Source organism: Saccostrea cucullata, unplaced genomic scaffold (genome assembly GCF_032062105.1).
Source record: "Saccostrea cucullata isolate Sc308-1 unplaced genomic scaffold, CSIRO_AGI_Scuc_v1 ctg7682, whole genome shotgun sequence".
NCBI lineage: Eukaryota > Metazoa > Mollusca > Bivalvia > Ostreida > Ostreidae > Saccostrea > Saccostrea cuccullata.
This window is the reverse complement of record NW_026936820.1, coordinates 882-72,970: the sequence shown is the minus strand read 5'-3', so window position 1 is coordinate 72,970 and position 72,089 is coordinate 882. Positions and strand designations below refer to the sequence as shown.

General features: G+C 32.8%; 5 protein-coding genes and 1 pseudogene across 6 annotated transcripts; 2 read left to right on the top strand and 4 right to left on the bottom strand.

Moving 5' to 3' along the window:
• Positions 1-11,736: 11,736 nt before the first annotated feature.
• LOC134246663 (galactoside alpha-(1,2)-fucosyltransferase 2-like) lies at positions 11,737-12,806 on the bottom strand (annotated as a pseudogene).
• Positions 12,807-20,313: 7,507 nt separating this feature from the next.
• Positions 20,314-21,236, bottom strand: LOC134246660 (galactoside alpha-(1,2)-fucosyltransferase 2-like). The gene has a single exon (XM_062729031.1). The coding sequence runs from the start codon at positions 21,234-21,236 to the stop codon at positions 20,343-20,345; it is 894 nt and encodes a 297-aa protein (XP_062585015.1). The 3' UTR covers positions 20,314-20,342.
• Positions 21,237-26,018: 4,782 nt separating this feature from the next.
• Positions 26,019-33,403, bottom strand: LOC134246659 (galactoside alpha-(1,2)-fucosyltransferase 2-like). The gene is made up of 3 exons (XM_062729030.1): positions 33,334-33,403; positions 29,425-29,496; positions 26,019-27,221 (listed from the first exon to the last, which is right to left on the bottom strand). The coding sequence occupies exons 2-3, from the start codon at positions 29,438-29,440 to the stop codon at positions 26,053-26,055; spliced, it is 1,185 nt and encodes a 394-aa protein (XP_062585014.1). The 5' UTR covers positions 29,441-29,496; positions 33,334-33,403; the 3' UTR covers positions 26,019-26,052.
• Positions 33,404-40,093: 6,690 nt separating this feature from the next.
• Positions 40,094-49,298, bottom strand: LOC134246661 (uncharacterized). The gene is made up of 4 exons (XM_062729033.1): positions 49,244-49,298; positions 45,224-46,719; positions 42,083-42,259; positions 40,094-41,902 (listed from the first exon to the last, which is right to left on the bottom strand). Exons 2-4 carry the CDS (start codon positions 46,194-46,196, stop codon positions 41,265-41,267), a joined length of 1,788 nt encoding a protein of 595 aa, XP_062585017.1. The 5' UTR covers positions 46,197-46,719; positions 49,244-49,298; the 3' UTR covers positions 40,094-41,264.
• LOC134246662 (cytokine receptor-like factor 3) lies at positions 49,243-56,876 on the top strand. Of its 2 annotated transcripts, none has more exons than XM_062729035.1 (8): positions 49,243-49,353; positions 52,600-52,744; positions 53,259-53,466; positions 53,737-53,824; positions 53,953-54,133; positions 54,807-55,050; positions 55,303-55,545; positions 55,680-56,876. In XM_062729035.1, exons 2-8 carry the CDS (start codon positions 52,637-52,639, stop codon positions 55,952-55,954), a joined length of 1,347 nt encoding a protein of 448 aa, XP_062585019.1. In that variant the 5' UTR covers positions 49,243-49,353; positions 52,600-52,636; the 3' UTR covers positions 55,955-56,876. The 2 variants fall into 2 exon arrangements, with proteins under 2 accessions (XP_062585019.1, XP_062585018.1); XM_062729034.1 differs by having other exon boundaries at positions 49,282-49,376; positions 55,680-56,871.
• An 11,451-nt stretch (positions 56,877-68,327) lies between these two features.
• On the top strand, positions 68,328-69,304 carry LOC134246658 (sperm motility kinase 2B-like). Its single transcript, XM_062729029.1, has one exon. The coding sequence runs from the start codon at positions 68,336-68,338 to the stop codon at positions 69,155-69,157; it is 822 nt and encodes a 273-aa protein (XP_062585013.1). The 5' UTR covers positions 68,328-68,335; the 3' UTR covers positions 69,158-69,304.
• Positions 69,305-72,089: the final 2,785 nt, after the last annotated feature.

The window sequence follows — 72,089 nt, the reverse complement described above, 5'->3', positions numbered from 1 at the left end:
CGATAAAAAAGTTTAAGTCATCACGTTTATTATAGAGCTTGGTTGCTAGACTACCATTAACGTCTTTTTGAAGTAAAATACTGTACTTGTACATAATTTGGCGTATTCGAAATTTACTGCAATCAATGGATATGGAGTGGTTGGCGTTATCATGAACTAGTGCTACACATTTTTGTTCCGTATATTTTATTTATAAATGAAATCTTAGCGGTAGTCACGAATTAGCGCATCCTCGCCTGCACCAAAGCCGCTAAAGTACGGTCCCTGAAACGTTCTACTTTCCCAGTTTTCCGTTCGTTCAGCGTGCTTTCAGCGTTCGCTCTCCGTTCACAGTTTTGCTTTCACCGTTCACCGTGCGCTCGCGCTCACCGTTCACAAAACGTTCACCGTTCGCTCTTCGTTCAGTTTACTTTTCGTTCACCTTGCGTTCAGCGTTCACTTATCGTTCAGTCTTTATTGTAATTTGGAAAACCGAAGTGAAACGACTTATCTTTTTGTTGGAAAGCATTTAGATGTTTTTTAATTAAATTACTAAGATGTGGTGTTTAAAGAATCATTATTTCATGGCAAAAATTATCTAAGATATTTATTTTTTTTATCATTATAACTCAGCTTTTACTTTATTCATGAAATTTCTCTGGAAAATAAATGTTGTTATAAGCATATTAAGTACCTACATGTATGAAGAACGATGCTAAAATATTAAATTTGAAAAAGGGCAATGTACAAATACTTCAAGCACTGTAGCATTTTGTTGTTACGTAAAAGACGACAAATCGTTAATGGATGGATAATAAAGTCTTTTGATTTACCAATTGTAGCAAAAATACAAAAAAAAAAATCTAACACGTTTAAAAAAAAAATACACGAAAGTATGTGTTAGAACTAGTTCTAAGAATTATGAACAGTTCTTCAGATATACAGTTAATCAATACCTTAAGCAAATTAAATTGATAGTGTTTTTTAAAAAGACCAATTGTTTAAAATGTAATACATTAGATTTTTCTGCTTCACATATATAAAGTCTATTATTAGAGAAGGAAAATTCCTTCCTTCACTGTAACTTAATATGTTTGCCTTTCGGTATGATTAAGAGTCCCCCCAGCAGCACCTTTTCTTCCGAAATCGAATTAAATCGAAAACAAAATCAGTCTTAAAACAAAAATCAAAACAGTCATTGAATAATAGTGTTTCAAAATATATATGTACCGACATTGGTATTTTAAATTGGAAGGGAGTACATGTAATTCTCATATTCAATTTCAAATTTAATCCTTCCAAGTATATACACGTATTCCCATTATTTTTTATTATTCTTTTCCCTTCAGAAATGTGGAAATCAGATCTAGAAATGATAGGAAAAAATGTTAAAACTTCTTGAAAATACTAAATGACTCTCTGACTTTGGCATGTTCGGTGAAACGAGATTTCCTTACCTGAACTGTGTCGAATGATTTTGATTAACAGGACAAGCACCTGGACTTCGTGTAAACCGTGTAAACTTGAAGAAGGAAAATAAAAGCTGGTGATTACTGTCAAATGGATTTGTTAATCTCAAAAAATCAGAATTACTTTCACTGCCTGGAATATTTAGAAAAAAAAATAAGAATTTTTGTTTGATACAGCAGATATCTGAAAATGGAGGGGGGGCTTAAATATCTCTCTCTTTCTCTCTCTCTCTGTCTTTCTGTCTGTATGTCTCTCTCTTTCTTTTATTACATTTGTCTATTCAATAAAAACTATGACAGCATATTGATAATTTAGTTCTGAAAATCTAATCTATTACAAATAATTGGGATGCCTCTTTCCAGCATTTTGTCCCAGTATAATCTCAGCCGGGAAATGTCTATGTAGATACATGAAGACGCTTGCATCATAATTATCATAAAAAAACAACACATGAATATTATGGGTTATTGAACTTATATTGGTGAAGATTGGCGCAAGTTGGCTGTTCAAATGCACGAGCTTGCATTAAAATTGAACAGTCAAGGAGTACCAATATTCACTACTATAAGTTTCATAACTCCTTTATTATATAGCTAAAACATTTCCACATAATTTATAATAATTATTCCAACTAAAAACAACCATAAATTAATGATTTTTTAGTCTCGGTATTCAAATTAACGTCTGTTTTGTTAGCGCTCAATATCGCATCATTATAAGTTCAATAACTCCTTTATCATAGAGCTGTAACATTTCCTCATAATTTATGATAATTATTCTAAGTAAAAAAACTCAAATTAATGAATTTTTAGTATCGGTATTCAAATTAACGCCTGTCCTGTAAGCGTTCAATATCGTATCATTACGATGACCCTACCGAGCGTTATGATTTGCTTATTTAGGTTTTCTTGGGTCTAATGCGTACTAAATTTTTAACAAATAATTTCATATTTGTGTAAAAATAAACAAATTTTACCTAGATCCTACTTCCTTTTTGAATTTAGCTCTGAGAATTTGACCAGACGACTTTTTTGTTTACAACGCGGCGTACCTCTGCATGGTCAAACTCTCGTATTCGGAATGTTTCGGGCATACTCGTATACGTAATACAAACTCAGCGTTCAATGAAACGTCAAGATATTGAACGGTAAAATTCTGTAGATTTTTGATAGTATTTTATTAGAGACTATTTATTAGCTATATAATAAATAATATTATTGCATTAAAATTTTTAAATACGAGTTGATTTATGCAATACGTCTACAAACCTATGTGATTTTAAAAAAAATCGTTATTTTACACGGAATCGACTAGGCACGGAAAATATGTATGGCTGTTACAACCGTGGTAATTAATTCATTTTATAAGTACTGGTTTTCTCTTCTAAAATCCACATTATTTTATTAGTTAAAAGAATAGGCATATTTATTTTATAAGTAGATTAATTCATCTTTTATGCTACACGCGTTCGGTAACAATTACACAATGTTTTAAAATAATTCAAATATTGATTTAAAACAGCATACATATGTGCAGAAAAAAATGGTTGTTATTATTTATTTATCTATTTATTGTTTATTTATATTTTAGCACCTATCACTAGAATACAATAGAATAGTTTTATTGAAGGTACAGATCGGAGGCATTCCGAAAAAATCGTTCATCCTGCGTTTACCGTTTATTTACCGTCCACTTTGCGCTCGCATTTGAGCTCCATTCGCGTTCTGCGTTCGTTCACCGTTCACACATCGTTCACTCACCGTTCGCTGTGCGTTCGTTCAGCATTCGTTCACCGTTCAGGCGGGAAAGTAGAAAGTTTCAGGGACTGTATGAAGCCTGAAATTTTAAGTACAAATACAGTGTGTAAAACAGGGGAATTGTAGGACGTAGTAAATACAATGGTTAATAACATTCACCAAGGTTCAAATACCTTTTAAATTTTGCATTTAACTAGCAGTATCTAATAACAATTGGGAGAATTAAATTTTACCAGTTAAACCTAAAGGTATTTGATTTAAAACGGCAACTTACCCTTTAGGTTTCGTCCCAATTGTAGTTTCTTTTCTTATTTCATCATTTTAATGTTTTTGGATAGGACATTCAACAAGTTGTGTAGCTCAGCTGAATATCATATGACACAGAGGATAGGATCGTCTTTTTTTCACAATCGGTCAAAATTATGTTTAAAGAGTATGGCCGAAAATTCTTGGAAAACAGATGTCGAGATTGAGAAAACACATATTTTAAAAGTTAGTTTCTTCTTAAAATTGACTTCCAATGTTCGTATATGACGTGGTAACAAAAGAGCAATATTCGTAAACGTTAAAAAAATATTTGTGTATTTTAATGAAAACTCCTAAAATTCAATCCATTTCTGATGACGGGCCAGCTTTAGGATGATTTTTTTATTGCTTGCCTTTTAGGAGTTGATATACTAGGTAAAGATTTCATTATCACGAATCTATGGTAAGGTTTTCTATCATACGAGGGTTGTCCATAAAGTTCGTGGACAACTAAGAATTGCATTAATGTTGTGTCATTGATATTCATTATTAGGATATTTCTAATCCTTTTCTAAATGTGAATTGAAAAATGTAAAATTGTATTCAATTTCAAATGTTTAATTACAATTATAATTAGACTCGGAATGGAGACCCGGAGCAAAATTTAAATTAAAAAATTGTTTATCACTTTATAAATTTCATTTGTATTTTATAAAATTCTGTGGAAATCTAAATTACGTTTTATATTATGAGATTGACAGAAGTTATCACGCCAAAACTGAAAAATTTGAACGTTCAAAGTTGTAAAATGGCTGAGCAATCAAAGTTAGAACACATTAAGATGGATCGGAATTGTTAAAAAAAGGGACGTTTTCGGAATAGGTGGAACAGTGAGCAGTGATAAAATTCTGCATAGACATCGGATAAACACCTACAGAGACCAATACATTTTGTAAATAATCGGGAAAACATAGTAAAACAAGCCGTACATTAGTACTTAAGTGGCATATAATATTTTCGGACGGAAGGAACAGTTTACAGGATGACATGAGTGAAGGAAAAACCATCATTCCGAGATTGCAGTGCTGTAAAAATGAATTTCGTAACGTGACTTAACCGTATTTGAATTTCCGTAAATAAAATCGTTTTTTTACGCGGACAGAGGTTGGATGATTGATATGAGACAGGATATGAGACAGACATTGTTAAATATCATTTTACGTATGAAACCTGAACATTTTGTGCACATGTTTATGACTGGTTAAATGAGGTTGGATGATTGCAGGATCTGAGACAGGAAGTATTAAATATTATTTTACGTATGGAAACTAAACAGTTTGTGCACATATTTTATGACTGGTTAAAACGACATAAGAAATGTATTGAGTTAAATGGTGACTATGTTGAGAAAAGTTACATGTAGTTCGTATAATGCTTTTGATGTCGTGTAACGTCAAGAATTTTCATTTTAGTGCTCCGGGTATGAGTGGTTGTCTTTTTTTAATCTGATAAAAATATAACTATTTGTGCTTTGTTTTTGTTGAAAACTTGCATGTTAATAAAATAAAACATGAATTTAATGAAAATAATAGTTTCATATATTTTATCAATGTTTGTCAGTGATTATCAATGTTGTCCACGAACTTATAAAATAAGCATATTAAATCAATTACATTTTACATCAGTGTGAATTTGTATATATTTTGAGTTGTTGCCTAAAAAAGGAACTGCAATGTATGGACTATTTCCATTTGTTTCTGAAGAAAAGATACTATAGATCTGACATGGAATGTTCCTTCTACTCGATCCATGCATACAGTTCACATAGGGTGTGACCGGTTGATTACTCCTCACAGGCATTTGCTCAATATTGATATTATTTGTGTATTCACAACATAACTTAACTTGAGATCCAAAAATCTTTTTAAAAAACTCTTAAGCTACTAGTTAGTAGTATAAAATTCGTAGACCAACGGAATCCACACAAATCTATAATTTATAGAATCAATTATGACTTTGAAATGATTTTATTTTCATGAGATAGTTACTAATAATTGAATCTTTTAATATATGAATGTCAAGCAACATCAGTTTTCATCCCAAATGCCAGCTAAGAAAAATCATAATAACTCAATCTAATCTGTTCATTTTATAATCCTATCCAATGTGGGTAGTAAAAAATCCATAAAGTATTAGCTGTAGTTATGTCGACGTATTGAATTTTCCACAAAGGGCCATTTATAATATGTTACGAATCCGTTCGTAAACCAGCCAGCCCACCAGATGAAGGAACCAACCGACGATATAACGTGATCACACGACGCCATTAAAGCCAAATCTTCTTCCGGTAAATTTCAGTACATAAATTCGACCGAGTAGTTTTTGGGAATATTTGCTTTACTCCAAGTCATATCATTGGAACAAACAACATAAATTGGACTGGATTAATTTCTAAACTATTGGAATGCTTTTTCAAAGTATTCCTTAGTTGCAACCGAAAAAGCATTTCCAAGGGTGAGCATATCACCACGTCTTACGTGGACAGCTATAAAGGTAACACTCTCTCTGGAAGTATCATATTTCCTTAAAACATTTCCCATTAACTTATTTGCTTTTGTTTGAATGTGATTTCTAAATTTAAGAATTTCTCGTAGACCATTTGACACATTATGGAAATATTTCCATTACTGTAAATATTGCCCAACTCTATATGTTGCATTTGGTTTAAAATCTACAATATCTTTATCATAAGAATTCGTTTGACGTTCTTTTCGAAATATTGCGTTGTCACACTCATGCTTGTTTGTGCTGATCAGAATGTTTTTACTGTTTTTAATTTGAAATATTTGGTATATTCTATCAGTTACACCGACTACTAACTTCATACCTTTAGAGGCAGCAATTCCGTATCCAGAGGCAAACTGAAATAAATTACTTCGAAGTCTTCCCATATACTTAACACACACATAAAACTCGTTTGACTGTTTGTGACGGATGCTGGTGAGGTTGTAAATTTGGCCGTTGAAGAAAACATCGACATTCCTGTAGAGACGCTTTTTATTAATGGTATGTTTCCACTCGTCCACAGTGGCGAAGCGTACCAAATTGTAAATCCTTTAGACTTTTCTTCTCCGCCAGGTATTTGGCGTCTCTGTTGAACTGTTTTGGAGTTCTACCCTTCCCCTGATATTATTTGAAGACACCTGATGTTTTTGTAAAGTATCGTTTAAAAAAAATTTTGCGGATAGATTGATTAGGTCCAAGATGCGTGCCTCATAATGATGAGGTTAACGACATTTATAAACATTGCAACGTATGTCAAACCTGCAGTGATAAATTTATCATTAGATTAATATACCCTCTGGTTTTTTGATTTGTACGAAAAATTGCTGAATTTAATTAGTCTGAAAACGAGAAATTTCATTGCTTTATGGAATATTTAAAAAAAGAATCCATTCATGATAAAAACATTTTCAAACCAAGATGAAAAAACGTATGATATGATTTACTTACAGCGTTTTATATTCAAAGATAAACCATTTGTTGAACTGGATAAAATGGTTTCTTTATTTCCCATTTTCACTATATCAAATCTTAAAGAAAACGAAACCGAGAAATATACATATACTGGAATGTCGTTTAAAGATGCTTAGAAACAAATTTGAAGTTAATATTTTCTCACATTTTCTGTATAATATCACTACTTATATATTGCAACAGCATTTCACAAGAAAATATGATAAATATCTTTTTTTGATCCAGAAGTTATTGAAACTTCGAATTTCTGGACGGGTTTGATTGACACATCTTAGCACTTTCACAAATTATAACTTTATTCTTAATACGAAAGAAAATGGCAATTTTGTTTAGTATTAATGATAACTGATAAAAAAAACTATAATCTAAAAAAATCACATCTCTTATTGAGAGACCACCTTGTACCTGCCGATTGAGAGCTGCAATTTAGTCTTATACTAGACACTCAGGGCCATTGACCAGTAAGGGATAGTTTAGTACCAGCACCTGGTTCGACACGAGACCATAGGGCCATTGCACAGTAAGGAACTTTTAATACCAGCAGCTAGTTCGACACGATACCATAGGACCAGTACACAGTAAAAATCTTTTAATACAAGCACCTAGTTTGACACGAGACCATAGGGCCACAGCACAGTAAGGATCTTTTCGTACAACATCTACTGCGACACGAGAGACCTCAGTTAATACGGTCTCGACTGAAGGACCGGCCTCCAACCCGCTGTGGGATATGAAAGTGAGGAAGTATATATAGAGGATAAAATAGCAAATCCATAAAGAAAAAAATCAAGTTTTAACCTGCCTCAACAGACTTCACGAGGGGTTATTACTTAGTGTTTCGATTTAGCACTGCGAAATACCGCATTGATGCAACGCACTCTAAGAAAAATTCAAAATGCGTTAATTTTGGGTCAAAATCAATGCATTTTCAAAATATTTTCAAAGTGCATTGACTTTGCGACCAAATCAACGCACTTTGAAATTTTTTTTCAAAGTATGTTAAAAGTGTACATCATGATTTTTTTTTACCATGTTCACACTTAACGCACTTTGAAAAAAATAAGTATAAAAAATTGGACCTATATTTTAGAAATAGACAACATTATTATCCCCTCACAACGTTTGAGGGGATATAGTAACTCGATTATGTGTGTTAGTTTTTCCTGTGCGAAACGGAACTGACGTTATTTGCATCGGGATCGATGTCATATGGTCCTTGATTTATAGATTATGTTTTGGTGAAGGAATTATCCGCTTTACGGTGCCCTTGTAAAAATTCAAGTCGAATGAGTAATGTAGCTAATGTTTTATTGTATTACCATCAAATTAATAAGTCTATCGTACGTTCATATTGAATATGATAGATTAATAAATACTAGTATATCATCTCTACAAATCTTCTGAAGTGTGACCATTTCTTTGAAGTCTTACGCAAAATATTACTCTAAACTAATCTTAATGAATATTTCAATAAGGAATGGGTAACAGGCAAAGTCTATCCACACCCTCTCCTTGTATACTAGCCCAAAGTATTGGGATTTGTCTCAAACTAAATAATATCTAAGCAAATTCAGCAAATTTTTAGTGAATATTTTGTGTCTAGCATCTGGAAATAACTATACACATAATAAACAATAATAATAATAAACACATAATAAATATAGTTCACTGGTCTATTAAATTACCTATAGCATATTAATATGTTTGTTTAAATAGTCAATTTATATAACAGGGGAATTGTAGGACGGAGTAAATACACTCATTTGGTTGGTAACATTAACCAAGGTTCAAATATCTTTTGAATTCAACATTTAACTACCAGCATCTACCAGCTGCGTTTTTTTTGTTTAAATGGCAACCTACCCTCAAGGTGTCGTCCCAGCTGTAGTTTCTTTTCGTATTTCATCAACTGTTAGACATTCAACAATTTGTGTAGTTCAGCTGAATATAATATGACACACTGAGGATAGGATCGGCTTTTATTTTTTTTTTGATCACAATCGATCAAAATGATGTTAAAAGAGTATGGCCGATTATTTTTGTAAAACAGATGTTGTCGAGATTGAGAAAAAAGTATTTTTAAAGTTGATTTATTCTTAAAATTGACTGGCACTGTACTAATATGGCGTGTTATCAATAGAGTAATATTCGTAAACGTTAAAAATATTTGGGTGTTTTATTGCAAACTCCTAATATTCAATGTATCTCTGATGACGGACTAGCTTTATGATAATTTTTTATTGCTTGCTTTTTAAAATTGATGTGCTAGGTAAAAATTTCATTAACTCGAATCTATGGTAAGGTTTTCTATCATACACTTAGTAAATCAATTACATTTTACGTTAATGAGATTTTGTATATATTTGAGTTGTTGCCCAAAAAAGAACTACAATCTGTGGACCGTATCCATTTGTTTCTGAAGAACAGATACTATTGATCTGACCACGGAGTGTTCCATCTACCCGATCCATACATATGGTTCACTTAGGATGTAACAGGTTGATTACCCTCCTAGGCACCCAATCCCGTCTCTGGAGTATCCAGGGTTCGTGCTTTAGTCACTGAATTATATTGTTTATAAACGAAGATGTGTACTTTGCGCTTGTATATGAAGTCCTAAGATTGAGAGTTATCTTGTTTTGACCTATCTAGCATTTCTGACATATGCAATGGAACTCGTAAATTTACTTACCTTGTCTTTGGTCATTTGCAAAATTATTTTGTTAAAAACATTCTGGTTGTACACACAAGTACTAAAACGACACTTGAGTTCTGATTGACAATATCTATCCTATTTTTGGAGACCAGGTCTTCCAAGAATCTATTGGAATTCCCATGGGTACGTATTGCGCCCCTATTATTTAGCAGAACTATTTTTGCATTCACGCAAAGCAGAATTTGTCCAAAATCGTACACATGAAAGGAAAAAAATCACTTGCCATGGCCTTCAACTCGATATTCAGATATATAGACGACATATTGTCAATTAACAATGGTAATTTCAATTCCGACGTCGATACGATATATCCTGGAGAGCTTGAGATAAAAGATACCACTGAGTCTGACACACATCTGTTTCTTACTTGGATATTTTACTTGAAAAAGACGTTAATTGTTATCTTACAACCAAGCTATATGATAAGCGTGATGAATTAAACTTTTCTATCGTCAACCTCCTTACTTATGCAGCAATATACCTTCATCACCTGCAAACGGAGTTTACATATCTCAATTGTTTCGATACGCAAGAGCATGCTCTACGTATGAACAATTTCTAAAATGAAGTAAATTATTGACAAACAAGTTGATGAAACAAGAATATCAGCAGTCTCAATTAAAGTCAACATTTCGTAAGTTTTATGGTCGATACAATGACTTTTTCAGCAAATACAATTTATCATTGAGTCAAATGCTGACTGACGATTTTCATACTAGTTGTTAGTCCATTATTTATACATTGAATTGACGACGGATTTTCCCGATCGTGACAAGGAGCACACGTCGGGTGTGATCAGTCGGCAGGGGATGCTCACACCTCCATGGCACTTATCCCACCTCTGTTTTTGAAGTCCGTGTTTGCTATGCTCCTATTTTGTATTTTTTTGGATTTTGACATTGAATACTGTTCGTTATCTCCATATCCTTCATTTATAGCATGCTCTTGCGTATTGAATCAACTGAGAGATATAAACCCTGTATGTAGATGATAAAGGTATAGTACTGCATAAGTAAGGGAAGTTTACGATTGAAAAGTCACCGCGTTTAATAAACTATGAAACCATTGTTTCAGACTTTGTTTTGTCTTTGTTTTCAAGCTCACCGGGATATACAAATTCAATTTTATGAATACAAAAATAGGTCCACTGATAATGGCGCTCATGGAAGACCCCCCCCCCCTTCCCATGAAATTATCAATTAGAAACTCGATCACCCTTTTACTATCAACTTCAGAGTTCAGACTACTATGTTATTGAAGAGGAGCGAAAATTCAAGTCTTATTTGAATTAGATTGGTCGAATGCAGACTGACGTTTTTCATACTAATTGTTAAACCATTATTTTCATACTGAATTACTTTCAGATATGTTTTTAGAATTTCCGATCATGACAAGGCGGATGTAACCTTTTGACAGGGAATTCTTAGTCCTTCATGAGATCTAATCCCATCTCCGATGTTTTTAAAAAAAATATATCTGCGTTCGCTCTCCTCTCGCTCTGTATTGTTTCAATGAACTTTTGATTTGGCTCTTGTACGCAATCTTTACAATTTATTTGCTTTATCTTTAATTTTCACAATATTGATACTGTTTGTGTATTAACGAAGTGCGATTTAACTTGAGATCCGTAAATCTTTGGTTACTTCTCAAATTCAGTGGGTGAAAAAGTGCGTCAAACGCTAAATCGTTTCCTAGATTACGCTGTTTCATTTAACACCAGTAAAATTTGTTTGCTTACCTGTACATAGAATCCTGCTGCTTAAAAATAGTAAAATTACAAATATGTGTATATGTATACTTTGAAGAATTACAATGAAACACTCTAAAATCTAATGTTGTGTAAAATTAAAAACGTAGGCATCTTGATGCAATTTACATATATTTTGCCACAAAATCTAAAAGTTATATAATCAATTTTGTTTCTAGAATGATTTTACTATTATGATATATTTTGCAATAATTGTATCTTGAAGTATATAAATGTCAAGCAACATCAGTTTTTCAGCCAAATGCTTCAAGAATCCTGCTTAGAAAAAATTATATTCACTCAATCCAATCTGTTCATGTTAAAACCCTATCCAATGTGGATAGTAAAAATCCATAAAGTCTGAGCTGTAGTTATGTCGACGTACTGAATTTTCCACAACGGGCCATTTATAGTATGTGACTGTTCCGTTAGTAAACCAACCCGCCCACCAGCTGAAGCCACCAACCGACGATATCACGTGATCACACGACGCCATTAAAGCCAAATCTTCTTCCGGTAAATTTCCGTACATAAATTCGACCGTGTAGTTTTTCGGAATATTTGAATTACTCCAATCCATACCATTGGAGCAAACAACAAAAATTGGACTGGAGTACCTTCTAAAGTATTGGAATGCTTTTTCAAAGTACTCCTTAGTTGCAACCGAAAATAAAGCATTTCCAAGGGTGACCATATCACCACGTCTTACATGGACAGCGATCAGGGTAACATTCTCTCTGGAAGTAGTATATTTCCTTAAAACGTTTTCCATTAACTTATTTGCTTTTGTCTGAATGTGATTCCTAAATTTAAGAATTTCTCGTAGTTGATTTGACACATTATGAAAATATTTCCATGACTGTAAATAAAGTCCCACCCTATATGTTGCATCTGGCTTAAAATCTACAATATTTTTATCAAAATAATTCGTTTGATGTTCTTTTCAAAATATTGCCTTGTCACACTCGTGTTTGTTTGTACTGATCAGAATGTTTTTACTGCTTTTTATTTGAAATATTTGGTATATTCTATCAGTTACTCCGACTACTAACTTCATACCTTTAGAGGCAGCAATGCCATATCCAGAGGCAAACTGAAATAAATTACTTCCAAGTCTTCCAATATACTTAACACACATATAAAACTCGTTTGACTGTTTGTCTGTGACGGATGCTGGTGAGGTTGTAAATTTGGCAGTGGAAGACAACATCGATATTCCTGTAGAGACACTTTTTATCAATGGTATATTTCCGCTCGTCCACAGTGACGAAGCGTTCCAAGTTGTATATTCTTTAGAGACATTTGTTCTCCGCCTGGTATTTGGGGTCTCTGTTGACTTGTTTTGGAGTTTCATCCTTCCCCTGATAGTATTTGAAGACACCTGATGTTTTCGTAAAGTATCATTAAAAAAAACTTATGTTAATTGATTGACTAGGTCCAACATGCTTGCTCATAATAATGAGGGTAACGACAGTTATAAACATTGCACCGTATGTTAAACCTGCAATGATAAATTAACCATCGATTAAGATACCCTATATTTTATGCGTTGTACGAAAAATTGCTGAATTTAAATTAGTCTAAAAACGAGAAATTTCAGTGCTTTATGGAATATTTAAAAAAAGAATTCATTCATGATAAAATTATTTTGAAACGAAGATGAAAATAAGTATGAATTGATTTACTTACTGCGTTTTATATTCAAAGATACACCATTTGTTGAACTGGATAAAATGGTTTCTTTATTTCCCATTTTCACTATATCAAATCTTAAAGAAAACGAAACCGAGAAATATACATATACTGGAATGTCGTTTAAAGATGCTTAGAAACAGATTTGAAGTTAATATATTCTCACATTTTCTGTATATCAGGACTTCTATATTGCAAGAGGATTTCACATGAAAATATGATAAATAACTTTTTTTAATCTCCAAGTTATTGAAACCTCGAATTTCTGACGGGTTTGATTGACATCCTTGCACTTTCATAAATTATAATTAATGATAACTGTTAATAAAAGTATAATATAAAAAAAATCACATTTCTTATTGAGAGACCACCTTGTACCTGCCGATAACTGCAATTTAGACTTATACTAGGCACCTAGGGAACTTTTAATACCAGCACCTGGTTCGACACGAGACCATAGGTCCACTGCACAGTAAGGGATCGTTAAGTACCAGCACCTAGTTCGACAAGAGACCATAGGGCCACTGCACAATATAACACAATTAGCCAATGCATTTGGATTAAGAAGACTTTTGTAAGTTTATAGTTTTATTATAAAGTTAGTTAGTTAGAGTGTCACTTCATTAATATTAATATTGTCCGCCCCTCAGACCATAGGCAATGCCACATTAACATTGCACTTGCACATTCTTCAAATTAGGATCTTCTGATTGGAAGTGTCGTTCAACATCTTCTGCGTATTTAAGATATTATTGTCCGTTGCACACACTGATAGTATCAATTATAATTCATAACACAATATTAAAACATAGGTTTAATATATCGGTGTTACAACAATAAGGATCTTTTCGACAACATCTACTGAAAGAGACCTCGGTTTATACGGTCTCGACTGAAAGATCGGCCTCCAACCCGCTGTGGGATATGAAGTTGAGGAAGTACATGTATATTTAGAGGATTAAATGAAAAATCCATAAAGAAAATTCTAGATTTAACCTGCCTCGATCAACAGATTCCACTGGGGTTATTGCAAAGTGTTTTACTATAGTTATTCAGCGCAAAGTGCGAAATGGTGTTTTATTATTATTTTATTATTATTATTAATCTGTTTTAAGGGGGATAAAATTGGTTTGTTTGGGCTGGATTTTGTTGTTCATCTGAATTCAAATACATGTATGCTAAGTAATTAATTCAAATGCAAAATTAACATTTAACACTTAACAGTAGAAAACAACATGTTGACTCAAATATTTTGATTCTAAATGAGGAATATTTATTTATAGCAATTTTTTTCGCCATAAATAATAATAAATATTGCTTATTTATCGAAGTAAATTTTTACGTTCATTTTAAAATTTTTGAAAAAAATATCAAAGTACGTTGACTTTTGGACCAAATCAACGTACTTTTTTAAATGTGCGTTAAGATTGTACATCATAATATCTATAGTATTTTTTTGTTAGGGTCAACAGACTCCACTGGGGTTATTGCAAAGTGTTTCGATTCAGCACTGCGAAATAGGTCCCTTTCTTGTAAAGAATCTGCGGATCTCTTCGTTTAAAGAGGTTTATTCGCCAATGTCCGCATTGAAGTAACGCATTTTGAAATTTTTTCTCACAATTAAAAAAATATCACACTTTTGAAAATCAACGTACTTTTTTGAATTATTAATTCTATTACCATGTACAAAGATTGTACATCATAATTTTATTACCATGTACACAATTAACACACTTTGAAAAACTTATTACAAAGCAAAAAATGGACTTAAATTTTAGTAATAGACAACATTATCCCCTTTGCAACGTTTGAGGGAATATGGTAACTCGGTTATGTGTGTTTTCCTGTGCGAAACGGAAGTGCATCGAGATCGATGTCATATGGTCCTCGATTTTTAGAATATGCTTTTGGGGAAGGAATGCTTCGCTTTACGGTGCCCTTGTAAAAGTTTTCATGTCGAATGAGTATTGTGGCTAATGTTTTTTTTTGTAAAACTATCAAATCAATAAGTCTAGCGTTTGTTCATATTGAATATGATAGATAAATAAATAGTATTATATATATCATACATTCAATATAAACATAAATACTATAGTATATCATCTCACAAATCTTCTGAAGTGTGATCATTTTTTAGATTTCTTACTCAAAATATTACTTTAAACTTATTACATCGAATTATTCAATAAAGATTCGGTAACAGCCAAAATCTATCCACAGGCTCTCCTTTTATTATAGCCCAAAGTATTGGCATTTTTTCAAACTAAATCATATCAAAGCAAATTCAGTCTACAATTTTTAGTGAATACTGTATGTCTACATAATTTGGCGTACTCAAAATTTAGTGCATTCAATGGATATGGAGTTGTTGGCGTAATAATGAATCAACGCTACAAATGTTCGTGCTTTTAATTCTATTAATTTTACGGGACATATGTTTATTCCCATGTTTGTAAATTTTACTCACTTTTGGTATGATTTATGTTTGAGGTGTGTTGCCATTTATTTTTCCTTTATGGCTCTCCCTTTCGGTCAAGTTATAGCCCAATGATTTTTCTGTTAAATCTAAGTGGTAATTACTGTAAATTTGGATTTCCCTTTACAAAATTGGTTTTATTTCTCATCTTGATATCTTGTGTCTGCTAAAAATTATATGTCAATTAATAATACTTTTGAGAATTTCAAACAAATTATTAAACGTCAGGTGGCAACACACGACAAACTGTTTTACAGACTGTTTCATTGAAGGAGGATAAATAAGGTGTTCTAGCTATTATGGAAAGAAATTAACCAGTAGAAGGGTAACATAAAATACTTTTGCATTAAAATAAATAAATTTAAGCGTAATCATTCGTGAAATACTGTATAGCTGTGCTTTGTAATGTTAATTTTGTTCCATGTCTTACCGTGAAATGACCAATCAAAATCTGACCAATTAAAATCTAACAAATGAAATTCTGACCATGCGGTGCGTTACTCTGCCTTTTCTCCCAATCCTTGGAGGACGGACGTTGTTTCAAAGTTTGTTATTTACCTCCTGCCGCCCCGCCTCCACCATTCTTTGTTGTTTAAATTTATGTTTTAGCGTTTTCAGACCCATTTTCATGATTTTTCTGTTAAATCTAAGTGGTAATTACTGTAAATTTGGATTATCTCCCTTTACAAAATTGGTTTTATTTCTATCTTGATATCTTGTGTCTGCTAAAAATTATATGTCATTATTGATAATACTTTTGAGAATTTCAAACAAATTATTAAACGTCACAAAGGTGGCAACACACGACAAACTGTTTTACAGACTGTTTACTCATTGAAGGAGGATAAGATAAGGTGTTCTAGCTTTGAAAGGATTATGGAAAGAAATTAACCAGTAGAAGGGTAACCGGGGTATCAAAATACTTATTGCATTAAAATAAATGATTTCTTAGCGGTATTCACGAATTAGCGCATCCTCGTCTGCGCCAAAGCCGCTAAAATATGAAGCCTGCTTTTTTAAGTACACATACAGTATTTTGTGTCTAGCATCTGCAAATAATTATACACATAATTAATATAGTTTACTGGTCTATTAAATTACCTGTAGCATTAATATATCTGTTTAAATATTCAATTTGTACAACAACGGAGTAAATCGATGGTTAGTAACATAGACCAAAGTTCAAATACCTTTTGAATTCAACATTTAACTACCAGCATCTAATAACAATGGGAAGAAATAAATTTTATCAAAATCCAAAAGTGTTTGGTTTAAAACAACAACCTACCCTTTAGGTTTCGTCTCGGCTGTAGTTTTTCTTTTCTTAATTCATCATTTTAATGTTTTTGGATAGGACATTCACCAGGTTGAGTAGGTCAGCTGAATATCATATGATACTAAGAGGATAGGATTGGCTTTTTTAATTTTTTTTGATAACATTCGATGAAAATGATGTTAAAAGAGTATGGCTGATAACTTTTGTAAAACAGATGCTTTCGAGATTGAAAAAAAAAATTTTTAATTAGTTTATTCTTAAAATTGACTGGCAGTGTATTTATATGACGTTGTACCAATAGAATAATATACGTAAATGATAAAAAATAGTTGTGTATTTTATTGGAAAACTCAATACATTTCTGATGACGGATTAACTTTATGATATTTTTTATTGCCTGCTTTTTAAAGTTGATATACTAGGTAAAGATTTCATAATCACGAATCTATGGTAAGGTTTTCTATCATACACATATTAAATCAATTACATTTTACATCAGTGAGAATTTGTTTATATTTGACTTGTTATCTTAAAAACAGAACTCCATTGTGTGGACTATTTCCATTTGTTTCTGAACAAAAGATACTATAGATCTGACACGGAATGTCCCTTCTACCTGATCCATACCTACAGTTCACGTAGAGTGTGACCGGTTGATTACTCCTCCTTGCTATAGGCACGTAATCCCGACTCTGGAGTATCCAGGGTCCGTGCTTTAGTCACTGAAAATTATTGTTTATTAATTTTTTCCCCAGATTAATCACTCGTTAGCTTTACCCTTTTCATTGTTTTTGAAAATATGAATAATAAAAAAGAATTCTTTTTATTTTACAACATGATATGATTCTTCACTATGATTAAAGAACTCCATATAAAGCTGTAAAAATAAAACAGTTTAGAGCTGAATATTGGGTATTCAGAATTTTTTTAATCATGTTTACTGAAAGACACGTGTACTTTAAGCTTGTGTATGAAGTCCTAAGAGTAGGAGTTATCTTGTTTTGACCTGTCTAGCATTTCTGCAATATGCAATAAAACTCCTAAGTTTACTTACCTTGTCTTTGGTCATTTGCAAAATTATTTTGTTAAAAACAATCTGATTGTATACACACGTACTCTATGATCACATCAAAACGATGCTTGAGTTGTGATTGACAATATCTACCTTGTATTTGGAGAGCAGGTCTTCCAACAATCTATTTGAACTCCCATGGGTAATAATTGTGCCCCGTCATTAACAGACCTATTTTTGTATTCACGTTAAGCAGAATTTGTCCAAAATCTTATGCATGAAAGTAAAAAAATCCCTTGCTTTGGCCTTAAACTCGAAATTTAGTTATATAGACGACGTATTGTCAATTAACAATGGTAATTTCCATTCTAATTTTCATACAATATATCCTGGCTTCAGATACCACAGAGTGTGACACATCTGTTTCATATTTGGATATTTTTCTTGAAAAAGACGTTTATGGTAATCTAACAACCAAGATCTATGATAAACTTGATGACTTTAACCTTTCAATAGTCAACTTCCCTTACTTATGAAGCAATATATCTTCATCAGTTCATATATCTCAGTTGATTCCAAAGCAAGATATTTTCTTTTCACGTAAAAGATTTTAAACATATTCTGTTTCATATGAATACAAAAATAGGTCTTTTAAAAACGGGGCGCATTTGGTATCCATGGGAATTTCAGTGGATTTTTGGAAAACGTGGTCTCCAAAACCCACACAGGAATTGTCAATCAGAAACTAAAGCATCTGTAAGCTATCTACTTAAGAGTATTTGTATGTATAAAAATTTTTCTTTTTTTGACAAAGTAGTTTGATAAATGATCCATGACAATGTAAGTAAATTTAAGAGTTCCATCTTTTTTTTGTTAAAGCATCTGCAAATGTGTATTGTAGAATTAACTTTAGAAAAAAAAAAAAATGAAAATTTACTTCTCGTACCAAATTCCGGACAATTTTATGAATCCAAAAGACTGCTAATACAAAGATAATCTCGAGAACGACAAGAAATATCCCATCCAAACTTTCCGGGATCATAGATCATAGTAGATCCTAGCTTTGTATGTACTTTCTATTCGTCGTCAGCACCTCTGATTGATCAAGGAAGTTTATTTTATAAAAATCATCTCATTTCTTCCTAATTATTTATTTTCTTTGATGTTAATAGGGTTAGATAAGAGTCTGATTACAATACAAAATATGTAATTTTTAAAACCGTTTTATAAAATATTCGTCATTTTTATCTCTGAGGCATTGGTGACGTCATGGTTAGCATGTTGGATTTTCACGCGGACGACAAAGATTCAAACCCCCTTTTATCGACATTTTCAATGTTTTTCAATCTAAATTTATCTTTTTCAATTTGGTATGATGTTTGCTATTTGGACTGATGGAAGTTAGCAACATTTTAATGGAATTATTGATAAATCTCTTAGAATTGCACTTTTTTTGTTCGTTTACATCTTTTCTGTGAAACAATTTTATCTTTAAACTGTTATTTCACATACATTTGATGTACTTCTTGCATGGGAAGAGGGACTGCACAAGGTAATTAAACAATGTTTCTGAGTAATAGTTTTCAAAAAGATTGCCTAGTTTGAAAATCTAGTCCAGGGCCTAATCACTCCCCACTCTTGACAGTATATAGAAAAATCATCACGCACTAAATTTTAATAAATCTGGTCAATACAGGAAGTTTACATGTTGTTTTTCATCTCATAAAAAATCAGCTCCATTCTCGTATCAAAATGCCCGAATCGAAAGGGAAGATTCCTGGATTATTTTGCGTCAGACATGATTTGACGTGAACCCAAGTGAAATACTGTTACGATACCTAGACTGGCTTGCCTGTCTAATCCTCGATTTCGTACTGCCAGTCTAGGAACAGCGAATTTGTGTTATAGACAAGCGTCTGGATGATCGAGACTTCAAATAATGACGAAAAAGTAGTAGCTTATAATGAAAAGTAGTATAATGAAAAGTAGTATAATGAAAAGTAATATAATGAAAAGTAGTATAATGACAAAATACCATCATATAATGACAAAGTACCATCATATAATGATAAAATACCATCATATAATGACAAAATACCATCATATGATGACAAAATACCATCATATAATGACAAAATACCATCAAATAATGACATAATACCATCATATAATGACATAATACCATCATATAATGATAAAATACCATCATATAATGACAAAATACCATCATATAATGATAAAATACCATCATATAATGACAAAGTACCAGCATATAATGAAAGTTCTCCACATAAGGCAGTTACGGCGTTCCATAAATTATGATTCTAAAATAACTTTATTATAATGATATTTTTGTAATAATTTAATCTTCCATTATAAATCAAATGTCAAGCAACATAAGCAATCATTATTACTCAAATCTAATCTGTTCATGTTATAAACCTATCCAATGTGGGTAGAAATAATCCATGAAATCCGAGCTGTACGCAATTCGACGTTTTGATTTTTCGACAATGGGCCATTTATAGTATGTAACTGTTCCGTTTGTGAACCATCCTGCCCACCAGCTGTAGGAACCAACCGACGAAATCACGTGATCACAGGACGCCATTAAAGCCAAATCTTCTTCCGGTGAATTTCTGTCAATAAATTCGACCGTGAAGTTTTTAGGCATATTTGCTTTACTCCAAGTGAGACCATTGGAGCAAACAACAAAAATGGGACTGGAGTAACTTCTAAAGTATTGGAATGCTTTTTCAAAATACTCCTTGGTTGCAACCAAATAACCATGTCCAGAGTCGACCATGTCTCCACGTCTTACGTGGACAGCTATAAAGGTGACATTCTCTCTAGCAGTATTGTATTTCCTTAAAACATTTGCCATTAACCTTTTTGCTTTTGTTTGAATGTGATTCCTAAATTTAAGAATTTCTCGTAGTTCATTTGACACATTATGGAAGTATTTCCATGACTGTAAATATCGTCCTACACGATATGTTGCATCTGGTTTAAAATCTACGACATTTTTATCATAAGCACACGCTTGATGTTCTCTGCGAAATATTGCGTTGTTACACTCCTGTTTGTTTCTGCTGATATGAATGATTTTACTGTTTTGTATTTGAAATATTTTGTTAATTTTATCAGTTACTCCTACAACTAATTTCATACCTTTCGAGGCAGCTATTCCATATCCAGAGGCAAACTGAAATAAGTTATTTCCAAGTCTTCCTATGTACTTAACACACAAGAAAAACTCAGTTGACTTATTGGTTTTGATGGATGCTGGTAGGGTTGTAGTTTTGATAACAGAGGACAACATGGACATTTTTGTATTTATACCATTTATAGATGGAATGTGTCCACTAGTCCGCTGTGACGATGATTTCCATTTTGCATATTCTTTAGAGATATTTGTTCTCCATTTAGTATTTGGTGTCTCCATTAAATTGATATTTAGAACTGCAGTTTCGCTGATATTATTTGAAGACACCTGATGTTTTTGTAAAGTACCATTTATAAAACTAATGGGAAAATATAGACCTGGTCCAACATGCTTGCTCATGATAATGAGGGTAACAATAGTTATAAACATTACAACGTATGCCAAATCTACAATGAAAAAACAAAATAGATTAATATACTCGATAATTTTATGTGCTGTATTAAACATTTCCTGAATTTTATTAGTCGAAAAAAGAATTTTGGCCTCATGAAACATTTGTGAAAATATTTAATCATTATAAAAATAGATTTGAACCGAATTAAAAGTGAGTACGAATTGATTTACTTACAACGTTTTACATTCAAAGATATAGTAGAACTGGATGTACTGACTGCTTTACTTCTCATTTTGACTCATTTAAAGAAAAAGAAACCTATAAAAATACATGTATTATAAAGATCATGTAACGTGTAGGCTGCAAAATGTAGTGTGGCAACATATACAACGTAAAGTCATACTGTGATGCTTTCCTATATGTAATGTATAATTTTTATGTTTATTTAGAAAATAACTGTTATCATTCTTAACAGCTATAATTTTATAGGATTTGCGCTTTTTAATCATTTCTTTCTTTGCCTTTTTTGGACAGGGAATGATAAAACTGTCATCAATATTTAAACATTTGTATGTACATAATTAGGGCAAATGATCGATGTATGTAGATACATGTAGGTCACTTACATTTCAGGTACAAGAAGTTCAATCAGGGGTTTAGACTTGTTCGCGCAATTTCATATAATAAGTATCAAGTATGATATTCAACAGTATACGATCCTCTATAATTATATCTCTTACCATGGAATGATATTAATTCGTGGCGGATCAATGTTTGTGGATTAGCGAAATTTGGTTTTATGGTGGGGATGTAACTTTTGGGGTAAATTGTATATTCAATGGGAGAATATATTGACCAAAAAAAAATGCTTTATGGGGAGAACATTTGCTTGATAGATGTGAACCACGAAACTCACAGACATTGGTCCATTTCAAACAATGATGATGTCATAGTATTTGAACAATATATCATCTCGTAGGTAAATTCAGTCTAGAGTAACCGTCTTGAAACAAAATAAATCAGAGTATAGAATATTGAGAACAAATTTTGATGAATAACAATGTTCATCTAAGGAGAAAAGTAGTGTTTTTGTTTTTCTTTCAAAGATGTTAACCTTATTATTTCCAGATCATGACAAGGAGCACACAGTGGGTGTGACCGGTCAGCAGGGGGTGCTCACTCCTCCATGGCACCTGATCCCTCCTCTGATGTCTTAGAGGTCCATGTTTACTCTGCTCTTAATTTGTATTGTTTTATGAACTTTGATATTGAATACTGTTCGATATCTCCATATCCTTCAATCTTTCAATAATAGATTTATCTCTTTTGATCTATCTTTTTAATATGGCTTTGTTATCGAATTTGAGTAAAATGTTTGTAATTGTGTCTAAAATTAATTAAATGTTAACCAAAGATGAATGATATAGGAGAACATGATAAATATTTACTTACTTAGAATTGAGACATTGTGTACTTGTAAACACACCCGATACACATCCTTCTGATTGATGAAATCAGCTAGTTACAGAATATTTGATGAACACTAATATAACCCGAAAGCTATTAAAATTATCATAAAGTACTTCATATAGTTATTTCTACAGTGTATCATTTTTGTAGCTGTACATCACAAGTAAACGATTTTGTCAACTTGGTAAAAATTGGTCAGAAATGATGGTTTTGTAATACTTAGAGACTATATTTTATTTTTCTGTAATATTTTTCATTAGAGGGAATAGATAAAATCGGACATTATTTTACTGATGAAGAAGGTTTTATTGGTGAAGTTTGAGATTTTTCTGTAAACGCACTTTATGAAACAGTGGACATGGTTTGTTTTTACTTTCAACTTATTTACTGGTTTATTACTTGCTTATGACAAATATTTTTCATATCTTATCAATATACCGCATAAGCAAGTTATGTAATTTTCTCTGCAACAGTTGCGATTTAAATTCCCGTCTAAGAAACAAAGAAAGGCATTTCATTGTTTATATTTACATATGCATCTGTATGAAAAAACATTCAAAGTAAAATGAAATATGTTAAATATTACATTTTTTTTTAATTTTTGGAAGTTTAACTAGATAGCATTCCAAAAAATAATATATATTTAATTTTTGTAACACTGCATTTTAAATATACTGACACGCGAAAAAAAAAAAAAAAAAAAAAAAAAACAAACAAACAAACAAAACAAAACAAAACAAAACGCCCTACTTTAGGGAAAAATATTTATGTAAAGTTAAGAATTTTGTATATATCTTCAATTTGGTAAACATCAGTAATTTAAAACATTTGGCAATATTATGGAGTTTTAAGGGCTTTTACTGTTCATCATAAGTAATGCAGCAATATTTCAATTACGAAACTTTCCTTTCGTTTCCCGAAACAATGCTAAGGCATCTTGAAAATGGCTTAAGTACGCATTTCCATTGCTCTAGCTGGAAAATTTCAATGTAAAGGTGATGGAGAGTTGCTGATGGAAAAATTCACTACATTACGCCTCAACATGGTCCTACGTATCATATGCATTAAGGACAGTCCTGTGCCGGAGGTCAAAGGGTGGTTACACTGCTCTAAGTTAGAGAAAATTCGACCTAATCAACTGAAAAACAGGCATTTAAAAACGGCAGAGAATAATTCCTTCTCTCAGATCTCGATATTGATGAACCTAATTGTGTCGTAGAAATTAAGCTGCAATTGTTGCTTAGGGCAGTCTTGCTCGTTTTACGTGAATGGCTGAGAGAGGGGTTTTTTAACAATCGTATGTTACTCAGTAAAGTACAAAGATAAACATTTAACATTTTTATAAGATCTTTAAATGATATTTTGAAAAGTGAGTTTAGCCTTACTGAATTCATTTTTGAAAATCATTAGATAAAAAAATCAAACATTTGTAGAATTTCTGCTTGTTGCGTTTCTTTTGCGTTTCAGTATACATTTTTACTTGCATAATTCACTGAATTTTCAATACTTTTTGCACGTATTTACTGAGTGAAATGGAGAGGTAACTTAAGAATAGAATAATAAAATATGAAGAAAGCATATCCATTGTTTATATCAGTTAGTATATCATGTGAATTAATAATTGTTAAATATAAACCCTTAATTTATTTCTAAATTAAAAAAAACATTATGTGTGAATAACAACTAAAAATAAAAGAAAGAAAGAAAAAAAAACTAATGATACGCTGCTTATATTTTCTGGAGTGAGTTGTCTATACATGTTAATACTTTTTGAAAATAAAATCATTTTTTGGTATTTCTTATTTTTGTAGATATTCATAAAATGATAATATTTATACAGTAATTTTTTTTAGCCTGGGCATCTTACCTTCGAATAAAAAATTTCCTAATGTTGTCTCTTGAAAATACAAAAAACCTTTTAAACGATATAATATAACGAAACTGAAGTCGGTATTTCAATGATGAAAGTTTACTTTATCATGTTTATAGAAATACTACATTCATTTTCACTTAAGAAAGTTTAAATTCACTTATAATTGCAAAACATATACATGTAATTATGTTGTCATAATGCAAGATAAACAAATCTACTCCTCTTACATCCTACATTTTTAATGTATTTTTTGAAATACTGGATCAAACATATTAATCTGATGTTGAAAAATTGCTTCTTTATTCATAAGTTTGAATTATGAATATCAGGAAATATATTTTTCATTAGAAATGCAATAAAGAAAATGCAGATTTTATAAATTACTGAATGCATGGTTAAGGAAATCGTTGAAGATTGATGCTATAGTAAGTGATTAAATACAAAATATATTATATTATATTTTTTTAACTTACAAATATTTTTGCGAAAAAATTGACTTATCTTTGCAGAATTTTCATGACGTTTTACTGGATATTTATACCGTTTTTTTTAAAAGAATCTTTTAGTTTTGTTAATTTTAATACATTTCTTCGAAAGTGTAGAACATTGTTACAAAAGTTTTGAAAATATCTTTAAGATCTAAAATATTATGGAAAGAAAGATCGGTGGTCAATCTTAAAAATTCAACAATCGATACAATTTTGTAAATGTTCTGTTTAATTAAAGTGAAACTTTCGATCCTTTCACATATTTCGCTACATATTTGTATTTGAGAGAATAAAATGTTCTTATTTTAATAGATTTAGGATTTTCAGAGTCTCTAGAGTATGTATGCATTGTTTAGGCAAAATTGGAGAAATAATATGTAGAATGGTAGGGGATAAACCCAAATCACCATGTTTGTTATTCTTATTAGTATCGGTCCTTCCGTCTGATTGTCTGCATAAGCTAGATTTTGCAGAGTGGTTTGATCACATGCCATCTTAAAAATAGGATTTCTACATCAAATACTTAAGTTCACGTATTATCAAGTGCCTTTCAAAAGGCTTTTTATAAATACCCTTATATAAAGTTTTTATTTTACTTTGATTTCAGTATTCGTAAATGAATCGTTGAGGTTAATTTACTTGAAGTCATGCCGCTGACATTTGAAAAAAAGACAAATGATATTATAGACTGAACTGTATGTTTTATTTAAAGAAAAATCAAATATAAAAAAATAAAGTAACAATTAAAAATCATTATAACCCTTTCCAATGTGGATAAAAATAATCCATATAATCTGAGCTGAATTCAGCTCGAAGATTTGAACCTTCCTTTGCCGGCCACCTGTAGTAGGTCACGTTTCCATTGGAGAGCCAGCCTGCCCACCAGCTGAAAGACCCTACAGACGATATCACGTGATCACAAGACGCCATTAAAGCCAAATCTACTTCCGGGGAATTTCCAGAAATAAACTCAACTCTGTTTTTTTTCATGTTTGCTCTAGACCATATGAGATCATTGGAACATAGAACATAAATGGGATTAGGATAATCACTGAACAGCTTCATCGCTTTATCAAAATATTCCTTTGATGCAACAACATATCCATAGGTATGATTTATCATGTCACCACGTCTAACGTGAATAGCAATTAGAGTTACCTTCTCTCGAGTTGTATTATATTTCTTCAAAATATCTTTTATAATTTCTGTGGCTTGAGTCTGGAAATGATCCCTAAATTTTAGCAGCTTTCGAAGTTCATGTGTCGAGTTATGAAAATATTTCCAAGATTGTAAGTAATTTCCAACTTTGTGTGTTGCATTTGTAGCAAAGTTTCCAACATTTTTGTCAAAAGAAGATGCTTGTCTTTCAAAACTGACGTATGCTTTTCCACACTCGTGTTCTCTGTCTTCGCTAATGAAAAGATTTCTATTGTTTTCCAGTTTAAATGTTTTGTATATCATATCATTTCTGCCAACTACAAACTTCATATCCTTAGAGACAGCAATACCAAATCCAGAGGCAAACTGAAATAATTGATTCCCTAGCCTTCCAATAAAGGTGGGACATACGTAAAACTCAGATGCATTATTTCTCTTAGTAGGAGGAGATGTTGACATCCCTGAAACGTCATTCTGAATATGCTTTGCTTTTAAAACAACAGGCATGTCACCAGGGTTCATTAAGGTATCGGTGGTCCTGTCAGTTAATTTCATCTCATTTGCACTTCCTCTGATTATTTCTATTGTCTTTGCGGAAACATTTGGTAATTTCGTAGGTGTTGTAAGCTTATTAGAGGATATTTGGTTGTATTTTCTGAATTTCATGCCTTGAATATGAACTGGACCAATTCTCTTGTTTAGTTTGCTGAATATACTGAGGGATACTAATGTTGCAAAAAGGCTTGCCACAAAACATGCTGAATCTGAAAGAATAAAATGATTTCTTTACCTTATAAAATAAGAGGAAAACGAAAAATACAAGTAATAAAGCTAAAACATAAAAATAAAATTATGACCAACATAGATCTTTGAAAAATCAAAAGTAGGATCTGGTATCATATGAAGACCTAATTTGATGACCTACTGACATACATAAAATATGTAGGAAAAACTAAATTATCCAGCCTTATCTGCAGTATATCTTTAACATAAGATGCTTTTGCTTTTTCTGATTGTTTGATTGATTTAACATCACAAGAATGCAGGGCTGTTGTAGATATTATACTTGAAAAGTACATGGAAGTCAGTAAATACAATTTATCATTTAATCAAATGCTGACTGACTTTTTTTCATACTGATTGTTTGGCCATTATTTACACCCTGAGTTGTCCACGTATTTTCCGTTTTTCCCCAAACATGACAAGACGCACACGGCAGGTGTGACAGGTCGGCAAGGGATGCTCACTCCTCCATCGCACCTGATCCGTCTTCTGATGTTTTGGAGGTCCGTGTTTGCCCCGCTCCTGTTTTGTAATGTTTAATGGACTTTTGAGCTCGAATACTGTTCGTTATCTCCATATACGAGGGGTGATAAAAAAAAAGTTCGCGAACAAATTTAATAACTTCCATAAAACAAATAAAATTAGGTTGCAGTGTTCATTATTTTTTTAAAGTAGCCCTCTCTGATTTTAACGCATATCTGCCACCGTTCTACACATGCGCAAATCACGTGACCCAGACGGTCACGTGACATGCCCTGAAGCATTCTGTTCATAGACGCTAAAATATTTTTACGAGTCTTATATTTCTTACCAAGCAAGTTGATTTTTATAACAAGAACGGTCCATTTGTCAGGAGTGACCAAATCTCGGAGATAGGATGGTTAGATAAGGATATCCTTTCCCAGAAAGAACATGGTGACCATCACAACCCGAGATCTTTGTCTTAGGAACGTCGTTTATCAAACAGGGATACAGTTGTAGGGACCTTCTTTTGATCATATTTGATATGTTAAAAGTCAAAATAAAAAGATATTTTAGGGATTTAATAATGATATTATTGTTAAGATATTCAACCATTTTTTAGCTGTAACTTCGCGATCTTTTATTACAAATTGCCTAACAAAAGACACATATCGTCCCAAGCTTGCTTTCGTTGGGGGTACAAAACAAGCGTCATTTTTAACCATCTTCCTCCCTTCACTAAAACAATCAATCCAATTTATGATTAAACGTCTGGAAAGTCTATTGTCTTCATAAACCTTGTACAAATTATTATAAGATACTTCAAAGGAATTTCCAAGTTGTACGTTGAACTTTACAGCCGTTCGTTGCTCAGGTAAGACTGAGACAACCATTTTTCGTCACGAGTCACCTACATATTGACGTCATTTTAACATTGTGACATCACAATGATGAAGAAAATAATTTTTTTCATATGCTTTTTATAGAACATGTGCATGACTATAGGTGTGTCAAATTTCATTCTGATCTGAATCATGGTTTTGAAAATATAGAGATAGTTCGCGAACTTTTTGATCACCTCTGGTATTTTATGATTTGTGAATTATCACTTTAATGCACTTTTGTGTATTTATGTATATAAAGGAATTTATGTGATCTAAATACGTAATAAATTGCATATTTTTATTAATTACCAATTTGTTTGAATTCATGGGTCCCGAAGGGTTTTCCGGGTTTTATACTTAAGCGTCCTCTAGTAACGGCTATTAGCCTTATCCTTATCAGAATAACATTTCGGCTCCAAAATGTGGTTTACAAATTGGCCCCACCTTCTGCTGCATTCTGATATTGTAAAATCTGTAATCTCATTTGGCATTTGTAATAAATGCTCTATACACACACACACACCCTCTTTATTATTTAACATGCTGCAGAACAGAGCTGCAAATGTGCTTCAGGTTCACATGAACCGAATTGTTCATCAGTTTCAGTATTTAAGAGCACATAAGTATATCTATTGTACATCTTTGGATTAAAGTTTGTACAAACCACTACTTGTTTTCTCTGATATTTTGATATATTTTGTAACTTGCAACTTGTCATGTATTTGACATGCAGTGTTTCTTTGAGTCCTTTGTCTTTGTTAATGTGCTGCAATGACTACATGGTTATAGATAAGATTGCTTTAGTGAGGTTTACATTCACAAAGACTGGTATACCTACAACGTTTAAACTTCATGGGAACAGTAGCTATGATGTCTGTGTCTCATATCCATTCACCAAATCATCCTCCATCTTAAAAATAGAAAGAAAACTTAATGAAATTATGACAGACACATTAAGTAAGACAAGGTAAATGGGTCTAATCATTAACCTTATCTTGAAAGTTTTTTTTCTCTTTTTCCATATATTGAGACCTACCCTAGTCCCAATGAGTGATGGATTATTTCCTTCATTTAGAAAGTCATGAAACATATGGAGATAACGAACATTATTCAAGATCAAAAGTCCATAAAATAATACAAAATAGGAGCAGAGCAAACACAGACCTCCAAAACATCAGAGGTGGGATCAGGTGCCGTGAGCATCCCCTGCCGACCGATCACACCTGCTGTGTGCTCCTTGTCATGATCGGGAAATAACGGGAAAATCTGTAGTCAATTCAGTGTATAAATAATGGACTAACAATTAGTTTGAAAATTAGTATGAAAAACATCAGTCAGCTTTGATTCAATGATAAATTGTATTTGCTGACAAGGTCATTGTATTGGCGATAGAACTTACGAAATGATGACTTTAAACGAGACTGCTGAAATACTTGTTTCATTAACTTGTTTGTCAATAATTTACCTCGTTTTAGAAATTCTTCATACGTAGAGCATGCTCTTGCGTATCGAATCAACTGAGATTTATAAACTCCGTATGCAGGCGATGAAGGTATATTGCTGCATAAGTAAAGGAAGTTGACGATAGAAAAGTTAAAGTCGTGATGACTTTATCTTTATCTTTAATCATTTATTGTGACGTAATATCAATGTTATTCTGCGCTAGAACTAATATTCTATATAAAGTTAGACGACAGATGTAAAAAAAAAATTAATAAAAATATTGACAAAGGCATGCCTAGTAACGCATTAATTATACCACTGATTACAGATTCTTTATGTATCAAAATATTGATATTTCAGTACACTGTACAGAAGTTCTTGCTAGAATTGTCATGATTTATTAGATTTTGGTATCTAATACATATAAAATGAAACGCAGATTACCAAAACGTTTACATGTTCTGCAACATCTAACAAGGCTAATTCACCTAATCAACGTAAGAGGTTCTTTCTTGAAAATATTGAGATTTAGCAAACCATGCATGTAAAATAAAAGTTCTGAGGTTTTTGTAGGCATAGAACTGTAGGTTTATAAACGATATATAATATTGGATAAAACATTTTTTCAATTAAGTCGCAGAAATGTTTTCACTATTTAATGTTTAATTGTTTTCTTAACGTCCATTTTGAGAATTTTTCAATCTTATTGATAGACCACCTTGCACCTGCCGAATGAAAGCCGCAATTTAGACTTATGCTATGCACTCATGGCCATTAAGCAGTAAAGGATATTTAGTCACAGCACCTAGTTCGACACGAGACCATAGGGCCACTAAGCAGTAATGATCTTTTCTTACCAGCATCTACTGCGACAGAAGACCTCTGTTTATACGGTCTCGACAGAAAAACCAGCCTCCATTCCGTTGTGGGAAACGAAAGTGAAGACGTATACAGAATAAAATAAGCAGATCAATTTTAAAAAAAACAGTTTTAACCTGCCTCAACAGTCTCCACAGGGGTTATTGTTTATTGTTTCGATTAAGTACTGTAAATAAGCGAAATACCCGGTAGATCTATGTCTTATAAAGAATCTGTGGATGTGTTCCTTTAACGAGCTTTGCAAATGGTCGCATTATTAAAAACCTGAGATTTTCATTCTATCATCCAACTAGAATTTCAGATAAAAAGAAACATTTTTACTTTGAATTTCATGGTGATGATCCAGCACTGTGCCTGTATTAATGTCAGATGCAAATTAATGGAAAAAAATGTTCCGAATAAAAAAAAAATCATTCCTTCAACACCCGAGCACTGTCCATAACTCCTTCTAATCAAATATACTGTCATTGAAAGAATTAAATGAAACGACAGAGCTATTTCATTGTTTTGTACTGTGTAAAAAAACACTTTCTCTTTTCTTTATGATTCAAGTAGGAAACTATTGATGCTTGAACTGCTATTGTGTATTATCGAACTTCTCCGGGTAATTTTTGGACATTTAAATAGCAATGTTTTGAGTAATATACATGTTTATGCCTCATACAATTTTACAGGGTAGAACAGTATTTGGAATATTTCCATTACTTATATCATTAATTAAGAAAATTTACTCAAAAATCGGACTCATCTTCAACTTTAATTGCAAATCTTTATTGAGAGTGCAGTTTAGCAAAGAAAAATGTGCGCAGTTTTTTTTTTTCGTAATCTAAAATTGTCATTTCAACATGTTACTGACACCTAGTGGATTGCTTATGATATATCTTTTATATGTACATTGTACATCTATGTCCTCAATTTACCCCAAGGAATTAAAAATACTTTGTGATTAAAAAGGTTGGTAGATTGAAAATAAGTTGCAAATTCAAAATTAAATGGTTATGTGTGTAGTCGATAATTTGATGTGTCTGAAAAATGAGTCCAGAGAAAAAAACAGGTAAAGGTCCACGTATTTTACCATGAATTCAAATATCTTTCTTCAGCTGAATTGAAAAAGGAAAAGTGTAAAAAGACCTCGCTTTTCTCAATGTCTGTTAAAGAAATACACTGTATCTATTCTGAGGCCTTCAATTTTACTGCAATTTTGAAAGTCTATGCTAGTGGGATTGAGAAAATTCTGTGTGTGAGAGAGGGTGTACTTGGTTGTGTGTTATGAAAGTAATATTTGATCAGATTTCAATATAAGGAAGACATTTGAAAATTGGTTTTTGTACATGTTTGCTGTGTTACAACGCAAAATGTAATAACAAAGCGAAATGTAATAAACCTGGATTCTACAGTTTGCAAAATTACACTTTGCGTCGAGATCAACGCAGAATGTAATGACGCAAAATGTAACAACACACTTTTGAGGATTATTACATTTTGCAAAATGTAATAACAAGATTTTTGTAATAAAAAGATTTTTGGATTATTACATTTTGCCTTGTTACATTTTGCGTCGAGATTAAGCAAAAGGCAAGAAGGCAAAATGATATAACACACATTTTAGTCAGTCAGCTTGAGTACAATATACAGTAGAGTAGAAAAGAATGGAAAAGACAATAAAACAAAAGGAAAAGAAGAGATATATGCAATTTCTTGCAATTCATGAATTTTATAATTTATTGATTTAATTAGCTAAATGTATTAAAAATTAGTTTAATACATGTATTCAAATTATATGTGTTGCAAATTAGAAACGTGCGTGTGTGGGCGGGGTTGTTGTTGTTGTTGTTGGGGGGAGGGGGGTATTGACCAGTGTGCTTTTGAGACAAATGCAATGAATCTAGGAAAAAACCTTTTCATTTATACTGGCAGGTGTAGATATATAGACTATCCCATACAAATCACCAGCAGACAAGCAAAAACAATTTTTTTCTCTCTCTTCTTTCCATCCAACAATAAAATAGATTGTTTTTGCATGTCTGTAGTAATACAATGATTTAAACATACGAAGTAAACACTCCATCTCTCCCTCAAAAGCACTTTATTACATTTTGCATGATCTCGACGCAAGATGTAATAACGCAAAATGTAATAGTGTAAAAATCATGTTATTACATTTTGTGTTATTACATTTTGCGTTGATCTCGATGCAAGATGTAATAACGCAAAATATAATAATCCAGGTTTATTACATTTCGCGTTGCTATTACATTTGCGCTGTAAAATGCTACTTAAATAAATAATATTGTATCTATTTTGAAACATTCTTAATTACAAATTAATTGCAATTGATACGTTTAAAGAAATTTTAACTCAAATTATACTAGGTTCAACAATACATAATAAAAAGAAATTCCCATACGAAAATAAATGTACTTACTGAAATAAATCCAATATTTGTTTTTTTTAAGAATAACTTCAAGGGCACCAATATGCTTTAAAAGAAATAGTTCACTGTTTTTTTTTTTTCCACTTTTCAGGGTTAAAAAGACACACTTGGTATGGTTTTAAAGTTTTTAAATCATCTCTAAAAATCTTCTGAAGTGTGACCAGTTTTTAGATTCCTTTCTCAAAATATTATCCACACCCTGTATTTGTACTATAGGTATAAGTACATGTATTGGCATTTGTTTCAAACTAAATCGTATCAAAGCAAATTAAGTCTGCAAATTTTTAATGAATGTTTTTTGTCTAGCGTATGGAAATAACCATACATATACATGTAATAAATATCGTGTACTGGTCTCTCAAATTACTTACTGCGTTAACATCTTTGTTTAAATAGCCAATTAGTAAAACAAGGAGATTGTGTGTAGGGAGGAGTAGATACATTGGTTTGTTACATAAACCAAGGTTCAAAAATCTTTTGAATTCGACAATTAAGTAGCAGCATCTAATAACAATAGGAAGATTTAAATTTTACCATTTAAATCTAAAGTCTTTTTGGTTAAAAACAGCAACTTACCACGTAGGTTTCGTCCCAGCTGTAGTGTTTTTCTTCTTATTTCATCATTTTAATGATTTTGGATAGGACATTCAACAAGTTGTGTAGCTTACAGTATAGCTGATTATCATATGACACAAAGAGAATAGGGTTGGTTTTTTAATTTTTTTTTATTACAATCGATCAATTTGATGTTATAAAGAGAATGGCTGATAATTATTGTAAAACAGATGTTGTCGGGGTTGAGAAAAAAAAATTTATATTTTTAAAGTTGGTGTATTACTAAAATTGATTGACAGTGTTCTGATATGACGTGGTATCAATAGAGCAATATTCGTAAAAGTTAAAAAATATTTGTGTATTTTATTAAAAACCCTAATATTCAATACATTTCTGATGACATAGGTAAACATTTCATTATCACGAATCTATGGTAAGGTTTGATTTCATACACATTACATTATACATTAGTGAGAATTTGGATACCAGTATTTTTGAGTTGTTGTCCTAAAAAAGGAACTTAAATTTGTGAACTGAATTCATTTGTTTCTGAAGGAAATGTACAATAAATTTTATCACGGAATGATCAATACATATGGCTGACGTATGGTCACGTGATTGGTTGTTTACCCCTACTAGGCACCTCATCCAATCTCTGGTGTATCCTGGGTCCGTGCTGTAGTCACTGACTTGTATTGTTTATAGACTTCTTCCAGATCGATTACTATTCGGTTGTTTTACCCTTTTCATTGTTTTTAAAAATATGAATATTAAAAAAAGATTTCTTTTATTTTGTATTGTTTTAGAGAGCTTTGGCTATGACTGCTGCCCAATCCATTAATGTATTTATAACATAATAAAATAAGTTCAAATCAAATCATAATATTTTTCTCCACTATATATGATATAAGAATTCTATATAAAGCTGTAAAAATAATACTAAAATTTCAGAAGTTGAAAATATGAATATTAAAAAAAGATTTCTTTTTATCTTGAAACATAATATTTTTGTTGCCCTGAGAGAGTTACTATATATATAGTATCTTGTTTTGACCTGTCTAGCATTTCTGACATATGCACAAACTAACATCCCCCTAAATAGCATCAACTAATAGCTATAGCCATTTTGCTTAAGTAATAATGTACTAATTGAACTCTGTTGATATGAGTTTTTTTTCAAATTTGAAATTTCTTGCTTCAAGACCATTCACATAGAATATTTTCTTTTGAATACAGTGGACCTTCACTATGATATAAGAACTCTATATAAAGCTGTAATAATAATAATAAAATAAATTTATCCGGACGGTAAATTTTAATTTGTAGTGCTGAATATCACGCCTGAACTTATAACATTGTTATCAAAACACTGCCGGTTTATTTTGTTTTTGTACCTGTTATGAAGACCTGAGAGAGTTGTCACTAAATATTTATATACGTAAAAATAAAAATTTTTATAGACCTGTCTAGCATTTCTGACATGTGCACAAGCTAACATTCTTAGTGGATATGGTCAGCATCAAGATATCCAAATGAAAATTAATTTACTGTGTTGGTAACAGAAAACAATTTTTTATTCAGTTATTTGTTATCTGCGAGCAAAATTTTAGTACAGAGCTGGTTTTACATTTTTTCTATTTATAGAAGAAATTATATCTCGTTTTCCACATGATATACAAATGCATCTTGTGGTTTTCATGTAACTTTCATATTTAATTATTTGTTAAAAACTATTAAACATTCAATAAATTTGATATAATTTTAATTGCGAAGTTTATACTTTATCTTATTTTTGCATTTTTAGTTGATTTGGTAAATTCTTATATTTTTGTCTGTAAGTTCAAAGTTCATTTTGCTACAGTACATTTTTCTTTCTTAAATATGTATACTTAATAAACGGTAATTTATTGTCAATGTTTATGAAACTATATGTAAATTGTATTTTTTCTAGCTATAGAAATTATTTATTATATTTGTTTTAAAAATCAATGTCTTCTTACAGTTTAAATATATTATTTCTATATATGTTTCTCTCTATATACTCAATAAACAAAATGGATACCATCATCTTAGTCATCATTTGCCATTAACTGCTCGGTTACACTTATGAATATTTTCATCTTTATTTAACATACATAAACTTGAAAATTATTTTAAGATAGAACAATGAAACATATGGAGAAAAAGAACAGTTTTCAAGCTCAAAGAGTCCAATAAACATTAATACAAATCAGGAGCAGAGCAAACACGGACTTCTAAAACAACAGAGGTGGGATCAGGTATCACAGAGGAGTGAGCATTCCCTGACGACCGGTCACACCCGCCGTGTGCCCCTTCTCATAATCGGGAAATAAAGGAAAAATTCGTCAACAATTTAATTTGTTGGCCTAACAATAAAAATGAAAAATGTCAGTCAGCATTTTTAAATAATAGATTGTATTTGCTTAGAAGGTCATTGAACCGGCCATAGAACTAACGAAATGATGACTTTAACGACACTGTTGTTATTCTTGTTTCGTCAATTTGTTTGTCAAAAACGTACCTCGTTTTAGAAAATGATCATATGTATAGCATGGCATGCTCTTGTGTATAGAATCACCTGAGAGAATAAATTGATGATAAGGGTTTATTGCTGCATAAGTAAGGGAAGTTGACGATTGAAAAGGTAAAGATTGATTATAAGGTTATCATCTTATGGTTACCGTCTTTTTCTGGTAAAATATTCTAATACTACTTTTAATAGGTGTGCTGGACTCTTTGGTATCTGTAATTTCATGCTCACTTAGATATAATGTGTCGACATCTGGATAGATTGAGGATACGGTGTCAGTAAATCTATATGTCGAGTTTAAGGCCATAGCAAGTATGTTCTTTCTCTTGTGTATAAGATTTTGAATAAATTCTGCTTCATATGAATACAAAAACAAATCTGCTATTAAAAGGGCGCAATTGGTACCCATGGGGATCCCAACAGATTGTTAGAAGACTTGATCTCGAAAAACTGCATTGATATTATCAAGCAGAAACTCAATCATGAACAGTATTCAAGATCAAAAGTCCATAAAACAATACAAAATTGGAGCAGATCAAACACGGACCTCCGAAACAACAGACGTGGGATCAGGTGCCATGGAGGAGTGTGAATCCCCTGACGACTGGTCACACCAGCCGTGTGCTCCTTGTCACGATCGGGAAATAACGGAAAATCCGTCGTTCATTCAGTGTATAAATAATGGATTAACAATTAGTATGAAAAACGTCAGTCAGGATTTGTCTGAAATGATAAATTTTAATTCATGACACGATCATTGAATCGACAAAAGAACTTACGAAATGATGACTTTAAACACGACTGCTGATATTCTTAAATTGTTTCATCAACTTGTTTGTCAATAACTTACCTCGCCTTAGAAAATGTTCATACACAGAGCATGCTCTTGCGTATCGAATCAACTGAGATATGTAAATTCCATATGCAGGTGATGAAGGTATATTGACCTGCATAAGTAAAGAAAGTAAAGGTCATCACGTTTATCATCGAAAATTCAAAAATGGAGGAAGGATATTATTTTTGTAAAAAAAAAAACAAACAAGAGGCCCATACAAAAAATAATATCCTTTAAATCCAAAAGTAAACCTTCTAATGGTTTTACTAAATATTTTTAAAGAATTTTCCTCTATGTAAAACTTTGGTCGATTCCACCCTACCCCCGGAATGAAACAAATTCTATTTTTCATACAATTATGGCTTTGTTATGAAATTTATTTTCCTATATATTTCAATTATGGAGATTTTTACATATATTTCTATATAAAACTTTGATAGTATTCAAGCGCAAAAGCCCATTAAACATATATTTCTATGTAAAATTATGTGGCCCCGCCCTACCCCCGGTTGAATCTATACTACCTGAACACAAGATTTTTAAAACATACCACAAAAACATCATATGTGGGATCTTTGCCATGATTAGGAATTAGCAAAAAAAATATATAAACATAGGCAATTTAGTGTGTAAATAATGACCTATCAATTGTATGAACCTAGTCAGTCCGCATTTGAATCAGTTGTTTATCAAGAGCTTGTCCTTTGAAGAAATTGTATATACGTGGAGTATGCTCTTGTGTCATGGTAATAAACTATGATTTTCAGCTTTCGTTTTTCTTTTCGCTTTTAACCAGAAATGTAATTTTTAACAACAGACTCAGAGACCGCATTGGTTTAAAAAAAACTTCCTTTGCTTCTCTCCATTTTTTAGAGAACCAATAATTTTCTATCAGTAAAGAGAAAATTTGTAAATATTATTAATTATTTAGATACATATAATGCATTTTCAATCTATACACCATGAAACATATGGAGCTACAAACAACATTCATGATCAAATGCCCATTCAAGCAATGCAAATAAAAAGCAGAGCAAATAAACACGAACGTGTAAAACATCAGAGGTGGGACCTGATGAGTATCTTACATGAAAAGAAAAAGTCTCTTGCAGTGACTTTTAATTCAACGTTTAGATATGTACATGTACTTCATTATGTATTTGACGTTTTATAATTCTGCAACAGTTATCATGAAAAGAATGAAATGAAACAGAAGTAACTAAATTCACCTGTTCAACAAGTTCCAAGTGCATCATTTGCCCATGAAATTAAACCTAAACCCCTGAAGGTACCATTTTTAATGACTTCGTGAAAATATTTCAGTGGCCTTTGGGTTGCATATTAAATTATATATCTTACCGATACTTATGTATCAGTAATTTTCGTTGCGTATAATATTGCATCTTCAGTTGCTTCTTAATATTCATTGAATTAATTCCTATTCTAGAGTATGCGGTATAATAAAAACTAAATGTTCATTTTAAAAAGTAGCTTTATAATTTCTATAGCATACCAATGATAACAAATACCGGTACGTGAACATTGAAAAATGCCAAGATACAGACTCAGAATCATACATTCCAACCGTTTTAATTACAAGATAGTGATATAAAATCAATAAATGTTGTTAACGTCGGTTAACTTGTCTGTGTACCAAAAAACATCTTATTTTCATTCACACATCTCAATATCAAAAGCTTATTATTTTTTTTTTTTACCGATTGTCGAATTATCAAGTTCTAAGGTATGTTTTTGATTGAAAATTTTGTTTATCTTACGATACCTTATAATATATTTTACTAGAAATCAAACGAGATATTTTTTTCAAAATGGTATTCAAGATGTGTTTTTTCTTTTACAAGTATATTTTTTTTTTTGGTGAATCCGAAAATGTGTTGCGACAATAAACCAAAAATCAAGCTTAAGGGAGCTTTAAAAGAATCCTCAGTAGAAATCAGATTTCAAAATCATCACGCCAACTAATAGATAAAAATGTTTTTTTCTAATATTAGGGGAACAAAACTTCTCAAAGGAAACAAGATACGTTAAAATAGAAGTAACTCACTTTTCTATTTGTCCAAATTGAAAAAGAAAATTGACTTACCACCCTTTGACGTTTTTAAGGCATATTATAACTGTCCAATGAATTTTGAAGAAAAAAAAATAGCCTGAAAAACTAACGATTAATGCTTTTTTGAACTCAAATATTTTACATGTATTAATGTTTACAAATATGTCTTATGAAATCTGTTTCAGGTGTGAAAAAGACGGTTTAGTATTAAAATAAACTGATTACTTTAATTAGGATATGTAATTCTGTGAAGAATTTGATGAATGGTTTTGCTGTCATTATTAGTATATTTCATACTGCTATGTCACAGTGTATAAAGTGAGCAACACTTGGCATAGTTCTATCTAACACTTTGTTTCTAAATAAAAAGAATCAAGACTGCACTGAAAACAACAATAAGAAAAGTGACTGTACAAAAATTTTATATTTATTGCATAAAAATTAGCAAATCAAGGGAAATATAGCGCAAGGTGATATGATTATATAAACCATCACAGCTGACTCTCTCACTTCTACAAATGTTAAAATGATTTAAAACAAACTGTGATCTGTCTGGTTTTGTTACCATACAAGGTTGATGCTCAATATTAAATGAAGCAAATTATGAATAAAATTCTCATAAAATCTTATCAATGTTTCTTGAAACATTCTGAAAAAAAATGAAATTAATACTAGTAAATACATGTAGTAAATACCACTTTAAAAACACATTATAATTTCATGACTCATGATATATCTCTTTTTTTTAAAAACTATATTTGTGATGAATTGACTTGCTAGATCTACATTTACAGGTTTACATAATTTTCAAAAAGCAAACAAAAAATGTCTACATATTTATAGTTTAAATATGTACATGGTACCTGTATGAGAAATTTCTGAAGTGCATGATTGCATTGGACTTTGTCAGTAAATTCTGATTAGATTGTTACTGACTAATGGGAAAAAATAATTACACAAATCTATCCTAGATACAACATGCTAAATTGTACATCTGAAAACATCAAGAGGAATTATTTTTCTTTTCTATGGACAGTGTGTGAGGCAAGAATATTTACAAATATTTGGCACTGGTACATAATAACTTACATGTAACTCTCAATGTTACAAAAGGACACATATGTGTATACTCAGAATATTGTGAGAATTCTAATATCATAAAAAAATTCAGCTTCAATTACAAGAGTTATCATTCTTGCATGCTTTAGAAAAAGTATGCTTAAAAATACAAAATATTTTCATTTTTTGGAGTTAAGATTTGGAATTTTTTACATTTATAAAGCATTCTGAAAATATAACTGGTTGTACTTTTAAAATAAATTCCATATATAATAATAACTCTAAACATGTAATTTTCTGCATTTTCTTCACTTTTATTTTCAGAACTTTGCTGCCATGTGATTTTCTTTTTTTTTTTTTTTTTTTTAAAAAGAGTGAATTAATATTAAATTTATACAGATAAACTACAGTTATTCAATGATAAAAATTAAATAAAAGACTACACTTCTTATTTTGAAATATTGATTGCACATAACTACTTCAAAGAGCAAAATTTTATACACATTGAATATTAAGACTTCAATTTACAGTGTATATGTAACTGTCTGATAATACAGAAACTCTTCACAAAAATTGATAAAATGCCCAAAAAATTGTTGTATACTATTAAAAATATTTTAAATAACTTAAAATACTTCTGGTATAAAAAGTCATTCCACAACACAACAAAACAACAACACAACACAGTAATATAAAATAAAAAGTTTCTGATTTTTTTTTCATATGGAATGGTTAAAAAGTAAAATTCTTTTTAGTAAAATATTGCCTGTTTGATTAGAATTATTGCCACTAACTAAGGAATCACACAATTGACTGCTGGAATCATGTTAGAGTCTACCGTTTCTCTGTCATCATAAAGGGGTCTCCATTGGATACTCGTCCTCAGAGGTTTCTTGTGCAGGGTTATCTTCCCCTGTCACTGCATCCAATGTCTGAAGTGTCTGTTCTACAGCACTGTCCAAAAGTTGGTCCTGAGATGAACTTTGCACCACACTAACACTCACCGCCACAGCACCACCTCCTTGTGGCTCTACCACTGTAGATACCACATTTCTGTCTGTGCCACTATTATTTCTGGAATGTATGCGGAAATTTCCTGCACTACTGTTCCGTGAATGTTGCTGTGAGTTATACTGTCCTGTAAAAGCCACATCACTACCATGCTGTATATAGTCATCTGGCAAGGACGGCCTTTGATGAGCTGTGTGACCTTGAGTGCTGGCGTGTGACCTGTAGGTGGGGGGTCGTGAATTGTCTCCCTGTGTGGGAGGGAATGTGATCTGTATGCCTGTCCTGGCCGTGCTGGCTCGTGACCGGTAGGAGGGAGGGGGAGAGCTGGGGAGGCTGTAATCTTCCGCTGGGAGCTCCTCTGTAGCGTGGAACCTCTCCCTTTGACTCTGTGCCAGGGCAAGCTGATGTTGGAAATCCTGCATGGAGGCGTTGTACGAGGGAGGGGGACGTCTGTACTGAAACTCGGGGTACATCATTCCTGTAGGAATAGGATAAATTGTAGGCATAAAAATTGGAATGGCAGTGATTCTTCACTTAATAAATTCATTGATAACAGCATTGATAACAATCAAAGTTTAAGTTGTAAGCATATCTTTATATGTTGCTATGTATACCAAATACTACATGGGGTTTTTAAACATATTCCAGCTGATCTTACCTCCATACCACTGATGCTCTCTTGTTCTTGAAGTCCGTCCATGACGACGTGACCTTGACCTCCGATCTTGTTGGTGTCGAAAGTCTCCAAGGCCAAACAAGGCATGGAGGGGTTCATGACCTCTGGGTGTGCATTTCCATCCAACTGCTACCACAACAACCAAGAGGACACCTAAACCTGTATAATCAGAATAAATTCATGAAAACCAATACAACCCAGACCAATGAAACAAAGAAATTATGATTACCCTTTGTTTCAGATGGTGTGACTTTAATTCTATTAATAATTAAATAATAATGAAAGTAAAAGAAACAGTAATTAACTAACATACTAAAAATACACAGTGTACTTTATATATTGCATAGGTGTTGGAAGCAAAATGAAAGTGGTGGAAGCTAATTCAAAGTGGGAAACCTAAACCAATAAAAAAAGTTTGGGAATTCAGCATCAATTTTCAAAGCTTACACTTTGTTTATCTTTGCAAAAAAAAGTGGGGGTAAGCCCTTCCCTCAGCCCTTTGATTTCAATGCCTATGTACTGTTCAATGTGTCTATGTATATGCTTAGGTGCATTGATATAGGGATTTTATGAATGCTGATGTAGAATCGTCTGAGCCCTGCCTCATTTGGTGGTGGTGGTGGGAGATGGCACTTTTCCTGCCTGTCCAGAATTCAGTACATGCATGTAACACTATAAAGTCTAGACAAGAACAGATGTCCCCTGATTATAAATTTATTGTGTACAATTTAAAACACTGAACAAAACATCAAATTTAACCACCGTCTTCAGTTCATTATTGATGTGATTAATGACTTTATTTATGAAGATGGATTGATCTGCACTTCCAGGTGTTATAGACAATGTACGAGTTATAAAAATGACATTATTTATTGAATTTAACATGACTGATCACTCTCTCGGGTTAACTTTCAATATCCTAGATGCTCGATTGAGATTTTTTTACAGAAGTACCTTGTGACCTACAGTAAAACTTGTTTAGTACAAACACGGATATTGCGAATTCACGAATATTATAAGCAAAGTTATCTTGAATCCCCTGATTTAAAAAATTTTATCGAATTCCTTATACGGATACAACGAATAACAGATATAACAAAGTAATTTCATAGGTCCTAGTGACTTCGCTATAACCAAGTTTTGCTGTATTAGTAAATTGTAGTACATTTAAACATATAAATCATGATATCTAATTGATTATATATATGACAATGTTCTCTATATATTTGTCTTCTTTTTGATACGTAGGGATTGGTTTAATTATCAGTTTGTTAACTTATTAACCCAATTGTAGCACTGTCTGGTTATATAACTAAGACACTGATCAGAGTGTAAGAAACATAAGAATTCTCTTTTACAACTTCACAGTTTGTACGCATTAAAACCAGAAAATCTGTGAAGTGCAGGGACTGGTAATTATACTCTAAACTATCCACTGAATAAGAAACCAATGACACCTTGAAATCAGAAAAAGATACAATCAATCTAGAAAATCACAAGTTATTTCACAAATCAAATTTTTTCGAATAGCTTAGATCAAAGATTAAGAATATATGGCTTCACAAAGCCAGTCTTTATCTATAGGGTTCCAAATGACATCAGAACTTTTTAAAGAATCTTTTGATGTCCTATAAAACAGAATAATTAGCATGAACATTTACTGTAGTTTATTCAGTCGAATATGAAATCAAGAATAAATTGACATGCCTCGAAATTATATATGTCAATACAACATGATACAAAGGGATTCATGTGTAAAACATGCAAATATATATTGAATTGTAAAATCACACTATTTAATTATAGGAACATTGCAGGTATATTTGTATTATCTGCAGACCTGTATTTCAAGTTCAGACTGTTTGAGAATAATATGACACCCCTTAGGGAAATCCTGCTCCACTGTAACCTTGAGACCACACCAAAAACCATTTTACCTGTGTGAAATGATACCCTGAATACAGAGAGAGACGCAATGTCCCCCAGGTATAAAGCAGTTAAACAGACCAGCTGTAAACCAGGACCAAGGGCAAAAAACAACAATTACAAAAGAACTAATCCATTAGCCACATTACCTAATACAGATCTTAAAACTGATTACTTCACTGAACAAAGATTTAGTAGATTTTACTTAGACTTGTTAAAGCTGTAACCTTTTATCATGTCTTTATAACCGTCCCTTATGTAGTATATTCATCAAATCATTGTAAATTTTTGTATCATTGTAAGTGTATAAAGTCACATTTCATTATTTACTGAAGATCGTTCTCATTTGATTCTATTCTTACTCTTAGCATAATAGACAAAGGTACTACTGTAGTATATGGTTTCTCAAAATGTGTAAGGAATAGGCTTGTCAAACATAAGAGACCCAGATTTTAACAATGTTTAAGGAAGTATGAGATTGTAGACAGATTCAGGTAATAAATGACTTAAAACAAGCCTTGTCACTCAATGCTAGCTAGGAAATAAAGAGTTACAAGAAATTTATTATGTCAACCCTTGAAATAAGCACTATAAATAAATACTATGTGTGTCTCTACTAAAAACTAATTAACAAAACCCAAATACACAGGTAAATAATACATGTGCCACTTGTTTATATTGATCAGAACAAACTTTATGTATCGGAACTTTGACCAATTTACTTGACAACCTCAAAGTATAAATTGCATTGAACTTGCTCCTGGATTTATTTAATAATGCATGAACAAATATTGACGTAAGCCGTGAACGTCTGTAGTAGTACTGGTTTTTATTAACGCTGTCACAATTAAATACATTGACAATCAGCGCCAGGAAATGGACAATTCTACACACAGACTTTCTACAGCGTATTATTAGAGGGTGCCCCTGGGTTGTGAATAACATTTAAGATAAGAGATAAATGTATAGCGTAATTACCCCCTGTAGTAAAGGTTTAAATTTATTCTGCCATGCTATTTTGTATATAACTAATGCTTTTTCCCTCTAACAGCTTTCACAGAGGTAAATGAATGTGGTAACATTCAAAACATCTTTTCAGTTATGAACAGTGACGAAATTTAGTTTGAATAGGTTGTTTCTGTTAATGAATTATTTGAGCACAAAAATTATACACATAAACAAAAAAATAGTTCTTACCTATAAACATAATGGCAAGGAAGAGAAAGCTATTTCCAGTGGCATGGAGAGCTGCTAGTACAATCCCAGTCACTACACAACAAACACCTAACAATGACAGAATAACAAGAATCCATCGAAATGAGGTGGTGGCCGCCAAACACGAGAGGCATCCCTCCTTACACGGCTCGGGTTCCACCGAGGAGGAGCTACGAGACCTGTGTCTCCGTCTGCCGTGGTGTGAGCGGTGCCCCGACCTGTGGTGGTGCCGGGAGTGATGTCGATGCTGGGGGTAGTGGCTGTATCCCCGGGGGTCGTGAACCCCAGGGTGGCCCTGCCCTACCTGTCTGGGAGAGGAAGGATTATGGGAAGGAATGACATGAGAATGTAGAAGGTCGGGTAAAGGTTCGTGACGCATCTCTTGTTGTGCTGCAGTGACTCCTATGTCTATGTCCTGAGTTTGTATCGAATGTCCCGGGGCCATGTTTTCATTGTTGGTTGACTGCTGTGATGTATCTGTGCGAACTGTGGGGTCAGTTTCATTCACCTCTGCTACGACTTCACGTCTTTCTGCTGAAGAAGTCACCGTGTTCACAGTCTGGTTTGATTGGCTAGGAATACCACTAGTTTGTCCTACTGATTCATGTAAATTAGAATTATAATTGCCTCTGGCTGGTGAACGTCGACTGTCATTTCCTTCATTGTTTTGATCCATGTTTATACAATTATGCAAATTACGACTGCTATGCACCCAACTGCGATTGTCAACAAAATTTGACCTGTAGCGAGTGTGATTTCCTTCTGCACTCTCTGGCAATGTTTCCCCTCTGGAATTATTTGTCACATGTAAGGAAGCACCAACTATTGAAGTGGCTCCACTGCAAGCACCCCTCACCGAGGCAATGTCTGAATTACTCTGTGGAGGTTGCGGGGCAGTCCGTTTGTCAGGGTTCCACACTATGCTTTTATTTCCCTCATGGCCATTGCTCGCCATACCCCATAAACAATGAAATAAGTAGCAAAGCCCAGTAAAACGATTTTCAATATAACTAACACATTTTTTAATACCCTTTCCCTGATAAGAACACTAAATCCCTCCTTCAAATGTTTCTGGATTAAACTTTGCTTTTATTATCTTCAACATAAAACTGAATTTCTCTCTTGATAATCCCCTCCACAGTGATATGAGCTTTCCCCTTTTTCCATGAGTGGGCTGCTCTTGGTCTGTCCTGGCAATGTAATTGTTCCTTGATTGGAAGAGTCCTTCAATAGATGTGAATTTGACACCGGGAAAGATATCCTAAGACACATTTATTCTTCTACAGACATTTAAAAACCAGGAGTTTTGATTTCCCCCGATTACTCTGGCCTGTCTGCCACTACACAAAGCTTTTATTTGGGTACTGCCTGATGGTCTTTACATTTTGTTTTGGATTAAGGACACAGCTGGTGGAAGGACCTTGCGTGACATCAGACCTTTTTTCAATCCACTTCACAGACTAACAGCTCCAGTCTCTCTGTAAATAAAAACATTCAGCTGACATTTATAAATGGATCACCCTCTTTGTTCAGTGGTGCTGATTTCATCAAATGTGTCATTTACATGGTAAGCAAACAAACAAACAAACATAAAAAAGGTATGTGGTGGATAAAAAGGTTCCCCAGGTATCAGTTGACCCCCATCAGCTGTTTAAACCACTCAGGTGTATCTTTTTACTTGTTTTAGGTCAACAATTGTCTCTCACCAGGAAATGGCCACAGATCCATTTTTTTTACCTGTTCATATGATCACAAGACATTTATATATACAGTTTTTATATGTTTACATACAGTTATAGTATTCATCTAGAAGTTGCATATACAGGTATGGGCCTATATATGTTTCCAATATATACAAACTAAATAAATATTGAAAACTGAATAACAAATGTCAGTTATTTGACAATTCATTCATTATCATAATTTCTAGTCTTATCATCATAAATTGACACATTTCTTTTTAAACAAAACTACAATGTATGCTAATCAAGTAAAATTATGGAAGACATTTACAGGTGACTTACAAAGAAAACACTTATCCTTCTGTAATAAACAGTCTTATAGTTAACAATGACAGGCAAAATTAAATTAATGATTATATTAATCAAGTTTAGCTCTTAAAACATTTGTGGTACTCTGCAAATACATGACAGTAACTTCTGGATTCTGGATGTCAAAAATCCTTGAATACAAGCCAACAAATACCAAGCTAACAGTAATCAGTATTGAGAGAGGGGACTATTTGACCCATCCATCAGTCAGGGAACACAATACACTGGGAATTAACAGAGAGAGAGAAAGAGAGAGAGAGAGAGAGAGAGAGAATCTTTCATGAAACAGCTTTATTAAAGGAATACATGTACCACTTTTTTGTTGAGAATTTAAAGATTACTGAAGCATAAAAAGTTTTTCTAAAATCAATACTTGCATGTACAACTGCACATTAAAGCCTTTCAAATTAGATGAAAGAAAATTTTTATTTGAGTAATCTTTAGCTAAATTTTACAAGCTGTCACTGAATAGAAAGTTGAGAGTTTTTATAACATTACAGAAGAATATGCTTTGGGGTGATTATCTTGAGTCATACCCTAGCTAGTTAAGATAATGTTTAGCATGTTATTTAACTACATTGTACATGATATATCTTCATGCAATGGTTTCTCTCGATATACAGTGGACCCTCATTTATCCGGACACTTTGGTTCCCAGTCAATTTGTCCGGAGAATCATTTTTTAATTTAAAAATAACATTTACAAATTTTGTTAATGACATCTGGTACTGAGGGCTCACTGAAATTCAAAATATTTTTTAATTTAAAAATATATTGTTAATGGCAGTACTGAAGTCAGAAATTCAAAATAAATTTCCGAAAGAAAAAAACAACAAAACATTTCAGCAATTTTGTTTTTTGGTGTAAACTAGCATAAAAGAGTAAAGGTAAAATAATACTGAGAAATAGACTTAATTGTGTATATACTAAATGCATTTTCAGTTAAGGTCTAATTTTTCTGCAATGCTGACAAATACAAGGTTCAATGCTGTACATAAGCTCAGTTAAAATTATAGAAATATTACAAAGGTAGTATCTTATTATTAATAGAAACATGTCATCTTGTTTGTAGATGTAACAATTAATTAAGTATACAGTTTAAACAATAGAGGTAGATAACAGATTCAATTAACTATAGCTGACAATTATCATTATGTACATGTTTATATATTGCTTAAATGAATCATAAATCAGAGACATCAATATCATATATTTATCTTATTCAAGTCTCTGATTTAGTATGCAAGAACACAATTTCTCTGTGAAGTGTGAAGTATGACTTTCCATTTTTCATATAGAGAGGGGATGGGGGAGGGGGGGGGGGGGGCTAGCCTAGCCCCCTCACACTTTTTTAGCATAGATAAAGGCCCTTATATTCAATATATAGGCATTGAAAATTGGCCCATTGGGGCTTACCTTTTTTTTGTTGGTTTAGCCCCCCACCCACTTTGAAATTGCTTCAGATGCCTATGTTGTTAAAACTCATAATAATACAAACAATTTATCCGTGGTACAGTACACAAAATATAAATTTAAGGAATTTATTTTATAGGCCTAAACGTTACCCCATTCTGGTGCCTAAAGTATAGACATTGGTACCAGTCAATTGTTTTCTACACTGTTGTGGAGTTCTTCTAAGGGATTTCCCCTTAAAAGACATATCTAACCACATTGCGCTTTAATTTCGGTTTCTAATCTTATACGATAAATAAGTGCTTGACAGTCTTGCAAACCTAATATTGGACACATTTCTGCTCTGTGTAAACAAACTTGCGAACTGACAGTGACAAAGGAATATACCACAAACAAAACCACAATGCAAACCAAAAAATAAACAGATTGCAGATAAATTATGGAATTAAAAATACCTATCGTGATCCATTTGTATGATTTAATTTAGTTTTTTAATTACAACCCAAATTTTAAACTGACTGTTTACAACGATACTTACATGTATCTTTTCTTTGTTGACAGTGCAATCTTTCACACGAAATGAAATCTCGTTTGAAGTCTCGCCGAACACGAGATTAATGGCCGCCTCCATAGTGGTTGGAGGAAGAGGTAGGCGAACCGGAATACACATTGTAAGCTGACAATGATGGCCTTATTTTTTTAATGATCTATTGCATTACAAATCTACATCAAGGGGTATTCTGGTGAAACTTTAGGATATTCAAAAGTGAGAGTAAATTCAAGATAAAATACGATGCATCCATTAGTAGCTAGACCTATCCTGCTTTCTATAGATCCTACATGTATGTCTACTTTCAGATACTACCTTGGAATATAAGTCTGATGTGCTAAATTTGTAACATTTTTAGAAATGTGATTCAAATGCACTACAATTGTCCTCTTTAGGGATGGGTATCGCCAAAAATTTCATATCGTGATATATCACGATTTTTTCCCCAGAATATCACGATAATATCATGATATTTTTACAAGCAATTTTACAATGGTTTTGAATGAAAAGTCATTATTTTTCTTAAAATATGCTAGAAAAACAAAATCTCACTTTTTTGATCATTATGTAACTATAACTATACAAAATTAATTTTGTTTGGATGGTAAGATACCGTTCTTTTCACCTTTTACAACATCTTTTAGACTTTCTGTAATTGTAATTTGAAAGATTGAACAAATAAATGGATAATTTCTTGACTTTATAGTATGTACTTAAATACTGGTATTTAGGTCTCCGTATCATGATACGTATCACACAACAAAAAATCGCGATATACCGGTATACCGATAAAATTGCACATCCCTAGTCCTCTTTGACCTATTTGATAGAGGGTCATATTTAGAACCATAATTATCCTTTGAGCAGGTCCAGTCCAAAGACTGTTTCTACCTACATAGCTATTGATAGCTACGTAGGTATTTAAACCTACCCAAAGTAGTATTTTTACCTACTTTATGCTTTACTTGCATTTTGTGATCAAACGCAGGAACGGCGCAACATGGTGAGCACAAAATTTCTTAATACAGTCACACTGATGATGGATAGGACAAAAATTTGGCCAAAAAATGATTACTTCATAAATTATCAATTTTGCATACAAACTAATTTAAAATTGCTGATTCAGGAATTAATCATTTTTTGGACGAAATTTTGTCGTATTCATCATTAGTGTGACGGTATCCAAAAATATAGTATTCACCATGTTGCACCGTTCGGTCTTTTGGGCACAAATTGCAGATAATTCAGAAAGTAGCTATTAATGGCTACTTTGGGTAGGTTTGAATACCTATGTAGCTATTAATAGCTATGTAGGTAGAAATAGTCTGTTGAGAGTGGACAGTCAGATGTAGGCGAAAGCCCAAAGGTATGCCAATAATTTTAGCGTAATTTATTTTAGCAGACACAGGGTTTCAGCTCTTTGCGGGTGAACACTACAGTAAGAGCACTGACTATTTTAGCGATTAAAACTTTAACTGGCTACCATCAAAATGCTAAAATTGGCTTCCCGCTAAAATAACCCACTATACAGTATCTGGTCACCGGCACAATGAACTCGAAATCCAGTCAAAGCGCCCCGTAATAAAACCGTCCCGGTCAAAGCGTCCCCTGATTTTGGTCAAAGCGCCCCTTATAGAATTTTACAGTAAACTGCTCCAAAATATTGGTCAAAGCATCCCCTGATTTTAGTCAACGCGCCCCTTGATTTTGGTCAAAGTGCCCCCTTACATTTTTTTTTTTTTAGAAAAAAATCGTCTGGGAACCGTCCCCAAGCAATGGTCAAAACGTCCCTGATTTTGGTCAAAGCGTCCCCTGATTTGGTCAAGGCGCCCCATAGTATATTTTTACAAACATGTTACGGAATAAAATTGTTTTGTATTTATAATATTATCATTGTTTGGCAGTTACTTGAAAAATTTCTATAAGGGGGTGCTTTGACCAAAAACGGGACGTTTAGACCATTGCTTGGGGATCGACTCGAAATGTTTTTTTTTTCTGTAAAAATATATAGGGGGCGCTTTGACCAAAACCAGGGGACGCTTTGACTAAATCAAGGGACGCTTTGACCAATATTTGGGGGCGGTATTTTTTCTATAAAATTATGTTAGGGGGCGCTTTGACCAAAATCAGGGGGCGCTTTGACTAAAATTAGGAATGGACACTGTTAGACCAATATTTGGGGGCAGTATTTTTTCTATAAAAATATGTTAGGGGGCGCTTTGACCAAAATCAGGGGGCACTTTAACTAAAATAGGGATGCTTTGACCAATATTTGGGGGCGGTATTTTTTCTATAAAAATATTTAGGGGGCGCTTTGACCAAAATCAGGGGACGCTTTGACTAAAATTAGGGGACGCTTTGACCGGGACGTTTTTATTAGGGGGCGCTTTGACTGGCTCCCAAAGAACTCATGCCCAATCATCTGATCATTAGGCAGGCTTATGATTTTTAAAGTCAAAATTCTCAACATCTACATGTATTGATAGTTTTGAAGCATAAAGAATCTTCTTCGCTATTGCAAACTGTGTAAACAGTAAACACTCTCTTTTACAGAAATTCTGCAGGGATTAAGTGAGTAATGTTCTGATATTAATCACATTTTTGTCTTTCCTAGTTCAATGATGGAAATTTTACTTTTCTAAGCCAGAAAGTGAAGAATTTTAAGAAATGAATGGAATAAAATGAACAGATATAAAGTATTTTTTATAGTAAAATAAAAATTCTTAATCATTGGGGTATTTGTGTCCCTAAATAGTCACCAACTTTTATTTATACTACATATTTAAACTATTAAAGAAGCAAAGAGAGAGAAAAATGCAACCCAGTACATGTATTTGTATGATTTGGAAATATAAATCATATGTTTGAATTTATTGTTCAAGATTAAAATAATGTTATGGATGTCAGCATTTGATCTCCGGTGGCCAGATATAGCTCAGTTGGTAGAGCAGCTGACTTGGGGTTCAGGGGGCCCAGATTCAAATCCCAGTCTGGTCCACTGCATAGTTCTCATCTCCCATTACATTTGGTGCCATGCCATGCCCTGGAAGTGAAGGTGAAAAACCTGCCAGGGAAGAGCATAGGGTTGGCATCTTCGGGGGTTGAGGAACCTTAAGGAGTGAGGAATGTGGTGGTCAGACATGTTTGATTACTCGAGGGCCTGATTGCTCATTTGGTAGAGCACCTCACTTGAGTTTTAGGGAGTCTGGGTTCAAATTCCAATCTAGTCTGCTGCAATTTTCTCCTCTCCTTGTACAATGCCATAGCATGAGATCCACTCTCCTATAAACACATACTGTAGCATTAAGAGTTTAATAACAAAACAGACTATAACTTTATTTCAGATTTTTGAGGTGGAGTACTTTAGGCTGCCCATTAGAGATGGCCCAGCAGTTAGTTCAGAATGTTGTTGATATTATGGATAATGCCCACTCCCAGCAACAACAGCTGACTGAATCCATGAATTCACTGTTAGAGGCCAAACAACAGGTGAACAAAAATGCTTTTTATTCTTCACTTGATATACTACTGTAAACCAACTTTTATTCGCATGTGAGAAATTTTCGTGAATCTCATAATCAGATTCGCGAATATTTCTTGCCGCAAACCAGTCTTTAAAGTCTCTGTGTCTATTGACAACAGATCCAAAAAAGGCTTGATCGTGAAAATTAGTTGTTGCTAACTTGTTTACCCCTTGTTAATTGTGAAATAAAGTTGTCGTGAATAAAAGTTGGTTTACAGTATTCCCCCCCCCTGCATTTTGAAAATCTTTTTCAACTGAGCTGATGTAATTTATGTAATGTAACCTGTAATAAATTTAATTTACAATGAAGTAAGAAGAAAAACATAGTGAGTTAATGGTATCATGAATGGTTAAGTTGATCCACTACTAAATGATACAAAATCGACTAAAGTAAATCAAAATGTTAATTTTAACTGTCAACTTACACTAGACATATCTGGTTTAATAGAATTTAACTGTACTTTTTCTGTTTTTAAAAAGGTTAAATTCAGTGCAGAACAGTCAAAGAAATGTTTGAAGGATCACTTCAAGTGGTTAGAAGAAAAAGCAAAAGAAAATTTAACCCGGAGGCTCAATGAACTACTGTCGGAAGTTGACAGGGTTTCTGAGGAGGCATTATCTCCCCTTACAGACTGTGAGACAATGCTAAATTCAGGCATCTCAGCCGCTGCCAGGGTTATGGAGGATGGTAATTTTTTTTATGCCTACAAAACTGAAAATTTGTGGAGTGGGGGGGGGGGGCATAAAGTTTCTGAGCTGTCCATCTTTCTGTCTGTATGTCCACACAAAAAATATAATATTGTCAATAGCTTTTGAATGCTTTCATATTTCACATGTGTAATTTTACTTTTTTGTGGATATACTTCATTCACATGATTTATACATCTGCTTTAGGGGAGAAAACTCTTGCTAACTTATATTATATAGATGCATATGAGAAATCTTTTAAAATTACCAGGGAAGAAGATCTTGAGTAATAACCCAAATGACCACATTGAGGACTTGGTGAAGTTTAAAGACAATCCTGACACCAAGCAATTGCATAGGTACTTATTTATTTATTTCAATACATGCACTTCAGTAGTATCAAAGTTTGTTGTTGTTTTCTTTTCTGTAATTCCAAAACATAATACTATTGTTTATTATGACTGACTGACCTTTGACCTTTTGTCAGTGTCCCAGAGATCCCCTCCCTGGCGGACGTGCCTTACCTCTCTGTGGACAGCTTCCACCCTGACCTGGAGAACAAACTGCATCAGCTGTTTGAGAATGAGGGCCGGGTACTAGAGAGGGCACCAGCTCAGATCTCAGAAATAGAGGAGCGACCAGGAAGTCTGTTGATTACCTGGGCAGAGGTAAAGTTGTCAGTAAACATTAACCCAGTAAATTTGATTTTTTCACAGAGTTACACATGTTTTGCTTTTTTGTTTGAATTACTTGAGATTTGAGAAACATGTTGAAATTAACATATTAACATTAGCTGTATATACTTAAGTGAGATTTGGATATAAAATTGAAGGAAAAATATCTGATGAGTTACCTTTGGATTATTAGTTATCCAGGTCCAATCAAGGGTGTATGGGGTCTTTCGACCTCATGGTGTATGGAATAAAACCCGGGGTAAATCCCCATACACCCTTGATTGGACTTGGATAATGAATTTATTTCCTATGTTCCCAAATAAATTCTTCATAAACATAAGTCCAATCAACTGTGTCTCAACCTATCAATAAGATTTACTTTGTACTACAATGCATCATGACATCATGTCATTTACTTTTTATCATAGGAAAAAATATGCATTGTGACATCACATTATTTAGCCCTGGCTCAAGTCGGTGCATGGAAATTTACACCCGACTTTGTAACCAATTAAAGCATGTGCTACAAGCAGCATAGGAAATAATAGATAAGATACCCTCTGAATTGAATTATATTGATTGTTATATATGTACACTGGTACAGGTATATACATGTAAGCTCTATTTAGACTTGGTAAGATTTCATAGCTATTTTTATAAATGTCAGGTGGATGAGGAGGTTGAAGCTGGGGAGTTTTGTTTACAATACTGCTACGGCCGAGTCCAGTCAAACGAAGACAAAAACGTGACATTCCACACGGCGTACACCGGTCCTAACACGTCCTGTAAGGTGCGACACCTGAGGACCAGTACGCCGTACTCCTTCAGGGTCAGATCACGCCCGGAGGGGGAGGAAAAATGGAGCATCTGGAGTGTCCCCCGGACAGCTGTCACAACCATTCCACACTACCGTAAATACTCATATAATGATTCCATTCTACCATAAATACTCATATAAACATTCCACACTACCGTAAATAACCATATAACCATTCCACACTACAATAACTATTTATATAACCAGTATTAAAATTCTTATTAACACCCCAATGATCCAAGTTAATATGTAAAAGATTTTTTTATGAACCTGAACTAAATTACTGCATGTATTCTAATAAACTTCACCAAAAATAAAATGAAACTGTAACAATTTTTTTGTTCAGAATGGAACAACACAACAGAAGGATACAGTACGAGTAATGAAGACAAGACCGCCACGAGGTTACCTGAGGGTCCGACTGAAGTCCTGTACTCCAGCAGTAATAGCTACCGTTGTGGTTTCCCCATCACGTTCCGGGTCCTGGATGCTGGCGAGAAGACGCCCTTTGATGGAATTGGTCTCTCCGCTAATAATGAGGACACGGACACATTACAGAGGAGCAGCTCGATTTTTGTGGCTACATCAGGTAAATGTCTAAACAAGAACACAGTAGATGATCATATTTATACCAGTGATAGTGGTTAAAAAATTACAAGAAGTTTAAATTCTGAATCTTACTTGAAAGAAAAAGGAATTGTACATGTTTTGAATTTTTTGCAGGAAGTGTTTTTGTAGATGGTCAGGAGATGAAAACAAAGTTACCCATGCTGACAAGAGGGTCATCTGCTACCATAGAAACGGAAGACCTTGGGAATGGTAAGGTCAGGGTCAGTATTGAGGTCGAGGATAAAGCTGTGACCTTTGACTGGAAGGTAGAGCAGCCCCCGAGTTCCAGCAGTCTGATGGGTCTGGGGATGGGGGCTCACACCACGTCTGTCTGTCTGTACTTTGGAATGAAATTCAGCCACGAGGACTGGAAAGTAGGAGTGGAATGAGAGATAAAATGGTGATAATTTTAAACTGTTTATTCTAGTCAATTTGAAGAATTATCATGTGGCATCAGGAGAAAATGATCTCTTGGCATTTAGATGGTGCATTATGAATATCATTTCTTGTTATTAAAGATTCAAAGAGTACGATCAAGCCACTTTCAGTATATTTTATTTTCTTAAGATATTTGTTGTTTGCTTTTTCTAGGACATCATATTATAATTCTTTTTTTAAAGCAACCAAACATATAAAGATTTTGGTCAGTATTTGCACAGTAAGATTTAATATATATTGTATATCACTTCAAATAGAAGACTGTGTTATTTAACAGCTGAATTGTAAAAGAGAAGGCTGTTTATTGATCTCTGTAGAATTGCTCAGAGGAGAATATTGCCTAGTCAGTAATATTATAAGGATGTCCATATTTTTCTAGGCTTTAGATAAAAACATAATGACTTTGTATAACCTTGATACATAGAAATACAAATGGAGAAAGGGCTCAAAGAGAAGAAAATTAGTTTATTAATAAAATATTTTTGTACAAGTTTTGATATTTTATGCATCAAAATGAAAGTTGTATTCTTTATGCCTGAATTATATATTTGAAACATAATGTTATAAACACATGTATTATACATTGTATGTTTACAATCCCTCACATATCACCCTGTTATAACTAGTGTATATTTCCCAAATATTAATCCCATTATACCTGATTTGTAACTTAACTACTCATACATGTATAACATAGTCGAATGTGACTTTTAAGAATTTCAAGTTTAAAAAATTCCAAGTAAAAATTGTGTGTTTTTCACATGGAAATTTCATGTAAAGTTTTTTTTTACCAAATTTTATTCTGCTCTCTTTTCTATGTTGAAGATTTTTGGGATATTTTTTCAAACTTAAATTTGATCTGAGAATATTTGTATGAAATGTATGAAATATAGTTCCATGATTACATTTGCCTGTGTTAGCTTGGTGCATGAAAAATTTTATATTTGATTAAAATTCTTAATTGATTACAGTCAACTTGTTACAGCGATCACCTTCAACTCGGGTCATCTGTCCTTTGACATGTCATTTTTCTGTCATTTTATTTCCTCCCAATGAATTTTCCTATAAAATGTAACTCTTTTTAGCAGTCATCTCTTTAATGCAGTCATAAAATGTGTGTACCATACAAAAACTACATACTGTAGACATACTTTTTTCTACGGGGTCATAATTCTGCGGAATCTCAATTTCCGTTTAATCCGCAGGTTGAAAATTACGGGGATTTCTTAGACTGTCTCTATATGCCTTGCATTCATATCAAGTACGCTTGCACAAATTTCCGTGGAAAATTTGTGATTGCATACATAGCGTAAATAAATACCATGCAGAAAAAAGTACTTCTACAGTATTTTAACTTGGAACACATCATACAAAATGTTGACCTACACTGTTAGTCAAAAATACAAATATCCCAGCAAAATTATAAAAAGGAATTTTCTAGAGGTCATCCAAAATTTGAAAGAAAAAAGAGACCTTATTTTTATGATATTAAAGAAAGCAATCTTAAATTTTAATCTGCCAGAATAATAAGTCTTTAGGTGGACAGGAAATGTTTGAGATATGTCAGACAATGTAAAACAAGAGGTTTGATTATAGCCCTTGTATAAAACCCCTACAGAGACCAGAACAACACAGAATTACACAGAATTACTGGCTTGTATCAGGCTTATGGGAAATGTTAGAGCTGTCTTGTAAGATAAAATGGTACATTATTGTTTATGATTTAAAGCAATATGTTGAGAAAATTTTTCCTGGGTGAAATACAATAAGGCATGTTTATGATTAAGTCACCAGTGTATTTAAAAAGCAATTTTAAATTAAACGCTGACAAATGAAAAGCATATAATATATATATATTATATATGCATTATAAGATTTTTAGATTAAATTCTTTCCATTATGCATTTTTTAAGATCTACATTTTGTGTTAATATTTATGCATTCTTTAGCAGTGGTGCAGGCTCTTTATGACAAAGTGATGTAACAGTTGTTATGAAGTCTGCCAGCCACTGTTTATAACCTTCACGGGAGGTCTGAACCATGTGTAGAGCTGTAATAAACTCCTCACAACCCCAGCTATTACTTAAGCACACGTAAATTGCCAGGCAAATTAATGTTATTAACAGATTCCACATTCAGATAGTTTGAATCTTGACATAAATCAAAACACTGTTGTTGTCAGTGGAATTTTTAGTTTAGGATTTTCAATTACAGAAAAAATAGAAATCAATTTTTTTCTTGCCAACATTTTATGTGAAGTTAATATTACTTAAATATAGCTGAAGTTTGACGTGATGTAGATGTTATTTTATTGAGGTATCTTCTCTCCTTTATGGTTGATGGAGATTGATTTAATTAATTCAATTTGTCTTCCATTTTTTTCTAAGTCATGCTGCAGTGGTGCTCCATGTTAATTTTGTGTTGCTTGTTTTTGTCATTGATTCATCACTGATCAATTGTATCTTTTAAAAAAAAAATTAATAAATTGTAAAACTTTATTTTATTGATATTTCTTATGTATATTACACAAATATTGCTGTTTTGAGGTCAATCCATGATTTAGTCACCTGAGGAGTACAATATTCACTGAGCCCAAAGGGCGAGGTGGATATTTTACTACGAAGGTGGCTAAATCATCGTATTGGCTAAAGAAAACAGCAATAATTGTCTTTATTGTACATGTATTATTATATGATTCAATGCTTAAATAATACAACTCAGAGCTTTTTTTGCATTAGCTGAAGTCCTAGCCGGTTACAAAGAGAGAAGATGAACATTAATAGTCGAATTAATTTGAAATTTTTAGATTTATATTTTAGTTGCCATAAATGTCAGTTTTTTTATAGGATAGATTTTGAAAGGAAGGAGGATCATCAGGAAAAGCTGAAAAAAGTAAAATTTATGTTCAGGAAAAAAAGTGTCCAGGTGAGGGGGTACATTGTACCCCTGCACCCCCTCTAACCACCCCATCCCAAATTATAACATCCCCTAATGTTTTCACATGAGTAAAATGTCAGTAGCAGACGAAGTAGAGTTCCAAAACTTTTGTATCAATTTGGAATTTACCGATCTATTTGTAAACCAATGTTAAGAAAATAAATCCTTATGTTCACCTTGAACGTCACGTACAGTTATTTATTGTGTCTCATGAAGATCTTTTTATTTCAATCGATTCCAAACTTAACGAAGACACGTATAACTGCAAAGTATGAGAAAATATTTTACGGTTGTAACGACAATTAAAAAATTTATTCAAATGGTGATGTGGCTGATGACTTATTTTTTTATTATTTAAAGGAAAAAAAGACCTACCAACCGCGCACTCCCTTGCACTCTAACAGTATAGCTGTACTATCTGGAAGAGTGCATACAACATGCATATAATTGAATTTGACGAAATTACAATGAGCATTGGATGTGATAAAGTGAAATAAGACGTCCATGTAGATATGCAGGAAGGGATGCCTGCAGATTGCTTGGAAAAACAACAAAACTTAGTCTGCCAGATTTAAGACATGCTTTGATAATTATCGGTAGATATAACGCGGCTGCATGCTCCCTTCTGATCTCGCTTTTTCTCGTGCTGTTGAATTTAGAAAATTAATCACTTTGTCCAGAAATAACACTCTCAAGCCTTTGAAAGGCAGATCTGTGTTCCACACTTCTAATTATTTAGTAAAAGTTTGGAACAGAGCGTGATGGGAGAAAAATGTTTAATTCAATTTCTGCATTAAAGCAAGGCGGACCCTATCCTATCCTCTACTAATAGAGAACAAGTGCATGGAGAGATCAGGAACCTGACAATTACTATGGAACTGGAGCCTGTTTAACAAAAGAACATACGACCAAGACCACAAGCTTAAGTTGATAGTAAAATTTTTCAAAATTAGTGATTGAGTTTAAAATCTCCATCATGAAAATATCTTCTTACATTACTTTTAAAAAAGTTTAAAACCATTAATTAGCAGAATAAATTTTTGTCGTAGTCGTTAGTTCTTTTGTAAAATGGGTCAAGATGTTTAACGTGAAAAAAAATTGTCGAGCTGAAGAAGAAATTTTCCGATGACTATTTGTAAAACGGTTGTATGCATATGATAGGTAACAAATAGTCATTAAACAGTAATGCTCGCACTTAGGTGTTTGCCTCTAAATGTACACGCCTTCAAATTTGGTTAACGAGGGAAGAAGCCAAAACAATTCTGTAATTTACGAAACAAAATGTTTTAATTCCAATCACCCCAAGGGTGAAAATCGAAATTCCAAAGCCTATATGCACAGCTGCAGGACATATCCATACTTCTTCCAAAATATGATTGGGCAACTGTGAACAAAATTGCAAAACCTTCTTGTACATCTAAAGGATACCACCAATTCCAAAAGATAATTACTGCAAAAAGTGTAAGAGGAGTACATGCAGGAAACTGGGTTTTCTTTTCTAGAAAGAAAAACTATTTTTAAAAACCTTCATTCGTCCTTAGTGTGAAAATCGAAATACTGCAATAAATGTAAAATAGAACAGGCTTTTATAGAAAACCGAAGTCCCGGTGGAAATTAAAATCCAGACCCTCTTGTACATGCATGAACTCGTATATAGGGCACTACCAATCATATTCCAAAGAAGAATCAGCTACTTGGGAAAATGTAGAGAGGGAATTGCAGAACCATGATATATTGTCGAAAAATGTTTTTTCTTTTTATTTGAACCCCCAGTCGCAACGGAGAAAAAGTTAAAATTCCAAACTCCAAACCTTATTGCACATTTAAAGATAAACTCCCATCATCACATCCAATATACTGAAAGAAAAAGTAAGATTTTCATGAAAAAAGTATTTTTTTGGTAAATCCCCCAGGATTGAAATGGAAATTTCGAAAACCTGATCTACACTGCCAATCAATATCCAAAAAATGATGGGGACACTGAGAAAAATAAAACAGGAGTTCAGGAAACTTTGTTTTTAATTTTAACCTCCAATTACCACTTGGACCGAGAAAACTTAAATTTCAAAACTTTATTGCACATCACAGAAAATTTTAAATTATAAAGGGACTACAGCGAAAAATGCAAGAGGAGTTCAGGAAACCATGCAGGGTTTTGTAGAGAAAAAAAAACCACTTTAAAACCCCCATTTGGCCCCATGGAGAGAATGAAAACTTGAAAATCTTTCTCTACATATTCCCAAAATGAGTTGACCACTGCTTGAAATGCAATATTCCTTAACTTATTCAGAATGTGCAGATACATTTATAAGATGAGATACGTGGAGATAATGAACTGTATTCGAGCTCAAAAGTCCATTAAAATAACAAAATAGGAGCGGAGCAAATACGGACCTCCAAAACATCACAGGCGGGGTCAGGTGCCATGGAGGAGTGAGCATCCCCTGCCGACCGGTCACACTCGCCGTGTGCTCATTGTCATGTTCAGGAATAAAAGGGAAAAATCCGTAGACAACGCATTATGTAAAATAATGGCCGAACAGTTAGTTATGAAGTATGAAGTCAGTCAACATTTGACTGAATGATAGATTGTATTTGCTGACAAGGTCATTGTATCGACCATAGAACTTACAAAATAATGATTTTAAAAGAAACTGCTGATTTTCTTGCTTCATCAACCTGTTCTTCAATAATTCACCTCGTTTAAGAAATTGTTCATACTGAGAGATATAATCACCGCATGCAGGTGACAAAGGTGAATTGCTGCATAAGTAAGGGAAGTTGACGTTTGAAAAGTTAAAGTCATCACGTTTGTTGTTAGATGAGCATTAAGGAATTTTTCTAGTAAAATGTCCAAATATGTGTCAGATTCTGTGGTATCTTTTATTTTAAGCTCACCGGGATATACTAGTATCGTGTCGGCATATAAAAATGGAAATAACTGTTGTTAATGGACAATAAGTGGTTGATAAATCTAAATGTCGAGTTGAAGGCCCTGACCAAAGCAAGTGTTTTCTTCTTTTCAAAGATTTTGAATAAATTCTGCTTCATATGAATAAAAACATAGGTCTGCTAATAAAGGAACACAATTGGCTCCCATGGGAATTCCAATAGACCGTTGGAAGACCTGGTCTCCAAAAACCACATAGATATTGTCAATTAGAGAATTGATGCAGAAGTAATATCACAGAACTGCTATAAAATCTTTTAAAAATTAGATTTTAATTTCTGGAGAAATAAAGGCTCAATTATAATCTCTGAAAAAAGAAAGGAATTGTTGGAGATTGGATTTAATTCTTGGATGGACATATATATCTGAAAGATAATCTTATGATTATTTTGTGTAACTTCTCTGAATTTGATAATTATGTGACCTGTGTGGTATACAATAATCTTTGGGACATGCTGCTGTACAATTCCCTGGAATGTTCTGTGGAATTCAGGAGGTTGTTGATTTCCTCAGATTAATTTCTTTGTCTTGTAAGTTGTCAAAGAGAAGGTCAAGTAAGGGACTCGAGGGATGTTTACAAACTCCAGGCTTAACAGAAAGTAGGAGTTAGGCATGCGATAAAATGCATGTGCAATTATAGATTTATGTATGTATAGACCTAGAATGTAAACGATGAAGAAAACGAACAGTGATCGATTTAAAAAAATCTAGAAACAATACAAATATTTGAAGAGGGCATAAAGCACGGGGTGGGATCAGGTGCCCGGGAGGAGTAAGTATCCCCTATTGACTGCTCGCACCTGTCGTGAGCCGCGTGTATTGAACACGTAGACAAAACAGTTCGTTGTTTTCTCTGATCGTGCCCAGGATTGGCAAATTGCATTGTCCTTAATCTTGGAATGCCACCCACAAAAAGCAATTAGTTGCAGTATATGCGGTGATATCCAAAATATTTGACACTCTTCTAAAGATATATAAAACAAAGTCGGGACCAAATGGAAGGTCTTGTCACAAGAAATACACATGTAAATATGAAAGTTCTATCTTTAACCGAACATATGTTCTTGGCAAGTTTCTTTTTGACAAAAACAAGAAGAGGGACGAATGGACCAAAAACAAAATCCCCCGACCCCCGATTATGGAGTAAAAAATATACCAAAATATATACAAATATATGCAAAGGGATTGTTTCAGCTTATTCCGAAGTAAACATAACAGTAGTGCAACCCATTTCAGAATAATGAGAGGTTGATGTTCTTCCAGGAAATGAGAAATCAATCAATTTATCTCAGACAATTGCACCGCTTGCGAATCTTTGTTTGAGAAACCGCATTCTTTATAAATGAGGTGGATAGAGATTGATTAACCCAAAAACTAACCTGCTGCAGACTTAAAAATTCTCTCATTGACTTTAATCATATAAGTGAAAAAAATAAACGTCCAAGGGAAACGAACCAAAATACTTTGAAAAAACGTAGTATTTACCTGTTGTTACAATGATTCTCGAGAAAAAGTCACCTATGCAGATTTATAGAAAATAAATATTTTTTGGTTTATAATATGCTCAATCAGTTTCCTCACGTGATAAATTACTTAAAGGCCTTGCGTGATGATTGACTATTTTAATCAAAAACATAAAAACAACTATTCCTTAATTATATGCATTTACATAATAATCCTTTATTCTATGAAATATACCAAGATAACGAACAGTTATCAAGCTCTTGAAAAAGTCTATTAAACAATACAAAATAGGAGCAGAGCAAACACGGACCTCCAGTACATTAGAGGTAGATCAGGTGCAATGGAGGGGTGAGCATCCCCTGCCAACCGATCATACCCGCCGTGTGCTCCTTGTCATAATTAGGAAATAACGGAAATCTCCGACGGCAATTCAGTGTGTATATAATGGCCTAAAAATAAGCATGAAAAACTTCAGTCGGCATATCACTTAAAGTTAAATTGTATTTACTGACAAGGTCATTGTATCGACCATGCATTTATAGAACTTACGAAATGATGACTTTAAACGAGACTGCTGATATTTTTGTTTCATTAACTTGTTCGTCAATAATCTACCGCAATAATGGACCTCGTTTAAGAAATTGTTCATACACAGAAGCATCCTCTCGCGTATCGACTTTTATATTAAGAAATCACTGGAAGCACCGCCCAGTTTATCAACATGCAGCATAAGCAAGGAGAACTGCAGATAGACTGTCACGTGCTGAGCAAATCGCCGCACGAAAATATATTTCTATAATCACATGTCTTTGTCCGAGATAAAACTCCAGCTAAGGCAGTAGGTTTTATTTAAACAATAAAATGCTTTCTTTGTTTGTTCTTACTGGAATTAACGGTCGTAGCTGTTGCAGAAAAAATACATTACCTGCGTAAGCGGGTTATGTAAATTTTTAATGCAATAGCTGCGACCGTTAATTCCAGAAATAACAAACAAAGAAAGACATTTTATTGTTTATATTTATATCTAATTAAATAATCATTTAAAGTAGGATTAAAAAGATTAATAATTGTATTAATGATGCGAACGTCTTTATACGTTTCATTGAGGGAACAGCCACTGATCAAGAAATCTGTACAGGCGACATGCCTAATGCAGTTCATGCAGTGATGAACGCAATGTGTTTTCTTAAGAAATAAAGGAGAAAATATTCAGTGGATGTAAATATATCTTCACAAAGTGATTTGCCCACCTTGTAAAAGAACTTCATGTTTTTTTTCGCATGAGAAGTTTGTATATGCTTAGAAATACACTGGGCGGGGCTGCAGAGATTCATTATTACTGATTTTTTTAAAAATCAAAGATCGAGTAAAATGCAACATAAATAAGATTTTATCGTCATTTATCTGGTCAGTAAATGACATTTTCACTCAACTCAAGTTCTCATGTCTTCTCTAGTGTTTCAAGCAACAAGAACAAGCTACGGAAAGGCTTCTCATATTATGAGATTTACTTTTATTAGTGGAAAAGTTGTGGATATAAAGAAAATTATTTTCAACAATCAAACTACCATATGAATATGAACTACCATACCTAAACTTGATTCCAAAACGCCACAACAATTCTAACGGCATGCAAAGAAAGATGCATAGCGAGTTCTAGTAAATGGTCTAGTGAGCCTCTTTTTTTCTGTTAAATATTAATAGCAGTGAATAAGAGACTTCAAAGTACTTTGCAACAGTATTCGTGAAGTAGTGTCAATCAGATATTGATACTTAAAATACCAAAGGAACTAAAAGAAAAATTTGATTTTTTAAAAAAAAATAAATGACATCAAAACGTCTGACTTTAAATAAAAATAATTGTTTTATACAGCGATTCCCCATGATAGATTTAAGTTCAGGTTTGTTAACATCATTGTCAACTACTTTTTCGATAATCATTTTGTTAAAAACAATACGTTAGAAAACTCATTTGAATCAATTGTGATTGTTATAAGCAGACTTTTTTTGTATTCATATGAAGCAGAATTTATTCAAAAACTTCAAAACGATCAATTCGACATTAAGTTAAAGCAACTACGCATTATATATTAAATAAAGTTACTTGCATTCATTTAAACAATAAAATGCTGTCTTTGTTATTACTGGAATTAACGGAAGCAGCTGTTGCAGAAAAAATACATAACCCGCGTAAATTTTATCTGCAATAGCTGCGACCATTAATTTCAGTAATAAAAGACAAAGAAAAACATTTTATTGTTTATATTTATATCTGTTTAAAGAATCATTTAAATTAGGATTAAAATGATTGATTATTGTATTAATGATCCGAACGTCTTTATACGTTTTAATGATGGAACAGCCACTGATCAAGAAATCTGTACAGGCGACATGCCAAATGTAGTTCATGCAGTGATCAACACAATAGGTTTTCTTAAGAAATAAAGGAGAAAATATTCAGTGGATGTAAATATAACTAAATAAACCTGCAGATGGGGTTTATGTCTCTCAGTTGATTTGATATGAAAAGACATTCTCTAAGCACGAACAATTTATACATTGAGGCAGGCTTTTTACGAAAAAAGTTACAAGAAAACGACAGTATCGTTATAAGTCATGATTTCGTAAGGTCTATAGTCAATACTATGACCTTGTCAAGAAATGCAATCTGTCATTAGGTCAAATGTTGAATGACTATTTGCATATTTATTGGTAGACCATTATTTACAGACAGAATTGTATACACTTTTTCCCGTATTTTTCTAGGCTAGGAGGACACAATGGTTTTGAAAAGTCGTTAGCTATAGGGAATGTTCTCTTCTCAGTGGCACCTGGCCTGGGGGCCATAAAACTTAGACGAGCTCACTTTTGATCTCAGTCTCACTTTTTCCATTAATTACTTTGGAAAAAGTGAGATTGAGATCAAAAGTGAGCTTGTCTGAGTTTTATGGCCCCCAGGCCAGATCCCACCTCTGATGTTTTAGAGGACCATGTTTGCTCGGCTCTCGATTTGTATTGTTTAATGGACTTTTGAAATTTTTAGCTATACTTGTGATTTTTTTAAATGAAAGGGACTACTTATCTTTTACAAAGATAAATTGCTTGTTTCTGTACACTGACTGAAGAAGTATACAGGTAGTATCATAATTATGGCCTCCTCTTGAAATTGATGATGAAATGTATAAGTAAACTTTTAGAGGCGATATAGAAAACATGTAGCTGCATCTAGCATAGTGAATATCTTTTTATAAAGCGTTTACGATTAAGATTTGGAATGCGAGGGATCATAAAAGCTTTCCTTGATAAATCGAAATCTAAAAGTAAAAGCATTATGTAATATGTGAAAGTAAAATATGCCAACCATAGAAAAAATACCCTGATTTCCTGATGTTCATGTGTGTTCACGTGTTTTAGGGATTTTTTCCCAGCATTATTGTGAATAAAAATTTAAAGGCAAAAGTCCTTGAAAGATATACCGATAAGTCAGTTGGATCCTGCTAGATGACCTACAGTATATATTTCACTAAGAGACAGACAAAGAGAAAGGACACACATGGTCTGTGTCCATCACGTAGACAGATAACAGAAACGTCTATGCAGCTCCACAAACCTCTACCGGAGCCTCTAGAAATTATCTTTTCAGATTTAATAAAGGTCAACGGAAATGACTTCTCTTTGAACCCTCGTACGTTGTAAATGTTAATCAGCGACAACAAGACCACATCAATACACAGCATTTATACAGAAATAAGCCAAGAAATAAAAGAAGAATGAATGCTATTGGATTTTTCGTGAAAGAATTACTTCATACTACCGAGTAAAATAACATTTGTATTATCTCTCTAAAACATATGGAGCTCTGTGTCAAGATAACCTTTTTTCTATATGCAATGAAGCATCTATCAATTGTACATAAAATCTTTTTAGTTTATGGCAAAGTAATAATCCGTCGGAGAGGGTCTTTGATAAAGCATTATAAGCTATCACCGTAAAATACAAAAGATTTCCATAGCAATCCAGACATAAGTGGAATAACGTGCCTTTCATGAATTTTGCATCTTGAATTTTGAAACAGCAATTTTAAACAGAGAAAGGAGTTTTGCAGAGAGAAATTTAAGTTAATTTTTTTTCATGTTTGAATTAGAGAATATTGCAATTAAGTATGAGCTGCAACATACATGTATAATTTTCCTAACTATACAACGTTTCTAAGTAATATCTCGCTAATATTTTCAGTTCATAGGCAACGTCAAATATACTTCTACTGAATTAAATCTGGTTTAATTATCATTTGTTACCCTGGCTGGAAGCTGAAGGATATCAGCTGCATTGTATCCATCTGTTCGTCATGTGTTCGTTGACGGGAGGTGAAATTTATTTTTTGGTTATTTTACGGCTTATCTCAGCGCGGATGTTCGAACCAAACTTGCAGGTGTGAGCATTTATTAAAAAACAATGTTAGGACTACTGAAACAGCTGTAAATGCTCATTATCTCATGCTTGAGTGACCAAGGATTATACCGGACTCATTCTTAGCTCATCACAAGTGACATACAGTAAAAACTAAACGATTGGTGCATTTATGGAGACGTATATCTATGCAGTAGATGTGACATGTTTTAATTGTTCACACGGCGGGGGTATCGGTCTCGTTAGGACAGCTCTATTTATTATTAGAACAATTAACAATCCTAATGTTTACACACAGTAGATATGACGCTAGACAAGAGTGACGTTATCTCTCCTGATTGACCGCCAGACAACTTTCATAGCGCTAATTATCACGATCAACGGCGATCAAACGATAAATTTTGAAAGAAAGTGTGTTTACTTTGCTTTATTTTTCCAAGATAGCATCACCACGTGGTCTCTATGGAACCATGGAGTGTATCCAAAGTCCCACCCCTTCTCTGCATAAACATCACTACACCTGATCCAAGCGACATATCAGAGAACAAAACTCACTGCTTAACAAAGCGCCATGGAGGAGAACACATATATTATTCTACATAAAATAGACGAGGGTGCATTTGGAGATATCTTATGTGTGCAGAGACTTAAAGACCACAAATTGCTGGCTATGAAACAGATTCTGTACAGAGGTGATATTTCTCGAGACCCTTATATTACACAAGAACTAAACAATCTGTCAAACATAAAGCACGAGTTCATCATCATGTTAATAGAGGCTATAATAACCGATAAAAGTGTAAACCTAATCATGGAATTAGCAGAGAACGGAAATCTGGAAGATTTAGTAAGAGAAAACAAACTTGACAGTGACCAACTGCCCGTCATTTTAAAACAATTGTTAACAGCTCTTAATTTCTGTCACAAGAGTAAGATTGCACATCGTGATGTGACGCCGTATAATATTCTGTTGACCAGGGATATGAGTGTTCGATTGGCTGATTTTGGACTCTCGGTACCATGTCGTGATTCTGACGACAAAGTAATTCTTTGTGACGATTATCTCGGACATTTACATTACACGGCACCAGAAGTACTGATGAAGGCTCCGTACGACCCCCTCAGAGCTGACTTGTGGAGTTTTGGAATAGTGACCTACTTTATGATTCATTCAGCCATCCCCTTTGTCGGAGAGGAGGAAGACATTGTGTCACAACAAACAGATGATCAAATTGTGAGGGAGACAATCAATAAAGGGCATAAAGGGCATAAAGGGTTAAATGACACTTTATTCGGAATATTCAAAGTTGTAATGATAAACGTTCTACGGGCTGTTCCGGACAGGCGCTGCCATACAGGTGACTTGCTTAAACTTATCAATAATGAAACCTAAGAAATAGGACTACATAGAAAAGATACTGTGCAACATTCCAGGTAACTTATAACATCACTTGTTAAATGCAATCTGTTTTCTGTTAATACTTTATTTTGTTACTTTTAGTTTAAGGCATTGTTGTCTCAATAAAAACTGTTAATAAAATCTTTAGTTTATTATTATTTAACCATCATATGGTTTAGAAAAGTAGTTTTTCTACATCATATGAGAGGTATGTCATTCGATTCTTAATGCAGAAGTTAAGGATCACGCAACAATAAATGATCCATTTGTCGTTAATTTGAATAAATATACCATCTACATTATATTTAATGTAATATGGAATATATTTACAAAATAATTCATTAAATGTCCTTTTACCAAATTAATGTTTCATTTTATAAGAATATTTGCGAAACATATATTACATATTCATATTTTTATTGCTTATTCATTAGTAAAAAAAAAAAATTATAAGTGATTTTTTTGAAATTCGTTTTGAAATTATTGAAACATTATTTTGCGACCTTAACAGACTAAGAAAAGTTTGATGAACTTGAGAAATGGAATAATGGATAACGTAATGTCTTAAGGAATAGATGGTTTAAAGCCATTACTTCGATTAAGACCTGATATGAACCATATAATAAAGTGAAAATCCTAGTTTTGACTTGCTACTCACTTAATATTGGTTAAAGAGTTTGAAAGTGGAGACACGCAATACATACTGATAAGTAGAACAGATATGTAATGTACATCACGCAAACGTTAAAACCCCGAATTTCCGCCTCCTTTGATCTTTTTATATTAAGTAATTGCGGGCTCTAAACAGATTCTCCTATCAGCTTTATCTAATCTTTCAGTCTATTTAAGAGAGTGTAACACAAAGTTGCACACAGCAATTTTGAAAGCAACTTAGAGTACAAGACAAAAATAAAATGCTGAGAATCGCCTAATTTACTTAGGGTTTTTAAACATATATCAAACATTAGTAGAACTATGAAAGATTTATTAAGAAAAATATTGTCAATCAAATTTTGCATTTTTTTTTCAGTTTCAATTGCCTCTATCAATCTCCTTCACTGAAGAGCAGTGAAATCATGTTCCTTTTTTAATGCACATTTACAGAAATCTAGGAACAGGAAATCATTACAAAAATACAGAATCTTTTCCAGATCAAAGATGTTTTATATTTACGTAAACTATTCACCATGTTATTGTTTATTCCTCTTTGAGGCCTGATAAAGTCATTAAAGCAGTTGGTTCTGTATTTGTAAACAGTGCTGGAAATTTTATGTTTAAAACACACACGATGTATTATCTTAGCATATTGATGGCATAACTACTGGGCATCACTCGTCGGCATACCAAATTCACAAAAAAAAATCTAAGAGGTGAAGATTTCGAAAAGTGATCGATCTAAAATGATAAAGAATACCCATATATAAAACACATATCGGTGGGATCAGGTGCAAAAGAGGATTTAAGCATCCCCTATTGACCATTCACATCCACCATTAGCCCTAAATATGAATCAGTTAGACGAAGTATTCAGTCAATTTCAGTATTAAAACAAAGGTTTAACAACTGGTATGAAACAAGTCAGCAAAAATACGACCAAATGAGATAGATTGCATTTGTGAAGGGGTGATGACAACAGATTTGAATTTTTGAAAACGGGAGTTTATCTAAGGTGAAGAAAAATAATTTTTTTCCCATACTTATTTAGATTTTCCATCTTTATAACTGTAAAGTTAACAAAAACATTTTGTTTGTCAAAAAACAACTATATTAATAAATGACAAGTTTTAAATTTTTAATTGCAAATTAAAAGATAAATGTCTGACCAGGTTTTATATGTAACGTTTGATAAGCAGCTTTAGACTAATTAAAGTGTAGGATAATGATATATCACAATTAGGTAATCTCAACAAGTCAGTTATAGTAAATCTGCAAATTTTATAAATGTATTTAACATTTAGAACGATGAAAAAGCAATGAATTTTTAGTAAATTTTACTTTTGAAAAAATGAAAATTTTCAAACCAGGTATTGTTTAAATTACAATAAATATGATTTTGCGTGGCAATCTTATTCTTATAAATTATTTTGACAAAATATTCTTCAGGATTATAACAAACATATAGGGTTTATGATGTACTTTTAACAATAGTTCATGAATTTTAAAACAATACTTAATTTTCTCAAACTTTGTTTTTTTTCTCATAAAATTTACACGCCGTGTTTAATATGTCTCTAGAAATGCACTGAGTATTACATGTTTCACCAGTGAAAAATTGAAATTTATCTTTATTTGCAATAATAAAAATGATATCATGTCACAGTGTGAAACCATCGGACGATATTGCATAAATTATATCCTGTCAAACACAAGTAATTAACTTGTAGACAAATATCAGGTGCCAGTGGACCGACTCCTATTTACCTTCCCAGTAAAAAAGAATTTTATGTTGAATATTTTGGACTGAAATAATATATATTTTTGCGATATGAATAAACCAAATTTGAAAAATTTATCTACAGTAAAAATTTTCCCAGATTTACTGTTGCTGTTCCATGTTTACAATGTTTTCAAAACAATGAATAAGTATTGTTTTACTTTTGAAAAACACGCGTTAATGACAATAACCGCATTTTGCGTCTGTACCTATGACTGATTATTTTGAAACAATTTTAATGGACAAAGAGAAAACAATAGTTCATGAATTTTAAAGCAATCTCAAATACACGTAAACTTTGTATCAAATTTTGGAACAACATTTGAACATTAAGATCTATTATTCAAGTATTTGTCAAAAATCCATAAAACAATACAAAATAAGAGCAGAACAAACATGGACCTCCAAAACATCGGAGATGGGATCAGGTGCCATGTAGGAGTGAGCATCCCCTGCGGACCGGTCACATCCACCGTGTGCTCCTTGTCTTTT

What these genes read in the sequence shown, in the direction of transcription:
- LOC134246660 (XM_062729031.1), bottom strand. Translation starts at nt 21,236, where the DNA reads ATGTCCATGTTGTCCTCTGTTATCAAAACTACAACCCTACCAGCATCC.
- LOC134246661 (XM_062729033.1), bottom strand. Translation starts at nt 46,196, where the DNA reads ATGGCGAGCAATGGCCATGAGGGAAATAAAAGCATAGTGTGGAACCCT. An exon ending in CCTTGCCATTATGTTTATAG is followed by an intron (nt 42,260 to 45,223) that starts GTAAGAACTATT and finishes CTGATTATACAG; the next exon opens with GTTTAGGTGTCCTCTTGGTT. An exon ending in AGAGCATCAGTGGTATGGAG is followed by an intron (nt 41,903 to 42,082) that starts GTAAGATCAGCT and finishes CTATTCCTACAG; the next exon opens with GAATGATGTACCCCGAGTTT.
- LOC134246662 (XM_062729035.1), top strand. Translation starts at nt 52,637, where the DNA reads ATGGCCCAGCAGTTAGTTCAGAATGTTGTTGATATTATGGATAATGCC. An exon ending in TGTTAGAGGCCAAACAACAG is followed by an intron (nt 52,745 to 53,258) that starts GTGAACAAAAAT and finishes GTTTTTAAAAAG; the next exon opens with GTTAAATTCAGTGCAGAACA. An exon ending in GACACCAAGCAATTGCATAG is followed by an intron (nt 53,825 to 53,952) that starts GTACTTATTTAT and finishes ACCTTTTGTCAG; the next exon opens with TGTCCCAGAGATCCCCTCCC.
- LOC134246658 (XM_062729029.1), top strand. Translation starts at nt 68,336, where the DNA reads ATGGAGGAGAACACATATATTATTCTACATAAAATAGACGAGGGTGCA.